Source organism: Acomys minous, assembly GCF_964271855.1.
Source record: "Acomys minous genome assembly, chromosome: 7".
NCBI lineage: Eukaryota > Metazoa > Chordata > Mammalia > Rodentia > Muridae > Acomys > Acomys minous.
In genome coordinates, this window is record NC_140488.1 from 24165797 (window position 1) to 24237885 (window position 72089).

General features: G+C 37.6%; 1 protein-coding gene across 1 annotated transcript; it reads left to right on the forward strand.

Annotated features, from left to right (window-relative positions):
* Positions 1–33833: 33833 nt before the first annotated feature.
* LOC311601473 (olfactory receptor 11L1-like) lies at positions 33834–34739 on the forward strand (the record flags this gene model as incomplete). Its single annotated transcript, XM_084788937.1, has 1 exon — positions 33834–34739. One exon carries the CDS (start codon positions 33834–33836, stop codon positions 34737–34739), a length of 906 nt encoding a protein of 301 aa, XP_084645063.1.
* Positions 34740–72089: the final 37350 nt, after the last annotated feature.

Below are 72089 nucleotides of genomic sequence, written 5' to 3' on the forward strand. Positions count from 1 at the left end.
AAAAGCTTCTATAAGGCAAAGGACACAGTTAACAGAACAAAACAACAGCCTACAGACCGGGAAAAGATCTTCATACATCCGACAAAGGGCTAATATCCAAAATATATAAAGATCATTTAAAAAAGAATTCACAAATGAATTAAATCATGAAGTATATTTTTCTTTATCTGTTTTATTTCAGTTAGTATAATGCTTTTAAGATTCTTCTAAGAAATGTTGAAAATTATATATGTATATATATATAATCACCTTTTCCTTATTACATTTATCTGTAAATACACACAATATCTTGACTATAAGGAGTAGTGCTAAAAATAACACAAGACTATAGAAGTCTTTTCAGGTTTTTTTATTATAGAAATGCAGGTTTATTGGTAGCAGCAGGGTAGGGGAAGGGAGAGAGAGAAATAGATGTGCCTGCAGAACAAGAGAGAAGAGAGCACAGGAGAAGGAGAGGAGAAAGGATGGGGAACAAGCAAGGACAGGAAGTAGGAAGGGAAAAAAGACCGGTCTTTTCAGGTCGTTAACTCTAATTCCTTTGAGTATATATTCAGAAATGAAAATTTTGATCATATGGTTAATCCACTTTTAAGTATTTGAGAAAACGCATTACTGTTTTGATTTCTTTAATTTTTATAGTGGCTGGAACTCTTTGTTATCCAACCAACAGTATACAAAATTCCCAATTATTCCACATAGCTTTAAATTTTTCTGTTATTTTTGATCTCTTATATTTTCATTTTCACTTCATTCCTTATGTCTTCTAATTTCCTATGAAATATCCTCTTTGATCCATTGTTATTAGTATATTGTTTAATTTTGAAGTGATTGGAAATTTTCCTGGTAACTTACTGTTATGATTTCTAGTATAAGTCAAATGTGAGCACAGACCATATTTGTGCAATTGCTACCACTTTCATATGTGTTATAATTTGGTATATGCTGTATACTATATTGATAACTTAATTCCTCTATTATTGAATGGAGTATTTTATGATTATAACTTACACACAGTTAGTTTGTAATGCTGTTGAATGACTTGTTTTCTTCAGAACAACGAAATGTGTTATGTCTTCACCAAACATGAGCTATGTTCTTTCAAACCACTATATAGATTAATAGCCAAATATAATGCTTAAATGACAGTAAAACAAAATGCCAGAAAGATGAGCAAAACAATTTACAATATTTTATCAATAATACATATAAAAATTACTTTACTCCTATAGAGAAAAATATTTTTAGTTACTTTTTCACTAGACATTTATTGGAACCAATGTTATATTAGATAAATTTATTATTATAAATGATTATGTAGAATATTATCTAGACCACAGAAAGTAAATATTCCTTTTTTGGATTTTAATAAAAACTTATATAAATTTTGGTTATCTTGTTTACATCAATACAACTTGGACCCCAGAATTTAAACCATGTTCTATCAGATTCAGAAAACTATATTCTTTTGATTATACCACTCTCTTTTTGGTTGGATATAACTATTAATTGGCATGTTGCTTAAGAAAAGTTCTTAGATTTTAGACACAAATGTATGTTTTACAATTATATTGATAACTCTCTAAAGTAAAAAAAAAAACTGTATTTTGCTCTTTTAAAGCAAAAAGTAATACCATAGTTTCTATTAAAAACAAGGAAATCTTGAAATTTACAGGCAAGTGGACAGAACTGAAAATGATCATCCTGAGTGAGGTAATGCAGACACAGAAAGATACCATAGTGTATACTTACTTATAAGTGGATATTAGCCACATAATACAGGATAACCACCCTACAATACAGAGACATAAAGAAGCTAAATAAGAAGGAAGACCCTAGGGAGAATTCTTAATTCTCATCCAGAAGGGCAAATAGACTAGACACCAGAAACAGCTGAAGAGAAGGAACAGGAAGGGAGCCTACCATAGAGGTCCTCTGAAAGACTCCACCCAAAGGGGGATCAAAGCAGATGCTGAGACTCACAGCCAACCTTTGGGGTGGAGTGCAAAGAGTCTTATAGAAGAGTTGGCTGATAGAAGGACCTAGAGGGGACAGGAGCTCCACAAGGAGACCAATAGAGCCAACAAATCTGGTGAGGAGTGGGGGAGTGCTGCAGAGACTGATACGCAAACCAAGGACCATGCATGGTGAGGACCTAGACACTCTGCTCAGATGTAGTAGATAGACAGCACAGTCTACTTGTAGGTCCCATAATATGGAAAGTAGGGACTGCTTCTGACATGGACTCTGGTGCCCACTCATTGAGCACTTCCCCCAGGCCACAGAGGAAGAGGATATAGATAGACAGCACAGTCTACTTGTAGGTCCCATAATATGGAAAGTAGGGACTGCTTCTGACATGGACTCTGGTGCCCACTCATTGAGCACTTCCCCCAGGCCACAGAGGAAGAGGATACAGACCATACAAATGAGACTTGATAGGCTGAGGTCAGGTGGTAGGGTAGAAGGGCTCCCCTTTCTGAGGACTAAGGGAGGAGGGGAGGGGGAAATCAGGGAGGGAGATGGAACCATCAGAATGAAAAATGAACAAATTTTTCAAAAAGACACAGTAGTGCCTCTTTGATAAATGGACTAAGAACTACTTTTTTTCTATTTTTTCTCTTTATTTTTTTATTTTATTAATTTATTCTTGTTACATCTCAGTGGTTATCCCATCCCTTGTATCCTCCCATTCTTCCCTCCCAGACTTGATACCCTATGAGCATATACAGGGGGAGGTAATCCCCCTCAGGAACAGTCATAAGAACTACTTTTGATGCAGCTTAATGGGAGCAAGATGATAACAGCCAGACTAGTGGAAAGTCCATCGTTCTAAATCTGGCTTGCACACTATTGTTTCTCTATAAAAGAGTTATTGACATTTAAGTTGAGATGTTTTTGTCATGAGAATTACACAATATAGTCTTAAACATTATAGAATATTTAGCATCCTTGACTACATTAGACTTGTGAACATCATTATATTTCTTCCTAGTGTTTTGGCATTCAGAAAAACTTTCACACACTTACTTAGGTACTGAAGGAAATGTCACAATACTATTGGTCATATTTAGGACCAACAGATGTTCAATACAGTTGTTGTATGAAAGAGACAAAGGAGTATCCTTCAATGAACAAAGCACCTAGATTTGAAAATTAAAGTTGAAGCTGTTCTCCTACATATCCTTTTAGTGATATCATGGTGCGTAGAGTCACTTCTGCAGCTCCGTTGGTGTCATAAGATTCCGTGGATTTTTCTAAGACTCTAAATTATTATTTCGTTGATGGCCAAAATTCCATACCAAAGATAACAGTACTTTACTATTGTAGAAGGATGCTACTTGATTGTTATATTGAGGAATAGACTCAAGATCTTCTTCAGGCCCTGTGAAGAACTGAACAATTAGGAGTCATCATGCTCCTTGTGAAAAGGAAATAAGAAAATAGCTCATGGAAATGGAGAAATTGCTCAGTGCGTAAAGTGTTTGCCATACAAGTTTTAGGACAAAACTTTATATTCCCTAGCACTTATTTTTAAAAAAAAAAAAACATGTAGGCATCGCGACTGTTTGTAATATCAGAGCTGGAAGGCAAACACACAAGGGATTTCCTGGACAATCTGGTTAGACTAGCCAGAAGCAGTGAACTCCAGTACATCCATAAATAGTCTGCCAATACATCTTCAACTTCAGTGTTACACATATATACACACATATGTATACTCACCACACATGTACACCTTTATACAATGTAAGCATGCACACATGGTTATCATGTTGAGGAGCCTAGATAGGTACAACTGTGTGTCCATAATTTAAACCAAGCTCCATGAGATTGTGAAAATTGTGTTGTTTTAATTTCACTACTTTATTTTTGCTCAGCTAGGTGTACGAGTTGGCATGTTGTTTTGGAAATATTGTTAAATTTTAGTATGTACACACAATAAATAAATACATTTTAAGAACCATAAAAATAATTCCTGAGCATAAAACCTCCCTCACTCTCCTAAGAATGGCTAATTTCAAATAAGGGGAAATTCTGATAAAGGAAAATAAAAGGGAGAACCCTTATACAATATTTATGGAAACATAAATTAATGCAAACATAGAAAGCACTATGGTGGTTCCTCACAAAATTAAAAATAGAAATTCCATATACTTCACAAATATTACTTTTGGGTAATTATAAAATGGATAAAAGTTAGTATGTTGAAGAGACAACAACACTCCAAGGATCACTGCAGCACAATTTACAATTCACAACAGCAATAGTGGTTGGGGGAGGTCACTAAGTAAGTAAGATAATAAAAACTCTATACATATATAATTGCATATTGTTCAGCCATAGAATTTCAATTCTCACATTCATAACAAGTTGCGTGGCATTAAAGATCACTATCTTAAATGAAAACAAGTTAAGCGGGGATTGACAATGCTTCAAGATATCACTTATATGAGGAATCTTAAAATGTTGATCTCAAAAAGAATTTGGGAATGAAATGGTGATAACCAGAGGCAGGACAAAGCGTGCATAGATAGAAACAGAATGGTTGATTAATGGGTAGTAAGTTACAGTTAGATAGAAAAAAAGAACCTTTACTGTGCTATTGAACCATAGGGTGACTATATATAATAGTGTATCTGTGTGAATAACATTAAATACTTGTGTGTGTGTTAATAACTAAAGATAAGAGTGAGTCAGGACACTTGTGAAGAGTTGGAGGAGGAGAGGATGTAGTGGAAATACTGTCAATACAGTACTCATGTATAAAACTACCAAAATTTTTTAAATAAATAAAACTCTTAAAATAGCTGTTAGAATTAGAGCAGGAATTGTCTCTGACTCTGTTGCCTGCCTCTGGATCCCTTTCCCGACCTGTGCTATCTTGTCTGGTCTCAGTGGGTGAGTATGCACTTAGCCCTGCTGCAACTTGATGTACCAGAGCACGTCTACACCTTCTCATCAAAGAAGGAATGGAAATAGAGGAGGAGGGAACAAGGGAAGGGTGGGGCAAGGGTTGTGAGGGTGGGACTGGGAAAAGAGGAGGGAAGGGGAGCTGCAATCAGGATGTAAAGTGAATAAATAAAAAAGGTCCAGAACACTTACAAGAGAATCTGAGGATAAGTATGAATTTTCTGAAACTTCCCAGTGAGTTAAATATGGCACTAGTATTGAGAACCATTTGCTTTAAAAAGAAGGACTTAATTGATTATCAAATACATCTTATAAAATTATGTCAATGTATTACAAGTGAAAGAGCTTAGACTACAGAGTTAAAAAAAAAGACTTTGAAAACTTTCCTGGCTTGGTTATGTATCACTTCTGTGACCATCTATTTGAACTTCACTTTTTTATCTTTAAAATAAAATTAACACAGTGTCCATGTCATGGGTAGTTGCAGAAAGAACATAAGATCCTGTGGCTGAGCTTATTATGCTTCTTTACACAGACTGGTTCAATGAATCTTTTAAATACATGTAACTTGGAATTTTAATCTCTGAGATACACATCACCATTTAAAATCCAGGCAAAAAAGTAGAAGAAAATTTAATTTGGGAGAGAAAATGGCAAAGATGACATCATAAGAAAGACGGACACTTATTTTAAGGACAGCGAAACTTTTGTGTTCCAGACTCCAAGGAATTGAATATCCTGACTTCATCCACTGAAGACTGGTGAAAAGATAGCTTTACATTCTGCCCCCTGGGACAAGTAATTCTTTGATCAAGCCATCAGCACAGCAATACAGAAAAGTGGAGGCACATTTGAGTGTCATCAAGCCTGTTCCTCACATCTCCCAAAATTTACTGCACAGATGGAGAAACAAATGAACATTAGAAAGGTTACTCATTTCCATGTTGAGAAGATGGAAATACTCTCAGCTAGACATAAATCCACAACCTTCACAACTTAGAGAACTAATTTACTCCATTGTACCATCAAACAGTTAAGATCTGCAGTACTCACTAATAAGCACCTATGAGGGAAAACAGGGACCACAGTGATGTGTGGTTAGAATCCTTATGAATTACACACGTTATGGCATCATCAGAATTTTGATGCTGGCTATTGTGAGACCTTTGGAGATTGCAGAATTGATAGAGCATGGGTCTGAGTGCCCAGAAGGTATCTCCTCTATGTCATCCAAATGTGTACAGGCAGTGACAATGGGTAAAAACATCCCCATTAATACATTACAAACTGGGAAAGAGATGCAGGGCTGTAGCTAAACACATATGCGCAGCAATTTGGTCTGCTGACACATTACCTCATCCATCTCAAGCATTAATGAGTTAGCCTTTAAGTTGCTATCCCATAGCCTCCGTTTCAGCTAAGGATGCAGATGCAGTGAGCAAAATGACTCATTTTAGCCTATGCAGTGGTGATGCCCCAAGACAATTAAATCTTGGGACAGCGTTCTTCAGTCTGTGCAGTCAGCCCATCATGCCATGACAGAAGCTCATAAATTGGTTCAAATAGCACCTACAATTTAACTTGAAAAAATAAATTCACTACTTAAAATGACTGTGGAATTCTGCAAAGCCCAGTAATACAATTAGATGAATCTGTCCACAAGGGAGGATGTCTATAAAGTCTACTACTCAAACAAATTTCTTGCCTTAAAAATCAATAGTTTTAGCCTTTAAAGCATAACTGATATTTTTACAAGTGCTGTTAATGAGCTTAGACAAAAAAGACTAAATATGGTCTTTTTTTGCCTTTCAAATGGAAGAGTGTGTGCATAATGCATTATCGTACAAGTACCGGCATGTCTACCCTAGGGAACAAAATCAAATACATGTATAGATTCCTAATATCATTATTGATTTCACATTCTCAATTCATAGTACAGTGGCAACCATGTGATGAGCGTTTAATAAACATTTATTGAATGATAAATAAGGCAATAAATGCAGAAGCAATGCTTTCACAACTCAATTTGGTTTGACAAAAGTGGGAAAGCATAGCACAAGGTATCCAGCCACCAAGGAGATTCCAGATATGACACTGTATTAATAGAAAACTCAGCAACACTTGGAAACTTTATTATCATAGAAAATCTAATTAAATAAATCATCAGTGTTTAAAAGTGATCCATATTTTATAATCACAATAAGTGGCTGAATAAACAAGGTGATATGACTGAACATAAAATGAAATGTATTCTTACTATCATTTGTATTGACCATTGTGTACATTATCTTAGGTTCCCTACACTTGGGGAAACAATCAATATTTTCATTTTGGCTAAGACTTTTTAATATGAGCAGAATGAATTCTAAATAAAAAGTTATAAACCAATGTATCTCATAGTCAATTTTATTCTTCCAATTGCTTCCAAAACATCTCAGTGGAAAGTGAAATTCCCCAAACTCTCAGAATGAGTCAGTGAACGTACTCCACTGGTAATAGCTGTACTTACTGCTATAGCGACCTCAGATGTCATAGCTGCTCAGCCTCTGGGCTTACTTTTCTGAGCATCTCAGGAGACCAGTCAAGAAGGCAGAAGCTTTTGTTATATTAATGATTCTGCCAATTACAAAGTAATAGCCAAGTCCCCAGAGAGAAATGAGGAAGAATTATGACTTGGACCTTAGTTCCAGAGGCTTTCTTGTTATGACACATGAATTTTTCTGTGCTTGCCAAAGGAACATCTGGAAAGAGCCCAACCACCAATGCCAGCCTGGAACACTCTGAATGAGTGCAGAAAGAGCAAAGGGCTAGTGGATGCTGGTGATTTCTAGGGACATTCAAAGAAGAGAGGCGGGTACTAAAGACCATGAATGCTTATAGATGAAAGATCAAACATCCCACATGCCAATCATCCTCATCAGCCTCTGCTTAGGCCATATTTCTGATTCCAGACAATGGTCCATGTAGGCCCTAGATACTCTGCTTTGTTTCTAATTGTTGCTAAGCATCTGTAACACCCTAGCTGTCTATAGAGCTGGCTTATTACCTTTCAGATTTCAGGTTTTAATATCAACTTCTCAGAGACTTCTGTTGCCACACTGCAGAGTGTTGTTCCTCCAAGCCTAAGCTCTTCTCCACTAACATATTCAACTTTTGCAAAATTAACCACTTATTTTTATTAATTTTTATTCTTTCTTGTATTTTTAATGATTATAATGCAATTTTAAAAATCATTTTTCCTTTCCTCACTCCAAACCTTTCTATATACTACCTCCTTGTTTCTTTCAAATTCATGGGCTCTTTTTTCACTAACTGTTGTTGTTGTGTGTTGTTAAATACACACATACATGCTCAGCTTACATAATGTTACGTTTGTGTATATTTTTAGGGCTAACTACTTCGTATTGTATAACCAGTTTGTGTGTTCTTCCCTGGAGAAGACACTTCTCCTGCTCTCAGCATTCCCTTAGTTGGCTGTAGTTCTTTGATGAGGCCTCCTGAGCTTCCTCTACCCTTTCCATATTAGCGTGTCTATTGTCCTTGTAAAACATTGACTTTTATTTGTTTTTCATCACTTCTTTTTAACTAGAAAGTCCATCAGAGTGGGGGTGAATCTTATCCACTGTTTTGCCCTAGTGTCTATCACACTGAAATACAGTAAGGACTCCATGAATATTTTGTTTAATGGATACATGTTTGTATGTTCAAAGAAAATGTGCCTAACATTTTGTAGCTTGCAAAATTAAGAGAAACTATTTCATTAAGGTTGGCATGATGAAAGGATAGGTTTGTGAATGGCTGAAAATACTTTAGCCGTCTCCAGTGGTGTTAAACCATATTTAGGGAAAGCAGTGTAAATAATATACTAGCATTATCACATTACTGACCTGTGATGCATCTTTTTTTAAAAGTTATTTTGGTTAGCATACAAAGTGAGGGGAAACATTGTGGCATTTTCATTTTAGTACATACATATCATTATACTTTGGTGTTATTCTTCCTGTACTATCCTTTACATTCCTTCTAATTCCCTCTCTTGATTCCTGTTCTCCCGGCGAATAGTCCCTTCTTTTGTTTTCATTAAAACAGTATTTTTGGCAGTGCTATGGATTGAGTTCAGAGACAACTGTATGTCAGGTAGGTGCTTTACAACTAAACTGAGCTATACACACAGCTCCTCAACCAGTGTTTGATAGAGATTTTGCCACACACATGACTATGAAGATTTCAGTAGGAATTGTATTTCTCCAGGCCTCAGTTGTCTGGTTTGTGAAATGGCAATTACATTATTAGTTACCATTTACAGTTGTTAGAAGGTCAAACAATGTAGTGCTACCAAGTACTATGATAACAGCAGCTGTTGCAGTATGAAGGATAATATTTCAGTTTTAAACAACTGGTACTGCTTCTGTTCTTAACAGTGGCTCTCATTGGGACTTTAATGGAAAAGCCATTCAAAACAGGCAGACAAAACCTCGAGGGAGACAGAAAGACACTGGCCATTTAACTCAGGTTTCAAAACAGTCATCAGGTTAGTTTGTTTGTTTGTGTGGGTTTTTGTTTGTTTGTTGCTTTTTGTTTCTTTTTGGCAAGGCTTTGTCTCAGATCTAAGAAGCCAGAGGGAAATGTGCAACCTAAGGTGGGCTGGAAGGTATCAGGACAGAACCCAGGGAAGAGTGGCTCAGGGAGAGCCATTTAACAGTTGTCATAGAAAACTTTTTATGCTGGTTTGGTTACCCCACGATGTGATCTCTGAGGATCCACTCTGACTATATTTACAGTTCACAAAGACTTTTTTTTCTTGAAGCTTTCACCTAATCTCTGCAGCAAACATGTGAGATTAGAATGGAAAGTGTTATTATTTGTATTTTGCAGATGATGATACTATGATTCAAAAAAGATTTACAATAGGCTATAGAGCTCAGAGCATATGAATCAAGACTGAAACTCAAACATCCTGGTTCTAAATCTCTTTGTATAAATCCTTTGAGCAAAGCTCTAGTTTTTCCTTCAGTATCCAGCTTTGTAACAGAGAAAAGTAATATAAAAATAGAGTCAGACATTGGCAGCCTCTCTAATTAAGAGACAGGGTAGACATGGTCTTGTGTTGAACTTGTCATCGCTATTACTCACTCATACTGCAGATGAATCAGCCCACCCTCACCCAATGTGATTGTAGAAAGAGAAGGATGCTGTATTCATAAAGGAGGGACAGAGGCTGTGATTCCCTTTTGGGAAAGGTCCCAGGGATCCAGATAAGTCCATGAACATCTGTGTGCATTTTGGATCCTTTGGAGATCTCAGTACATTTCTCCACTTAAAATTATAGATATAGATATAGATATAGATGTAGATATAGATATAGATATAGATATAGATAGATAGACATAGATGTAGATAGGTAGATAAGTAGATAGATAGATAGATAGATAGATAGATAGATAGATAGATAGATACTAAGGTTATATACTTTGTACTTTGATTCATACATAATAAGTATACTCAGGAGATACAGTATGAAATTTGATACATGTATACATTATGTAACTGGCATATCTCCTCCTGAAACATACCATTTCTTCACAATGAGAATATTCCAAATTCCTCTAGCTTTGAACATATGCACTGTACTGTTGCTACTAGCCCATAAAAGAAGAAAGCTTACTATCTTATCTGTGTAATGTTATACCCATTGACCAACTGCTTCCAGCTCACTCATCCTTATTCTTCCCAGACACTATTCTATTCTCAACTTCTATGAGAGTAACACTTTTAGCTTTCACATTTGAGATCATGTAGTATTTGTCTTCCTATATCTGATTTATTTCATTTAGCATGATGATTTAATGTATGTTCTTACATGTGACAGGATTTCAATCTCTTTTTGGCTGAATAGTTTATAGCTATGAATATATACCTTGTTTCTTTTTCTGCCCATTCCCTAGTTAGTTATTGAAAGCAGCACTAGGATGAAGATAATTGTTCAGATGTCTCCTTGATATACTAGTTTCATTCTCATTGGATACATACTTTTATTTAACTTATTATTACATGAAGCTATTCTTATGCTTTATATAGCTTCAAAGCTCTAGACACTTATAAAATACCCTGTCTACTAACTAGAACATAATAAAGAAGAAATTCTTAGTAGGATGAGGTCAGCAAAACCTAAAAGAAACTTGAGTGTGACTTGAACATGCAGACTCAGTATGGCTAACAGTTACCATTTATTAGATATTTATGTCAATTATCTCATTTCATCTTCTTATAAACTAATGGTGTGGACCATCCTTGCTATGTTCATCTTACAGAAGAGAAAAACAAGGCTCAGATGAGATATATAGTTTGGGCAGGTTCGTTATACGAAGAAGTCAGAATTGTATTGATCCCACAGTGATGGCCTTAGAGACCACCCTCTTCCTTTCGTATTCCACTGTTTTAGAGTCAACCTTCTGCTTACTTTTCTTGTTCCCAACACCAAGATGGTAATGGAAGGGCTGACTCATTACCAGGGTTTTTGCCAATATATACTCTGTGGCTTTGCTTTTTGTGAAGAGTACACTATAGCTGGACACAGCTAATGTTGGTAAGAAGGGTATAGAAAGGGGAAAGAACTTTGAATTTTACTAAGTATCTGTTCTTATTCACATGTTCTGTTTTATGTTTTCTATAACTTATCATAACACTGTGCTTCTGTAAGATTTCTTACAATTACATGTCTCCCCATTTTTCAGACTCCAAATTCCATCTCTGTTACTTAAAATGTGATAGTCTATAAGCTAGAACCTACCAACAGCAGAGTGAGCCAGGATGAAGAATTTACCATAAGACATTTGCACACAAGACATGTCATATCCTAGAAAGGAAAGGTGAGTCCATACAACTCTTTGAATTCCTTATGTTATACCATTATCACTCTTGGCACTACAAAACTCCAGAAGAGACCAGGGAGGCATACAAGATGAGCAGATTAAGAAAAGTCTTCCTTCTTGTCCTCATTGCTTCAGTGTGACAGAAAAGATGAGCTTTAGTGTCTCCTTCCTTACCTACAGATTCATCATTCCCTTGTGGTTGGTCATTTACTTTGCACTTCCATGTCTTTCTTTCTTAGCCATGTGGTATTTAAACAGTTTGGTAACTATTTTTGATTAATAGACATGATTTTGTGAAGCCCTCTCATATACAATAGAGTTCAACTCAACTATTTTTAAATCTTTACTGTCATGTATTCTTCCCACTGGCATCTAAAAACAGTGAACACTATGTGGACATCTTAAATTTTCTGCTCTACCATATTATTATATCCCTATTGCTAATCTTTAAGACAGTAGCTGCCAGTTCTGCAATAGGCCTTAATCTATAATCTTTCCTCTGAGCCTATGTTAATCACATGTCATTATTATCTTTATCATACCCAAAAACCTACCCAATGTGTAATCTTACATGCTCCTATTCCAAGCCAAAGACAATTTTAATAAGCTTATGTCCTTGATAAATATCATTTGCTCCTATGAACATATCTTCCTTGTTATTATAAAACATTCATACTTCGTATGTGATGGGTCTTTCTGAACTATGTAGGCACAATGTTCAGTTGTCTGTGACTATTCACAATGTACTCATTAGGTAGAGACATACTGAACTTCTTATTCCACACAGTGACCATTCTCACGTACAGCCTGTCTTAAGAACAGAGATATAAAGGAAACACTTGGGAACATCTTCATGAAGGTATTATAGTTTCCCTCTTATACTATGCCCAGATTATCCCCATATCCAAAAGAGTAAAAGGAAACAAAATGAATTAAGAATAGAGATTTCTGTCTCCAACCAATATTAGGCAGTCCTAAGAATTTTTCAGTCATGGTGTCTTGAATCCTCTTTACACAGTGCAAGTCAGTATGCACAACACGTAGATACAGAAACTGAGGCGCTTAGTGGCTTGCTGATTTGCATAATATTATATGGTTTGTCTATAGTGGGACTTGGATTTCAATACAGTATTGTCTAATTATGAAAACTCTTTTATTCTTCATTGCACTGTTTCAGTGTGGGTAAGATGCTGCATTCTCTTCAAACCCTAAAAGCTCCATTTCCAAAACAATTCCCCATCTGATAAATTTTGTCTCAAATTTATAATAAATTTATCGTCTTAAAACATGCTTGTTTTCATAGGTGGTTTACTACTTGTGGTCTTGCAGCAAGTCTAATCAAGACACTAAATGACTCTATCACTTATTATGTTTACACCAGACACAGTAGTGAAAGTCGATCATAAAGGAGAAAGCTGCAGTCATCATTCCTTTAGAGAACACAAAAGATTTGCCCAGGTGACAAGCTAAATTAAAACCTTTTACTGAATTAAGACTTACTGTCTTTTGTGTGCTAACAGCTAAACCAGACATCTCATTTAATCTTTGCAAGTTATGTGTGGGGTAGTCCTTACAGCTGTTCCCATTTTACAGATTAAAAAGTTTATCAGGTAAGCATGAGTCGGGGGATGGAAGGACCTGGAGGGGTCAGGAGCCTCACAGGGAGACCATCAAGGCTGGTGGATCTTGACACAGGGGGACGCTGCACAAACTGATGCACCAGCCAAGACCCATGCGTGAAGAGAACCAAGACCCCCTGTTCAGATGTAGCTTATGGACAGCTGATTCTCCACGTGGGGAAGAGGGGAAGGGGGACTGCCTCAGATCCAGCAATATGCACGCTTGTTTCATGCATATTGATTTGATCACTGCCCCTTGGCAGGGTTCCCTTGCTGGCACACAGAGGAAGGGGATACAGGATATCTTTATGGACTGTGGCCAGATGGTGGGCAAAGAGGGCTTCCCCTGTTGGAGTTCTTGGGGAGGGGAATGGGGCGGAAGTGGGAAGGAGGGTGGGAAAAGGGAAAATAAGAACCAGGGATAACAATCTAGATGTAATGCGAATAAATTATAAATATACAAAAATTAATTTTTTAAACTAAGAAATAAAAGATAAGCATAGCCTTGCAGCTGGTGGGTGGTAAAGAATTATTGTCTAGGTCTTTTATGTCTCAAAAACCTATGGGTTTTTTATTCCAAAGTATCACTTTCTCAATTGCCACACCAAGGAATGTAAAATATGAGGTTGCTGTTCAAGTCAAGAAGAAAAGTGGATTGGGATTTTAGAAGGGTACCTAAAAAGATGTAAACGGTTTGAAGAAAGTCTATAAAAGGTAAAAAGTAGTGAGCATGCATAGGCTAGGTGAGAGGAATGATGGGAACCGGACACCAAAGCTTGTACAGCAAGACCTCAATGAGTAAAGGCCTGGTTGGTCTAGATCCAGTTGTAAGCATGTTTGAAATTAAAATATTGCTGAAATGAGGAAATGGTTTGGAAGACTGGGTATCTGCCATAACTTGTTTATAGGTCTCATTAACATCTAAATAATCTCTCTCTGCCATGTGCACCACATGTAGGAAAGATCATTCTCCAATTTCCATAATTTGGACTTGATATCTTTGAGCATATGGCTGAAAGGAGTTGAGGGTTAGACTCAATAGTTTGAGGGAAAAACCCTGCTTTATCTACAGAACACATCCTTCATGTTGGACAGATGATAAATTGATTTGAATTCTTGGTACAAAGTCCAACAGACAATGACTGATCAATTGAAAACTCACGCCAATGTAAGCCTGGGTAATATCTATGCAAACTTGGCTTACTGATGTCGCTGCAAGCCCAAAGGCAGTGAGAAATGGAAACTAAAGTACACCTAGACTTATGAGTGGAAGATCTGCTCCCTGATGCTTAATACGCAACCACTTCTTCTACAAGTTATTTTGTTTTCCAGAAATCTGAAATTATACAAAAATCAAGCAATTTTACCAAATAAAAAGGCAGATAAGTCCTTATTACTATGAGATGCTGACTTTACCATCTCAGATATGAAGGAAGCAGTAATCTAAGAATATATATTATTGACTAAAATAAGTTAATATAACTGAATCTTGGGTCTACAAATACGGTTTCTCTGTGGAGCTCCTGACCCTTTCCAGTCTTTCCATCCCCTCATCCTCCTCTAGAACTCTCAGCACTCTCCTTCTCCCCAGAGTCCTGCTGAGAGTTCCAGTATCAGTCCTGGCCCCCTGCTGGGTGGAGTCCCTCAGAAGACATCTATGTTGGGCTAATATCCACTTTAAGTGAGTAAATACATGCGTGTCTTTCTGGGTCTGAGTTACCTCATTTAGGATCATTGTTTCTAGTTGCATCCATTTCCCAGCAAATTTCAAGATTTTCTTGTTTTTAATAACTGAGTAGTATTCCATTGTGTAAATGTACTACACTTTCTTTATCCATTCTTCCTTTGAGGGACATCTGGGTGGTTTCCAGATTCTGGTTATTATGAATAAAGTTGAGCAAATGTCCTTGTATGGTGGAGTGCCCAGGAATGGTATAGCTTGTTTTTGAGAAAGCACTATTCCCACTTTTCTGAGAAAGTGCCAGATTGATTTCCAAAGTGGTTGTATATAATTTTCAAACAAGTAACATATTTACAAACATAGACCATAATTCAGAATAGTAATGAGAAAAAAATCTCAAATTCAAAATTGGTAATATTACATCAATATTTCCATTAAAACAGGATAAAATTTTAATTAAAAACATTCACAAGCTCTCATTCATAGTTTTCTTAACCCTTTTTAAATGAAAATTATAAAGTAATGGTTACATTTTTGTATTGTGGTCAATATCATATTCATTGAAATGTCAATGCTTGGGAGATGGCTCAGTAGGAAACAATGCTTGCTGCACAAACGCAAGGACCTGAGTATAATCCTCTGCATCCACATAAAAGTCAGATGTGGCTACATCTAATAGAATAACATCTTTATGGGAGATAAAGACATGAAGAACCTTGGGACATGCTGGCCAGCCAGTCTAGCCAAAACGGCAAGCCCTAAATTTGTTGAACAGCCATTTGCAGGAAATAATGTAGAGTGTGACATAGCAGGAAACTCAACATTACACTCTGGCCTACATGCATGCATGCATGAAATTAGTTCTCTCTCTCTCTCTCTCTCTCTCTCTCTCTCTCTCTCTCTCTCTCTCTCTCTCTCTCTCCCTCCCCCCTCTCTCTCTCACACACACAACCACTATACCAGCACATTGAACAAAAAGCAAATGACAGAAAAAAGATGTTACACATGTAATATGAAGTAAAATAACTGAATATTAGAACCTAAGCATTTAATACAGAAGTTAAAGTGTTGTAAATCCTATGATAGCAAACTAAAGGAGATGAATAGTAAACCAAATTAATGAAATAAGAAAAAGAATCAAAATGCTTAGGAAAACCAAAACAGTTTTTAAAGGTTATTGGAGTGGATCTGTGGGAGAGCAGCAGTGGGAGGGAGAAACTGGGAGAGAAAGGAGGGGAAATGGTAGTTACAATGGAATACACGAGAGAAGACTAAATAAAAAAAGAAAAAGGCAATACTGTGATAACATTGAATAATTTAAAAGAATAAAGATGTGTGTAAACTCTGGTAACAATAAAGTAGAGGTATCACTAAAATTATTTCAACTTCTAAAAAATATGTTGCAAAATATTAACATTAAATATGAGAAGTTGAGAGACTGTATAGTTATATTGAAAATTAAAACTTTATTCAAAAGAAAAAAAGCTACTAAATGCTGAAGAAATTCAATCAGTAGTACCTCTGGATGACCACAGATACTAGGTCCTATATAGTTTTGCAAGCAAATCTCATCAAAGTTCAAATGAACAAGCCTGGAGTTGTAACTCAGTGGTAGATCTTTTGCCTAGCACATGCAAGGCCCAAGGTTCAATCTTCAGTGCTGCCAAAGAAAATAAAAAGTGTTAATAAAAACACTTCACAGAATATGCAAGCTGCATAATATATTGCAGAAACATAAGAAGGGGGAGAAACTGCCCAATTTAGATTGCTAGACCTATATGTAAATATTTTTAGTAGCATAAAAATAGAAGAACGGGACCAGCAGAAGGGAAAAAAGAGAAAAGAGAGGGTATCAGAGGTATAATGTTATAAAAGTACATTACACATATGTGTAAAATATCCTAATGCAATACATGGTTTTATATGACTAATACACATTGTTAAAATATTGTAATAACAAAATGAAATAAGATCATTAGAAAAATGATAAGACACTAGTTTTACATTTGACAAGGTCTTTAATGTCTTAATTACAATATTCAACAGTTGTCTAGTTAAATCTGAGCTTCCAGAACTAATGGATTTCAACAAAGACAGCAATAACACAAGTAGATGGAAAGAAACCAGCTCATAAACAATTTGGGAAAATTGAATCTCTACATGCAGAAAAATTAAACATGATTTCTCTTCTTTCTCACTATTACACTTAAAAGTTAACTGAAAATAAGCCAAACATTTATATGTAAAACCTTAAATTATAAACCTAGTTACTAGGGAAAAAACAGGAAATTTTGAGAATATTGGTGTGGGCAAAGGCTCTTGCTTTTATATATTACTCTGAAGCTTCAAGCAGCCACAGCAGAAATTAACAAATATGATTAGATCATATTAAAAGTCACCTTACAGCAAAGAAAACAGAATATAGAATGAAGAAACAATCTGCGCACTCAAAACTTTCACAAATTATATATTTAAGAAGGGGTCGACATTAGGACTACAGAAAGAACTCAATTGAATAGCTAAAACTGAATGTATGAATGAATGAATGAATGAATGACTTTACGTAATGTGATTTCAAAAATAGACAAGTGAGATACGTAAGTATGTATTTCTCAAAATATGATATACAAGTGGTCAACACATGGGAAAATTATTATTAATTAGAAAATGAGATTCAAAATCATAATAAAATATTCTATCACTCGAGTTAGAGTTGCTATTATCAGAAAGACAAAAATAACAAATGTGGGACATAGGATGAGAAAGCAGAATATTCATACATTGATGTTACAAATATAAATTAACATGCCCATTATGGACGACAGTATAGTGGATCCTCAAGAAGCAATGAATAAGGGGCTGGAGGCATGTTTATGGGTCAAGTGCTTGTTGTATATAAGCATAAAGACCTGGGTGAGCTTGGTTTGATATCTAGCACTCATATAAAAATATTATTTCATAACATGACTTCAACTGTGCATAAGTATTAATGAATTAGTATAAATTTTCTAATTTTTTAAAGATTTTTCTCTTATAAAATACATCCCAAATGCAGCTTCCCCTCCCTCCACTCCTCCCAGTTACCTCCCACTTTTCCTCTATCCCAGACCCACTCCTCCTCTGTTTCTCTTCAGAAAAGAACAAGACTAGATACAAGTCAACGCTGGAGAAGGCAACCCATAGGAGGAAAAGGGTCCCAAGAGAAGGCAAAGAGAGTCAGAGTCACCCTTACTCACAGTGTTAGGGGGTCCCACAAAAACACTAAGCTAAACAATCACAATGTATATGCAAAGGACCTAGCTTAGACCTATGCAGGGTCTGGGATTGTTTTTAAGATTTATTTTTATTTTTCTTATTTTTAGCAAAACATTTTATTAATCTTTGAGAATTTTGTATAACATATTTTGTTCATATTTACCCTCAAGTCCTCCCCCTAACTCCTTACAAATTAGCCTCCATCTCCCTTCATCCCCCAATTTTATCTTCTTTCATAAAAAATAATAACGTATTCAGTCCAATTTGGTCTGTCCATATATTCACGGCCATCCACTGGAGCTTGACCAATTCACCAGGCAACACGTCTTTCAAGAAAAATGACTTTCCCTCTCCCAGCAGCTATTAATTTCCAATAACTTCTCAGCTAGGAGTGGGAATTTGTAGCCACCTCCCCCATCCATGCAGGGATTTCTGGCTCATGTGAGCTTGTTTGGGTCCTGACAGATTCACTAGAGTTGGAGTTAAAGGTGTTTGTGAGCCACTTGACATGGATGCTAGAAACCAACTCTGGGTCTTTTTTTTTTCTAACCATTTTTTTTATTAATTTGTTCATATTACATCTTGATTGTTAGCCCTTCCCCTGTTTCCTCCCATTCTTCCCTCCCTCCCACTTTCCCCCTTCTCCCCTCCCCTATGTCTGTGATTGAGGGAGGCCTCCTCCCCCTATATATGCTCTTAGGATATCGAGTCTCTTCTTGGTAACTTGCTATTCTTCCTCTGAGTGCCGCCAGGCCTCCCCATCCAGGGGACGTGGTCAGAAAAGGGGCACCAGTGTTCGTGTGAGAGTCAGATCTCACTCTCCACTCAACGGTGGAGAATATCAGGTTCGTCAGCTAGGTCTTGGTAGGGGTTCGAAGTTTACTGCCTATTTCTCCTTGGCTGGTGCCTTAGTTTGAGGAGGACCTCAGGACCCAGATCTGCCTGTCATAAAGTTCTTTGTAGGTTTCCAGGACCCTGTGGGTCCTACTATTTTCCCATTCTTCCATGCTACTTTCGCCTAAAGTCTCAATAGAATGTCCAACTCTGGGTCTTTTGCAGGCGCTCTTCACGCTGATCCATCTCTCTAGGCTTCTTGCCAACAGTTAGTTGTATATTTCAACATAGCTTGTGGAGAGGATTTTGAATGTTCCTAACATGCAAAAAAGATAAATGTCTGGGGTGATGAATATGCCTAATACTTTGGCCTAATTATTATGCATCATTCAAAATAAAATTGAAATTAAAATATTAGTACATTGTACTGAGAACGGTTATATTTAGAAAAGCATATAATATGCATATGAAATAACAATTTATGTAAAGAGAGGCCATGAATTTGAAGAAGCAAGGGGAATAATGTGTGGGAGGGTTTGAAGGCAGAAAATGGAAGGGAAAACTTTAATTATATTATAATCTCAAAATACATTATAACCAAATAATTTGATTCCAAGACTTAAGAGACATCCCAACATTCTTTAAAATGTAATCTACATTTATACACACACACATATATGTATGGAAGTGAATGCCTATCACTCTCCCTCCTCCATTCCTCCCTCTCCTCAGAGAAGGGAAGGCCCCTAAGGGGTACCAACCTACCCTGTTACCTCAAATAATAGCTGGACTGAGCACGTTTTCTCCCACTGAGGTCAGACAAGGTAGCCCAGCTAGGGGGAAAGGATCTAAAGGGAGGCAACAGGTCAGAGATAACCCCTACTCCCATTGTTAGGGGAGCCACATGATAATCATGCTGCATTTATGCTACTTATTTGTAAGGGGCTTTGGTCCAGCCAATGCAGCTCTTTGCTTGGTGGTTCAGTCTCTGTGAGCCCCTATGGGCCCAGGATAATTTATTTTGTAGGTATTCTTGTGGTGTACTTGACTCCTCCTGCTCCCTCTATCTTTCTTCCTATTCTTCTACAGAACTCCCTGAGCTCAGCCTATTGTTTGGCTGTGGGTTGCAATCAGATGCTAAATGAAGCCTCTTAGAAGACAATGACGCTAGGCTCCTGTCTACTGGCATAGCAGAGTATCATTAACAGTGACAGGGGTTGGCTCTCTGCAATTGGAGTGGGTCTGAAGTTGGGCCAGTCATTGATTATCCATGTTCTCAATCTCTGCTCCATCTTTTTCCCTACACTTCTTATAGGCAAGACAAATTTTAGGACAAAGAAGGTTTTATGGTTGGGTTGGTGTCCCCCTCTCCACTGGAAGTCTCACCAGGCTACAGGAGGTGGCCACTTTAGGCTCCTTAACGTCCTCCCCTCCCCACATCTAGGAGTCTCAGCTTGCATTAGGCCCCATGGACTCCCAGTGCTTCTCCTGCCCTATAGATGCTCCACATCATTTTCATTCTTTCTCTCAGTCTTCCTACTCTCCCTTACACACCCCCTTTCCCCACATCTGATCTCTGTCCTTGTTACCCACTCCACCCTGTCTCCTACACAGCTCCCTTCTTCCATCTACTTCAGATGTCTATTTTATTTCCTTTTTGTGTGTGAAATTCAAACAACCTCCCTTGGGTCCCTTCTTTGGGTCTGTGGGTTGTAGCGTGGTTATCCTGTACATTATGGCTAATGTCCACTTTTAAGTGAGTACATACCATGCGTGCCTCTCTAAGTACAGGTTACCTCACTCAGGATGCTCTTTTTTACTTCCATCCATTTACCCGCAATTTACATAATGACTTTGTTTTTAATAGCTGAGCAATATCCCCTGTGTAAATGTACCACATTTTCTCTATCCATTCTTTAGTTGAGTATATTTAGGTTGTTCCCAGTTTCTGGTTATTATGAATAAAGCTGCTATGAATATAGCTGAACAAGTGTCCCTGTGGTATGGTGGAGAATCTTTTGGGTATACATCCAGAAGTTGTATAGCTGGGTCTTGAGGTAGAGCTATTCCCAGTTTTCTGAGAAAGTGCCAGATTAATTTCCAAAGTGGTTGTACAAGTTTGCAGTCCCACCAGCAATGGAGGTGTATTCTCCTTGCAAGTACTGTCACTTGATATTTTGTAGCCATTCTGACAGCATCATTTTGATTTACATTTCCTTGATGGCTAAGGACTTTGAGCATTTCTCATTTGTGAATTATTTGATTGGCTACATGGTTAAGTTTAAACTATGGGAATTTTCAAACAATTTTAACTATTAAGGGAGCTCATCATTATTATAGGATATTTGTAAAAAATCAATTAAAAAGTTATTTCTAAAAGTTGAATTCAAATAGAAAATATGACTTTAAAGATGATAATATTGACTGCCTGTGTAGTACAAATGTTGATACAAAACATAGTTTAGAATGTGGAATAATATAGATCTTTCATACATGAGGAGTGCAAAATGGTTCAGCCACTTTGTAAACCAGATTGATGATATATTATAAAGTTCAATACTAATTTACCATGTAACCTGGCATAAATAACTCCAAAACTGTACTTTATAGACCCAAAATATGTACACACAAAATGTTATTATGTTCTTGGCCACAGAATAGCTAACCATTGTAGGTCAATCTGGTAACAAGTAATGAACTAGTGAATGGATAAGAAATAACACCATCTCACTTTATCTATATTGTCACATACTATATAACAATAAAAATAATAAATACCTTGTGAGAATAAATGTACAGAGGAATATCAGCATTGTCACATTGTCAAGACAGAACGGCTGAGTGTTACATTGTTCCTCTTACATAAAATTCTAGAAAAAATTCAAAGTATTGTGACAAGAAACAGTAACTGATCACTTAGTACTCAGGAAGAGGAAGACATTGGATCTAACAGGCATGAGGTATAGTTTTTAGATGATAAGAATGAATTCTTTATTGATTATAGTTATAATTATTCTATTACACACATTTGCCAAAATTCATAAGCTCACAATAGATGAATGTTTTCTTTTGTATAGCATACCTCACTAAAGGTAGCAAAGTTAAAACTACCATTCACAAAAATAAGCAATGCTGTTAAATAAGTAGGTATGCATCTAATAGAAGATGTGCATGATATTGTTGGAAAATACTATAAATGACATTAAAAGACATAAATGGAAGGCACAATAAAAACACTTTCTCATAGAGTCAAAGATCACCTAACAAAACCCCTATACCAGTCATGAGAGTCCCTTGTTTGAGTTGTTGGTCAAGGTTGTCAAAGAGACTCCCAAAGAAAACTCCCTATTGCTGTTGCCCTTAGCTATCCCCAGAGGTGAAAGGTAAGTCCTTATTGCTGAAGACACCATGCACTTCAGAATCCTGGCTCAAAGACCCCTGAGCTGGAACTGACCTGAATATCTTTTCCCTGATGACTATTTTTCAATGGTATCAGAGAGCACCATACAAGCATCCAAAAGAGGGCGGTGACCAACAGGTCAATCCTACTATAATGCCCATCAACCACAGAATGGTGTGATAATTATTACAGTAATGGCACTCATACTTTGCAGTAACTGACAACTCTTCAGTTAGCTTTAATATATGCCCAACAGGAAGGAAATTGTGCTAGTATTGAAGTCCTAGGTAACTACTCAGTGTTAGTGATGCCATAGATATTAAAGGAGAACCTACACCTACTACTTTACCAGAGCAGCATAATAATCCCTAACAAAAATCTATACATATTTGTCCTTATACCCACAGATAAATGTAGTCTGCACCCCTCATCAAGGAAACTTTGCAACAGATGGAGACCATTACAAGAAACCACAAACAATCAAAATGCAGAGTTGTGCAGCCAGGCATGCTGGAGCACATCTGTAATCCCAGCACTTAGGGAGGCAGATGTAGGAAGATCTCTGTGAGCTGGAGGCCAATCTGGTCTATGAAGTAAGTCCAGGACAGCCAAGGCTACATATGGAAACCCTGTCTCAGAAAAACAGACAAACAAAATACAGAGTTGTGAGACACAGTCCAAATGAATAAATCTACAAATCATTCCCTCACCTAAGCTTCAGAGGACGTTACAGAAGCAAGGGCAGAAAGATTGCAAGAGCCAGGTGGTCAAGGATGCTCTGTGAGACTATACCTAACAGTAAAATCAGAAGCTACACTGATAAAGTCTCACCAACATGACTGCCCAACATCACTGAACAGGGGTGACACCAATAGGCATAGCAGAGTGGGTAGGAGAATGCCTATGAAGCCTCAACTCTTTACAACAATCACAGAAAACTGAGGAATGTTGGGAACAGGAGAAACAGTCTTTCCCAAGGAAAAGCAAACCAACTGATTATCCAATACCAAATGGCCAGACTTGAAAACATCTGTACAATTAACATCATACAGACTGAGCATGTTATACTTAGGAATATATATGCACATATACATATATTTCATATATATATGTACATTTCAAGTTATGGAAGTGGTTCAATTGTGTAGAAAGGATTACATCCTCATATTGGAACAAATTAAATAAATTTCTACATTGCATCGCTACAGAAATAAATTCCAGATTTTAATAAGTAGATGATAAAATAACTTAAATTTTTACCCAGAAGATGCTCCAGCACACAACAAGAATATTTGCTCAACCATGTTCATAGCAGCCTTATTCATAATAGCCAGAACATGGAAACAGCCTAAGTGTCCATCAGTAGAAGAATGGATAAAGAAATTGTGGTACATATACACTATGGAATACTACTCAGCTATTAAAAACAAGGAATTCCCGATATTTGTGGACAAATGGATTGAGCTAGAAATGATCATAATGAGTGAGTTAACCCAGAAGCAGAAAGACTCAAATGGTATATACTCACTTATATCTGCACATTAGCCCAAGGGGCATGTCCCACGAAAGCCTTCACTTACCAGGAAACTGAGACAGAGGGGAGGACATTCTAGTGGGACTCTAGATGAGAGAATCATGGGAGAATGGTAAAGTAGAAGGATCCAGAGGGTCCTAGAAGCCTACAAGTAGAACATTATGATAGGCAGATTTGGGCCCAGGGGTCCCGCTCAAACTAAGGCACCAGCCAAGGACAATACAGGCGGTAAACCTTAAACCCCTACCCAGATCTAGACAATGGACAGAACACTCTCCACAGTAGAGTGGAGAGTGGGATATTACTTTCTCACATACTCTGGTGCCTCAACTTTGACCATGTCCCCTGGAGGGGGAGACCTGGTGGCACTCAGAGGAAGGACAGCAGGTTACCAAGAAGAGACTTGATACCCTATGAACATATACAGGGGGAGGTAATCCCCCTCAGGAACGGTCATAGGGAAGGGGAATAAGGGGGAAATGGGAGGGAGGGAAGAATGGGAGGATACAAGGGATGGGATAACCATTGAGATGTAACAAGAATAAATTAATAAAATAAAAAAATAAAAGAAAAGAAAATTTGAATCTCTTTTGAACATCTCAAAATTATTTTATTTGCTTTTTCATATCTTAGGATTGGCTATTATTTTCTTTCCTTGCTCTGTTTTAAATGTATAGATCTATTTCATTTGGTTTGGTTTAGTTTTTATTTCTTTTCTTAGAAAGTGACTTCTTAAGACACAACTCATCACTTAAGTTTTCAAGGACTGATTTGTTTGATCACAGCAAGAGACAAACCTCTATCCTTCTGTGTTGAAAAATAGTTCAATAAAGCAAAATTGACAGAAATGGTATGGGAAAGGCATTTGAAACAATTAATATGTAATTATGGGCTGCACAAAGGACACATCCATTAAAACAATCTAGGTTAAAGAACCTGTGGTACATATACACTATGGAATACTACTCAGCTATTAAAAACAAGAAAGTCCCAAAATTTGTGGACAAATGGATTGAGCTAGAAATGATCATAATGAGTGAGTTAACCCAGAAGCAGAAAGACTCAAATGGTATATACTCACTTATATCTGCGTATTAGCCCAAGGGGCATGTCCCACAAAAGCCTTCACTTACCAGGAAACTGGGACAGAGGGGAGGACATCCTATTGGGACTCTAGATGAGAGAAGCATGGGAGAATGGCAAAGTAGAAGGACCAAGAGGGTCCTAGAAACCTTCACATAGAACATTATGATAGGCAGATTTGGGCCCAGGGGTCCTGCTCAAACTAAGGCACCAGCCAAGGACAATAAAGGCCGTAAACTTTAAACCCCTACCCAGATCTAGCCAATGGACAGGACATTCTCCACACTTGAGTGGAGAGTGGGGTATGACTTTCACATGTACTCTGGTGCCCCATATTTGACCATGTCCCCTGGAGGAGTAGACCTGGTGGCACTCAGAGGAAGGATAGCAGGCTACCAAGAAGAGACTTGATACCCTATGAGCATATGCAGGGGGAGGAGGTCCCCCTCACTCACAGACATAGGGGAGGGGAGTAAGGGGAAAATGGGAGGGAGGTAAGAATGGGAGGATACAAGGGGTGGGATAACCATTGAGCTGTAATATGAATAAATTAATAAAAAATTTTAAAAAATCATTCACAAGATAGTAACTGCCAATGCACAGAATACATAACCTAGGTGGCTGGTACATAGATGAAAACATGTTTATACTCATTATTAATCAGCAAGATGTAAAATAAATTAACATAGTTGTACTAGTCATTACTCACCAGATTGCCCCAAATAAAAATATCTGCTAATATGAAGTGGCAATGAGTATGAGAGACAACAAACTGGAGAAGAAGATGGAAGATGGCAAGAGTTATATAGTAAAAATACACATATACAGCCTCAGCACTTTACCTCCTTGGTACCAGAAGGAAATAATAGAAATTATTCAAAGACACTCATTGCAACTCTTATAATCCCTAAAATATATTAACATTAATATCTATTCTTCTCTGACACCAAAAATTTTAGGTTTGAAATTTATCTGTTCTTTCAATGTATAAGACTTTTTGATAGTTTTGTTAATCTTTTCAGTGCAGCTTCAAAACATACATTTGAGAAAAATAACTATAACTCTTACTCTTTTAACATGTAAGCTATAAGGGAAAAGACAAAAACCCACCAGGACACAGTGCAGTGACAAACAGATTCAGTCAACAGCATCTCATTACTGAGGAATGACAGTGTTCAGGAGTTGTTGGGCAGGTACAATAAAGGTTGGGCTATTCCATAAAAACACGAAGCAAACTTTAAAATGTGTGAGGTCTGATCGATGTATGTTTTGCAATGCAGAAAGATCGCCAAGATAAACTAAAAGGACCGTAAAAGTATCCTACATTGTGTGATCACTATTGTGAAAATATATAAAACAAAGAAATGTGTTCAGAACAGTGTAAGCATACAAAATTCCCTCCAGTACCCACAACCTCCTCCTAGTAGTTGCTTCTTAGAGGAGAGACTAGCAGGCTTGGAGATGATGGGAGGCTTGCTTCTACTGTGATAATTATGCCCTGTGTACAAATTATGTATTGTTCCTGAAATCTAATTTTTGGAAAAAATATAGATTTAAAAAATACTGCCTCATTTGATTTTTAGATTAGCATTCTTTGTGTCTAGGTTATGTGGCACTTACTGGGTTTTCTTTAACCAAACTTCCTGCTGAGCTTTAGCAATCCACAAGTTGGGCAGTAGGAAAGGGGGTCACTTTAGTGAGCTGTTCAACAGAAATATTTTTTATTTCCTTCAAGGCCAAGAGCTATATCTGAATCATCCTTGTGTTTTTCCACATGCATATTAGAGGTTTGTCTTGTTGGTAAAGTATATGCATATTTATGTTCTTTAACATGTTCATCTATTCACCTGGGTAACAGGTGACATTAGAGAGCCCCCTACCTGAAAGTTTTCTCCCTATAACAGACTGCTATTCATCCTCCAAAGTCCAGTGATTTGTAAAGATATATGCGAGGTTAATAAGAAAAGATTTTTGCAAGCAGAGATCAAGGCAGGTGGCAGATCCTCCACTGGGTCTACACAGCTACAACCTCTGCACTAACTGATCCTCAGATTCTCTTTTCTATGGATTATATGCAGAGTTCAACCTGTATTGATCATGTAGCATGTGTTTGCTCTTCTGCCATTTGCAGTAGACATTAAACTGCATAGTCATGCAGTCAGCTTTGCAGACTTCCTTCCTTCCAGTTTTGTACTCTCAACACTTAGAGAATTTCCAGTTGTGGTTAGGAGGTGTACCTAATATTGCTGAGTACTTTCTGATGGTGCAGAGGCAATGATGATGTTCTGAGATGGCAAAAACAATATCAGACCTCAGGTTTCCTATGGTGCTAATAGATATTTAAAGGATGCTCACATAGGGGCTGGGGAGATGACTTAGTAAGCATGATAAACTGAATTCAACTCTCAGAATCTGTGTAAAAAAAGCCAGGGATTGTGTGGTGTGCTTGTATACCTGTTACTGGAAAGAAAAAGAGAGACAGATGAATCTTTGGGGCTCACAGGCTAGCCAGCCTATTTTACTCCGTGAATTCCTAGCCAATGAAAGACTTTGTCTAAAACAAGCGTTGTATGGCACCCTGGGAACACAAGCACTTGTACACACATACATAGTGCATACACAACAGATGCCTTCATAGCATCAAAGAAATCGAAACATGATTCCCAGAAATGTTCTGCTTCAATTCCCAACTCTTTCTGCGTAGCCTGGAAAGCAGGAAAATCACATTTGTAAAAAGTGCCAAGGAAATGAACCCAGGAGGCACATGCAATCTGTTCAAGAAGGGATTAGTGACAAGGTAACTGGTTTGAAAAACTCTGACAGCTTGTGCAAAAGGACTTATAATTTGATTATAAAAACCAAAGCACAGCAGTTGTGCTGTTAATTAGTATGAAGAATTTACTTAAGGTTGCCTGAAGCTTTGAGGGAAAAAGGAATTTCCCTCCCTATTTCCAGGTTGGGAGGTCAAAACCTCCTTGAACTTTAAGACAAACTGTCTTTGACTTCTATGATCAGCAACACCATTCATTTGTTCTATAAAACATGCTATAAAAATTATGGAGTTTACCAAGGATTCCTCACACAACACTGCGTTTGAGTTGAACAGCAACGTAGTGAGGTCAGCAGGACAATTCAAAGTAGAAAAACTGGTCTCTGTGAACGTAAGTGACACAAAATTGTACATGCCCAGCAATATCTGGGTCTAAAGCCTTGATTTTCAGTCATTAGTTTCAGCACTTTTAGCATTGTGTCTTCCCCCAAACTACTGCTTGGTACTTTCAACAGTTTCTGGAGTCTGACCTAGATGAATGGTGCATTTGACCCATATGACATGTCACATACTCCACTATCCAATTTCACACCATTAGTTGGCAGTCACTGAACGGGAGTTCAGGATGTCACAAGAACCCAACATCGATCTCTCAATTAAAAAAGCAAAGCTCCCCTGGGAGCCAAACTTAAAGATAATTGGTTTCTTATTTGAACTCTTATCTCCCAGGCACTGCTTGCAGAAGGCTGTTGGAGAGTTTAAAAGGGAGACACACTGGTGAGCAGTGTGCCTATTCTAAACCTAAAGGAGACCACTGCAGGGGCCAAAAATGCTTTGGTCACAACCACCTGAAAACCAAAAGTACCTTCAGGTGGCATACTCCTTAAGTATTTGTTCTGGAAGCCTTGTGACACTCACAGAAGTTAGAAAGTTGTGATTGTTTAGGAACAAAAAGAATGGTGGAAAAGCTGTGATTCTTAAAGCTCTTTGTACTGCTTAGAGGGTGTGTGCTACAGCTGCCACCATGTTGCTGGATCAACTCCTGGTTGAAAAACAACAACATAGTAATGTTACTGAAAACCAGCTATGCTTTTAAGCATCTTTCTGTTGTCTCCCCAACTAAGTGTTTGAGGCTCTACAAATATAGATGCAACAAGAAGTCAGATTGGAAGAAAGCAAAGTGAACATCTACGTCATGGGCTCGTCATAGATATCTAAGGATGGCTCAAGTCACCAAATGCAAGAGGAAGGGAAGATGAGGTAATTATTTTTATACGTGCTCTCCACCTTCAATGGATTGTATCTTTTCTAAAGGATTCCTTTTCTGTCCCACCTTAATCAGACCTTCCAGTCATGCAGTTTTTTCTCATCCTAGCCCCTCCACCTTCTTTGGAGACACTTCTTGCTCAATCTCACATCTCCTTGCATATCTTTCATATTTCCTTCTCTCTCTAGTGGCATTATTTGCCTAGGAGCTAGGTTAAGTTTCTCCTTTAAAAAAGGAGAGCAAGAATGAAAATGTTCCATCTATCTTTTCTTCTCTCTTCTACATCTGGACTCTCTCTCTCTCTCTCTCTCTCTCTCTCTCTCTCTCTCTCTCTCTCTCTCTCACTCTTTTTCTCTCTCTCTCTCTCTCCCACCCACCCTTTGTCCCTCCCTCCGTCCCTCTCCCCCCATGTCTCTCTTTCTCTGTCTTTCTACCATTTGTCAAAATATTCTTCTTCATATTCTAGTCCATCTCTGCTATTTCTTTCCCCCTCCGACCCCACTGCAGTCTATTTGCTGCCCCTCACATTGTGAGAGTGATGACACCATCTTCACTGAAGACCTCACTTCCTCCTTAGACTCTAACATTTTCTTTGTTTCCCACACTTCCACAACTCAGATTTGAGATCGTTTTCAGGGCTTTTCTTTCTCCCAAATTGTGTGTGCTCCTGTCAATTCTTCTTAGCCCTCAGTGCAGTAAAAATCTTTCTAAATACAATGACCAACATGAGCCTCACCTTAATAGGCCCTTTCTTGCACATTCTTTCTGGTAAAACCCTCTCTCTTCGCTTTCAGACATTGAGCCATCACAATGTTATTCTACCTTGCAAGACATTTACTTTCAAAAACAGCCTTTCTATTTGTTGTTGTTACAGCTCTGTCATGGAAATTTACCACAATGCCCTACATTTGCTGTGCAGCTCAGAGTGATGGCAGCTCCATATGGTTCCTATTATCCAGTTACCTGACCAAAACTTCTGGCTCATAATATAATTAGATCTTATAAATTCACACTTTTTTCAATATGCATAAGATTAACTTTTTATCTCCAGAGGAAAGAGTTATAATTGAAATACCACTATGTTGTGGTAACGGTATAATCATCATTATCCATTCTCTCTTCTGTAAGTCAAATGAGGCAAGTCAAAGCCCTACTCCCAAATGCCTCACAAGATACTTAGAAGGAATGAAACTAGTAAAAAGGTCTGACACTTTTCCAACAGGTATGCTGACAACATGTGAGTTACTAAATGGCAGGTAATCCTTCCTTTATGTGCTTACATATTAAACATTAAGATTGCTGCTTGGGACACTGGAGGAAAATGAAAAGAGAAATTAATTAATTAATTAATTAATATTACAATGGAAGGACTGAGAGTTGGATATGAAAACTCGGTGCTAGTCCTTGTTCTGTTTTTCCACTAGACTTCAGACCTTAAGAAAGATATTTTATTGTCTGCTCCTTCCCTGGTAGTGAGCAAATGAAGTTTGGAGAAATGATAGCTTAAAAGTCTATTCTTTCTTGAGCATCCTATGGCTTAATAATCAGTAATAGGAAGGGGAAGACATACCATCTTTCAGTATAATTGAATTTTTTGTAATTACTCTGATTTTCTTGCTTTTCTTCCCTTCCATATTTTTCAACATGGCAAAACTCCAAACTGCTTTTAACCTATCTGCTTCGCTATCTCAGAAGCTAAGTATTGCCTAAGATTCTTAATACTATATTTTCATCTATGTGTTGAGAGTGTCATAGGTGTATACAATACATTCTAATCATAACTATACCCCTCAGGACTCCCCCAAAATATCCCGCTCTCAACTTTAGATTATTTATTATTTACAACCTGTTTCTGTGAAAGTTATCCAAGTGCTAAGCAATTGTCTAAGTGATGTTCAGGTCTACATGGCAAATAATTCTGGAAGCCTGTTTCCTACAAAGACATCCTCAATGAGTATATCAAGGATCATAAACAAGTGGGCTTATTGGAGCTATACATTTTCAAACTCATCATCTCAAACATCAAATAACCACTCAATACTGCCTGGGATGGGAATTTCTTTTACTGGGATATAGCATATAGCCTTCCCTCCAGGTCTGACTGTTTTACAGCTTTCCTTGGCCCTCAAGCCTCACACACACACTCACCCACTCCTTACAGAATGACCTGTCATACATTATTGAAAGAACAGGAACTACATATGCAAACTCGTACATGTCCCTAAGATTAAATGTAACAATTTAACATGACTATTTCCTGTGGACTGTCTCTTGATTCAAAACAACAACAATATAAAGACGTACCTTTCTGAATCAAAACATAACCTGTCCACTTGGGCTTTTCATTCCATTCTCTTTCGCTTTCTAAAAAATTACACTACCTCAAATTAGCTCCTCATTATTTAAGCATCACCAACCTCCCGTCTAATGGGTCATTCTTACTAGCATAGAAAAGGTAGGGTAATGCTTTCCGTCTCTTCAGTTACTAACCAATTACCCCATTTCACCATTTCTCTTGGTCTCTATCACTGTCATCAATTAACTATTCATGTAACCAGATTAAGAGAGAAATCTACTTCCCTCCTAGGCTTCCAACAACTTTAAGCATAACAATTCTCCTATAAAGTGAATCTTCTTATTGGATTTCTTCCTAGGTTTCAATCTCACCTCTCTGACTTCTCGTTTTCAGTCTCATCTTTCTTCTTTTCTGTTTAACCCAAATGAAAGAGAAAGTCAAAGCTCAGTGTATGACATTCTTCTGTAATTTATAACCCTTCTCTAGGCCACGTCACCCAGTCCAGTTTCTTTAAATATTATCCACATTCAGACCTGGCTGTATGCTCCTCTTTACAAAGAATGTTACTCTCATCTCAGACTTAATACAAACTGAATGTATGTTTCCCTGGAATTTTCCTTTCACACCAACTTCACCATCTAAGTAAATGGTGCAGTTATTCAATCCAGAAGCCCAGGAGTCAGTTCCGATCACTCACCTTTCCTGTACTCCTCACATCTAATGTTAGTAAATCCTTGCATTTCCACCTCCTCACATATCAGTTCTCCTTCTTTCTGTCCGTTTGGCAATCAGGTATTCTGTTGGGACTCATATGTTCAACTGAATAGTCTTGTAATTTGATTATTCTGTGAAACTCTGACTTTATTTGTTGCAGGGCATAGAAGTGTTTTAAGCCGTACAAGAGATAAAATTGCTACTTAATACCCTCTTGTAGATTCATAAATCAGTAAATATACTTTATTTAGAATCTCCTGCCTATAAGAAACTAAATGATCTGTTATACTCTTCCCTCATCCTTCTCCTCCTCCTCTCCTTCTCTGTTTCTCTCTCTCTCTCTCTCTCTCTCTCTCTCTCTCTCTCTCTCTCTCTCTCTCTCTCTCCCCCTCTCATTTTGTTAGTTTAATCTAGATTTTTATTTATTTATTTATTTTAAAGATGTATTTCTTTATTATTATGTATACAGTGCTCTGTCTGCATGTACACCTGCAGGCCAGAAGAGGACCTCAGATCACATTATAGATGGTTGTGAGCCACCATGTGGTTGCTGGGAATTGAACTCAGGACCTCTGGAAAAGTAGTTAGTACTCTTAACCTCTGAGCCATCTCTCCAGCCCCATAGTCTAGATTTTTAAAAACCATCCTTTCCTGGTTCAAAGCTTAGTTCATATATACAGTGTATTTCCTATTTGTGTATTTGTCACATTCATAATGAGTAGCTCAAAATTATTTGGGTCAATTTTTTGTTTGAGGTATTTAAAGGCCATCAGCATGTTGCCTCCACAAAACACAGAGCATTCCTTGTTTGTTAGAAATTACTGACTTTTTCAGTATTTCATTTTAATCAAATTTGGCTCTTGGAAGAGACATCTTTGTTGAATGTAACAAGTGCCTAGAATTGACCAATAGTTATGTAAAATGTGATATATAAAATTAGTACACTATTGTGTAGACTGGAAAATGACTACTACAGAAGTGTAATTTATGCCATGGAACACAGCTAGTAAAGGTGGCAGACCTGAGGTATGCATCCAGGTACATTTTTTCCATTATTCCATGCTGCTTCCCTGTTGTCAGTATCTAACTCTTGTCCTCCTATTCTTCCTGTACTGATTTTCATGACTTTTTACTAAATAGATTTTAAAGACTCGGTGTCTTTTTTCATAATGAAACATAATATACACACATCAACTGATTTGGAACTTATAAAACTGGAGACAAAATATTGCATTTTACATATAAGTGACTAGGACTATTGATGACTGAGCTTCTGTTTTGAAAACAAACAAGCAAACAAACACAAGATCTCCTATTTCCCAAATGAATATTTGGAAATGTGCATAGCTATGTGCCATAGTCACATTCTAAGTATGACAGGGTAATTTAAACCATGGATTAACATTCTAAATGACTCCTAGGAGACTGCATGCAAACACATTAAGTTTCAGAATCCTGAAGAAGCCAATTAAGTTTGCTATGGATATAAAGCCTCTCAGCACTTTGATTTTTTCCAAAAATAGTATTTGATCAATTGTTCTTTTTCAAATTCTTGTCCCTTTAGATCCAAATCATGGCTATTGGTGAGAAAGATAATATGACTCAAATTTCAGAAATTGTTCTTTTGGGTTTTGGGGATCTCCATGGCCTTCAGTTTCTTCTTTTTGGGATATTTCTGGCAATTTATGTGATGACTCTCGTGGGTAACATTGTAATTCTCACCGTGGTATCAGCTGATTGTTCCCTTCACACACCCATGTATTTCTTTCTTGGTCACTTCTCCTTCCTAGAGATTGGCTACACCACAACCATTGAGCCCATAATGTTGAGGACACTGTTATCAGCTCATGTCCCTATCTCCTTTCCAGCTTGTGCTTGTCAATTTTATTTCTTTGCTTCCCTGGTGGCAACAGAATGCTTCTTCCTTGCTGTAATGTCTTACGATCGATACATAGCCATCTGTAACCCACTACACTACTCCAGTATTATGGACTTCTGGGGTTGCTTCCAGCTAGCAGTGGCCTCTTGGTTGGCTGGATTTCTGGCACCAATCCTGCTCATGGTCTTCATTTTTCGCTTAACATTTTGTTCTGCCAATGAGATTGACCACTTCTTCTGTGATTTGAAGCCGATCATGAAATTGGCCTGCACTAATACTCAAGTAGCTGAAATGACTTCTTTTATATGCACCTCTTTATTTGCTCTTGGTCCCTTCTTACTGACCTTGGCTTCCTATAGTCACATCATTTGTACCATTCTAAGGATCCCTTCTACCACAGGGAAGCAGAAGGCTTTCTCCACCTGTTCATCCCACCTGACAGTGGTCAGTCTCTATTATGGGACTTTGGGAATTGTTTATGGCTTCCCATCAGTGCCTCAGTACGAAGGTGTACTGAAGTTGCTCTCCCTTCTGTATACAGTATTTACCCCTGCTGTTAACCCTATCATTTATACCCTAAGGAACAAGGATGTGAAGGTAGCTTTGAGAAGATTGGTACAATGACATACATACCTGGTCAAAGAAGGTTGGAAAATTGTACTGGCTCGTGACACACACTGAAAACTCAAACAAATTGAAAATATCTATAGCATTCATCTAGACCGTCTTGAAACAAGAATTCGAATTTGATTCCATAGCTTGCCTAGCACCAAACTCACTGTTTTTATTAAATGAGGAAAATTCAAAACCCTGAAATGTCCAAAACAATTTTCTTGGACAGTGTAAGACAAACCTATATTTCACTTTTCTTAGGAGAACATGGCTTGGGTGACACATGAGAAGAAGAGAGAAACAAGGGATTGTAACTGAAATCTGTCTTCTTCTCCAAAGTCATGATAAAAATGAAAGAGATAAAAATATCTGAGGATTAAAATTATTTTTGGTTATTTCACAAACAGGATTTAAAGCAATGTGACTGGTTCTATGACTTAAAGACATCTACACATATGAATATCCATAAATAAAGAAAACAAGCAACAGTGGAGAACAATTCAGCTCTGTGTGTTTATATAGAGAAATCTCGACAATACATTATATGCAGTGTACACATTGTGACATCATATGTGCAAAAATGATAAATTAACACCAGTTATCAGGGTGCTCATCCTTAATTCCAAGACTTGGAAGATAGAGGCAGAGGGATCTCTGTGAGTTTGGCATCAGCTTGGTCTAGAGAGTAAGGTCCACAACAGCCAAGACTAACTACACAGAGAGATCTCCCCCAGAAAAAAAGATAAATTTAAAATATTTACATTTAATTGTAGATATCTAGAAAACGCTACATGGAATTTGATGGTATCTTTTGTCTCTTGTTTGGGAAACTACATTTACGGGAAGTATACTTTTGAGGTGGGAATTATGTTAAATTAGTTACCTTTTTAAAAATGTATCCATATTTAATAACTCACTGTAAACTAGAGGTAGGTATGTTGGACAAGCCAATTTTTGAGACTACAGTGGGAATATATTTAGACACAAGACAGTTTCTTTTTGTAAAACAAGTTTGTCTCTAAGGATAAAGTCCATGTCACTTACCCATATAGACTTCAGCTACAATGTTTACCTGACAAAAATGTTAGATATCAATGCCATCCTAATATATAGTGTAAGTGTAAACTGTGAGCCCAAAACGGATTTGTGTGAACATTTCTTGTGAATTCATCTGTACATGGACCCACGCAGAGCACATCAGACACAACCTGCATCCAGTTAACTTTTGCTCAACCAAGCCAAGACAGGGAAGAGGCAAATGTTGATCTCCTCAACAGAAACCAGCTTGATAATTTCATTCTTTACTCTGGATTTTAGGTTTTAGATATATGCAGCTTTTATGATAGATACACTTGGGGGGAAAAGTGTGGTGAAGAAAAGGGGAGAGGGATATGCCCATGTGGAAAAGTTACGCCACCGCTTCCATGACAAAGTAGCTCCCATTTGCCAATGAGAGGGCAACACATCCATGCAGCACAGTGACTACAGCCAATTAGATTTGTTCTTTTTAAATATCTGAGCCAGGACCATATTGAGAGGTATCAGGTAAGAAAATCTACTAAAGGCTGGGTGTTCACTGCATATCACTTCATTCGAAGTACTCAAGGAGGCAGATTACATGCCACAATTTCCTAAGAGAACTGAAGTTTGAAATGGCACTCTGTGCAAATTTAGGGTCCTAACTCTTGATGGAAATCATTGGAAAAATATTAATTCATATATAAAGACAATACTTTGAACAATATATTTTTACAGGAGTCACATGTTGGCCAATATGAATTCAGGCATCAGGATAACAATAAAAAATTTAAATAACTGTTCTCTTTTAGAAAAAAACTGCATATGCCCCATTTTACGATACTCAATTTTTAATTTTGCTACATAGAAGAATTATAGTATTTACTAATGTTTTAAAAAGTTGACCTACCTCTTACACTAGTTTTTGATAACTGGCTCTATGACTCTAAGTAACTTAGCCTAACTGATTTTCAAATCTCTCATATGAATAATGGAAATAGTAGTAGCATCTTTTTTTGGATGCCAAGTTACTTTATTGTATTTTTTATTTAATTAATTAATTTTTAAAAGATATATTTATTTACTATGTATATAGTGTTCTGACCACACCAGAAGAAGGAGCCAGATCTCATTATAGATGGCTATGAGCCAGGATATGTATTCTGGGAATTGAACTCAGGACCTCAGCCTTCCTACATTTTAATTTACTATAAATTATTCAGATTACATCCCAATTATTATACCCTTGCTTTTATCATCCAATTCCCACCCCCTCTCCCTCTTTCACCCTATTCCCCTCCACTAGACCTCTGACAGAAGGGGACCTTTTCCCCTAACATATGAGCACAGCCTATCAGGTTTCATCCAAAATAGTTGGCTTCCTCTTCCTCTGTGCACCTGCAGGACCTCCTCATCAAGGGGAGGTGTTCAGATTGGGAGCATCAGAGTTCATGTCAGAGACAGTCCCTGCTTTCTCCACAACCTTGGAGAATGAGATGTCCATTGGTTACATCTGAACAGGGAGTCTAGGTTCACTGCATGCATTGTCCTTGGTTGGTGCAATATTTTGTGTATTCCCCTCTGGGTCCAGACCCGCCCGTCTTGATAGTCTCCTTGTGGGGCACCTGAACTCTCTGGCTCCTTCCAACCCCCATTCTTCCATACTATTCTCAGTGCTCCATCCAGAGTCCAGAAGTGAGTGCCTGCATCTGCCCCAATGCCCTGCTGGTCTCTCAGAGGAAATCTATGTTGAGCTAGTATCCAATTAAAAGTGAATATATACCACGTGTATCTTTCTGGGCCTTGGTTAACTCACTCAGGATGATCATTTCTAGTTCCATCCATTTGCCTGAAAATTTCAAGATTTCCTTGATTTTAATGTCTGACTAGTATCTTATCTCCCAAGGCTTTTGGGAACATTGAAAAAGATGATGTACAAAATCATTGGCTGATGACAAGCATTTGATATATGTTAATTATTATTTTAGTAGTTATTGTCATTACTATTTGTGGATGTCATCAGGTCCTCTCTTGATATATAAAAGTAATACAGATCTGGAAGTTATCTTAATCACTGTGAAGTAGTTTAAAAGCAGATGATAGCAACATGAGAGGCAAGTTTCTTAGGTGTCTGTTTTTCTGGGGTTTTAATTCACTATAATTCCTGGCAAGAAAAGATGCTCTGAGCAAATGTGTTTCATACACTAATTGATAGAAAGGCTTTGCAGAAACTTTGGACTCTGTTCCTTAACATCTAGCTACTCAAATGTCAATATAGACAGTTTACTACCTGGTCAGTCATCCATTCTCTCTATATGATGTTGGAGGATCATCTTCAGCCTTCTGACTCAGTATGTCTGGCAAACACAATTGTGAAGCAGGAAATATGAAGGACTTGCTTATACCCTCTGATGGCAGAGCTTGGCAGTCAACTCAGCCTGCATATTTTGGACAGCATATTGTCTGTAGAGAGAGGTGGGCCATTTTTTTCCTCACTGGCTAGCTTGTCATTAATGAAGCTATATACAGAAGGATATTTTTATGGTGCGCATCATCTTTATTGAGGCTTTGGGTATTGCCAGGAGCTGACATGTCTTAAGTTTTTTTTAAAAAGGCCTTAAATTAATAAAAGTATCTTTAAATGCTATATTCTGTAAGTCTATGGAGTTTTTGAGGATTATCTATCTATTTAAATTTGTATCTATCTTAAATCTGAATAAGCTAATGTTGCTTGTTTCTATATACTTACTATCTGTTCAACCTATGATGTATATTTCTGTGATAAACTAGACTAGTATCTGACATGACTATGAGTCTGATTGATTAACCATTAACTTGTATAAGTGAATTACCCCTAAACAGTTTGTAATAGCAACTTTTAACAGGACTGGAAGTAAACTTTACATTTGTAAATGGGTTGTATAGGTTCAATACCTCATACAAAAGAAAAAAACATACGTATGTGTATCAAAATAACCTTAACTTTGAATAAATATATAAAAGTCTACACCTGAGAATCAAAAATAACCTTATTTTTAACATTATGCAGAATTCTATACCAATGAATTTAAAAATATTTGAGAATGACAATAGCTTTATAGTTGACAAGTATATTCAATAATCTATCCCTTTCTCCTATTATTTATATATTTTCTATATGATATTCTTATATCCCACCCTTTTCTTTTCATTATATTAATGTTTTTTTTTCACTTTATGTCCCAACCCCAGGCCCTCCCTCCTCTCCTCTCTGTCCCACTCTCCTACCCTCTTCCCCATTTCTCCCTACCCTTCTCCTCAGGAAAACCCCTTCCCCTGTAACAACTCACCTCAGCACATCAAATTACCGCGGTACCAAGCAAATCCTCCTCTACTGAGACCAGACAAGACAGCTCAGCTAGGGAAAAATGATCTAAAAGCAGGCAACAGATTCCATGCCAGAGACAGCCCCCACTCTACTTGCTAGGGGACCCATATGAAGACCAAGCTGCCCGTCAGTTACATATGTGTTGCAGGCCAAGATCCACCAACTGTTTTGTTGGTGCCTCGTTCTCTTTAACCCCTTTTGGCCTAGGCTAGTTGCCTCTGTTCATCTTTTTGTGGGGTTCTTGTTCTCTCTGGGTCCTTCCAATCTTCCTCCACTCTTCCACAAGATTCCTTGAACTTGCCCTAATGTTTGGCTGTGGATTTCTGTATCTGTTTTGATCTGTTGCTGGATGGAGCTTCTCAGAGAACAGTTATGCTAGACTCATATCTGCAAGAAGAGCAGAGCATCATTTCTATTGTCAGGAGTTGGCTCTCTTCCATATGGTGGGTCTCAGGCTGGGCCAGTCATTGGTTGGCCATTCACTCAATCTCTGCTTTATCTTTATCCCTGTACATCTTGTAGGCAAGGAAATTTTGGGTTGAAGTTTTTGTGGAAGGGTTGGTGTTCCCTTCCACACATCAATAGTCCAGTCTAGTCTCCATGAACGCTGTTAGTAGGAGTCTCAGACAGAGTCACCCCCATATCCTTTCAGAAGCCTATCATGTCATAGGTTTCCAGCTTGTCCCAGAGATACCCCCAACCCCTTGGTTTCCCTTCTTTCTCCCCTCCCACGCCCACCTCTCCACATCTGATCATATATTTACGTGTTTTGTGTGTATTTCTTGAAAATTTCTGTGCTTGTTCTAAAGTAAGTTTTCAAAATATATTAGAGAATAATGGCTTTGGAATTTTCAACACTTACCTAGTCAAAGACTGTCAATGGTTCTGATTTGATAGATGGGAAACTTGGAAGAGTCTAAAACATTCTCATAAACTCATTAATTGTCTTACTATCAACAGTTAGAATTAACATCTTCCCTTTTGAATCTGACATAGTTACTACTTGGAACAATGCAACATGGTGTAGGTGCCAACAAATGATATTCGGGGTACAGCAGTAGCTTTCAGAATAGAGGGAATAACGTCCACTTTTGATTCATATCATTGACCTTCTTGGCTGCAAGCTTTCTTTCATAGCACTGAAATGCTCTTATAAGAAGTCTGACTACCTCAAGTTTCCCCCACTGGAGATCACATGAAGATGCCATGTGGAGATTATTTTTCCTCGTTACTCTTTCTTATCCTCCCATGTCCATGTTTATTAGTTAATGGTGTCTGGAAAGATAGAAATTATTTCCATACAAGGTCTATAAGGTCCATTTCACATACATAAATATTTTGATATTCTCTATTGGGAAGTTGAACCTACCATGTGCAACACCTTTCACTGAGTATGACTACTTGACATAGAACAGGAACAGTCAAATATGTGAGTGCACATGTCATTAAAGGATTCCTCTTCCTTGTTGTCAAGACCCGTCCAGTCATAAAACTTTCCTGAATGAAGTCCCAGACATGGGGCAGACAAAATTCATTCCCAGTATGACCTGCCCAGATTTCTGATCCACAGATTCTATGAACCTAATAGGTCAGTTGTTTGTTCTAATATACTATTTTAGTTGGGGTGATTTTTATGGAGGAATGGTAATCAAAAGAGTAGCCATGAAATCCATGGTATTTCAGAGACACAAAGTAAGTTCTGAGATTTAAGCTGTGGGGGGGAAACAAAACTGTTGATTGTCAGCACATTTTTTAAACATAAGACTTAGTATTTCGTGCACTTAATTTAAACCTTGTCTTTCTGAAGCAAAGTTTTCCCGAGCTTCTCACACAGAAGGGAATATCTTTATCCCCATTGCTTCCACTGTATGGAAGCTACTCCATGTTGGTTCCCTTGTGCACATGTTAACTTACATTCTCCCTCACCTTCTAAAATATCTTATCTATAATATTTGTACCCTCCTGTCTTCTTTTGAGGGTTCAGTGAATAAATCTGGGGTAATTAAATGAACATTCTTCCTTTCAAATACTAAGTACTAGCTATGTCTGACCCTGCTTAGCTTCTGAGCTAAACCAATATCAGGCACAATATCAGGGTGGCATGGTCATAGATGTCCATGTTTCTAATGATCATTTTTTATCTGGTCTGGCTGTGGTCTCCTCTAAATGCCAGGCTTCAGTGTGTTCCAGGTCGGCACCAACCTCTTCTAACAAATATGGAATATAGATGAGGGTCTGAGCCATCTGTGCTGTTCTGTTTGATTTGAGCTCATCTGTGGCTTTGCCATCCAGATTTTACCACCAGCATTTCATACACTCATTTCCTGCACTTCTAGTTCCTACCGAAGTAAACACACAGAGGGACACGCACAGTAATGAGGAAGGCAAGGCTACAGCTAAAAGCAACAATAGCCACAATAACACAAATGCATCTAACGGTAAATGAAAGTTTGCTGTGTTCCAGGCAGTGTGGTGATGTTTTATATACATGATTCCATGAAATCCTCACCAAGAGTCCTGCCAAGCAGGCACTGTTTATTACCATTTTACAGAGGAAGAAATTGAGGGTCAGAGAAGGTGAACACCAAGATTTCATAGGCTGCAGGTTGGGATGTTGTGTTCTAGCTATGAGACTCTACAGCTCATCTACTGGCAGGTGTCTCCATGGGTACTGGCAGGTGTCTCCATGGGTACTGACAGGTGTCTCCATGGGTACTGGCAGGTGTCTCCATGGGTACTGGCAGGTGTCTCCATGGGTACTGGCAAGTGTCTCCATGGGTACTGACAGGTGTCTCCATGGGTACTGGCAGGTGTCTCCATGGGTACTGGCAGGTGTCTCCATGGGTACTGGCAGGTGTCTCCATGGGTACTGACAGGTGTCTCCATGGGTACTGACAGGTGTCTCCATGGGTACTGACAGGTGTCTCCATGGGTATGCTCACTTCCTCCTGATTTTGTAGACCACATCTTTAAGAGCAGAGCCAAAAACAACATAGGCTTTGACTTCTGAGACTTCACAGCCTTTCAATCCGCGTCTTTCCTGAATGAGGTGGGGGTTAAGGGTTAGGCTGAAGTATGATTTTTCTTCTTAGTGATACTCTATCTCCTTAGGAATATCTGTGAATGTGACTTGGTCTTTTCATGGGATAAAGGGTAGGAGGAGGAAGTGCGCATAATGAGTTGCTCCATTTTCCTGCTTATTTCGTGACACACTTGCCTATGGAGTTACAAAGGCCTTCCCTGAGTCCTTCTGAGAGCCTTCTGGAAAGGATGGGAGTATCCCCCCAGAGGCTTGCAGAACACAGTATTAGAGCACTTCTGACACTTCAGGGGCCCTTTGAGTGGCAGTTAGAAGTACATATTGGACAAAGAGAACCCCCACTGATTTTTGTGCTGTAGCAAACAAGTGCTAGATGAAGGTGGTGACTGATGCCAACTCATTCACTGCACTGCTGATGTGGATGTAGATGAGGAATACATGAAGGCTGGCAAACCCAGGAAAGAAACCAAGAATTTGGTTTAACTGTTTGGAAGTAATTCTAATTACAGGCATTTATGTGAACTGTTTACAATTTATGCCTAATTGCCACCCAGCATAATAGCAATTATGCATATCATTAAATATGTGTCAGATTAATTTTGTTGTAAATTTTTAGTATAACAGCAAACCCTATGTGTGTATGCACTGTCTTTATAATTTGTTGCTCAGATTGCTCACAATTTAGGAATAAATGAGACAGAACATTGGCTGGAGGGGCCGGGAATGGGAAAGGTGCAGAGGCAGAAGCGGCTGCCTTGGGTTGAATATTTACTACGGGTAGTGCACAAAGTGGATAATCAACAAATGCATAAATCCCGGCAGCTTAGCTTTACTGGAGCCCTGCAGGCAGCTCCACAATCTTTTATTCATTTTCTGTTGATTCTTTGGATGTATTCACGCCCACAGCATGTCCCAAACCTTTTCGGGTCTCCTTGGCCTCTCAACATATCTCTTCTCTCTTGACTCTAGCTCAGTGAGTTAAGTATAACTTCATCTCAGCCTTTGGGTAGTATATCTAGTTAACAATTTGCCTGTATGATTTCTACTTTTCTTTCAGGTTTTCGTTCTCTTCTCCTGAAGGTCTCAGGCCTGTAAGTAGTAGAGGTGCCTGTTCATTTTCCTCTCACGTCTCAGAGGCTGTTTTCTTGTCCTAGTATTTCACAGTGCCTTCAAGTCCTTTCTAGATTTATCTTTTGCCATGCACATAATGAACATTCTGTAACCCTTTGTTGATGTTTCTTTTTTATATTCACAGGACACAATTGGATTACACACACACCACATACTACATATGCATACACACATACTGCATACACATACACACAGACAAACCACGTACCCACCCACACCTATACACACAGCCTCACAGATACACAGCCTCACATGCACGAGAGAGAGAGAGAGAGAGAGAGAGAGAGAGAGAGAGAGAGAGAGAGAGAGAGAGAGAGAGAGAGAGATCCTTGGTATTCTTTCAAGTACCCTTTCTATTCTTTATCTGTTGACATTGTACTTATTACAGATCTTCTATGTCCAGTTGTATTTAACATTAATTTACTACAAACGGTTCTATAGGTACAAAAATTGTTTCTTAGCCCAAATTAAAGCATTCAATAAATACTCAATGATCCTCGATCACAGATCCTCTCAAAATGATTTCCTTGTAGAGGAATGAGAATTCCCATAATGTTTTTCCTCCAGCCTTATTTTAGAGACCCCAGGGAAAGTAGAGAAACAGGGGAGTAGAAGGCATGTAAACTTGCATGTAACTTAAGCAAATTGAACTTCCATTTCAAAGTCTACCACTGACTAGACTACCAGAATGATGACAATTGGCTTCCTCTTCCTAAGGTCCAATGACCTCACATGAAATGTGATGATATGATAAAGCCTATCTTATAACTTTGCTGTGAAGAAAAGTTATCACGCAGGTGAGAAGGGTCTGGCACAGAGTAGTAATGGTTCTTCCCAGGCAGAAACTTTCAGGTGCTGTGGCTCACTCCTGCAGAAGATTGGTTCCACCTACTACAGCAATAATGAGTCACAATTTCAGTTATCTCAAACCTTACTTATTCTCTAGATGCGTCTCTCACTCTAGGTTGATATCAGTAGCTTTCATTCCTATGAGAGTTAATACTGCCTCTTAATAACAAATATTTTGTGACTCAACAATTCTTCACTATCCTCAAATGACGTTCGTAGATAATACTCCTTACCTATATACATAATTTAAATAAAATCAATACAGTGACCTAGCAGAAATATAAATGAGGAATGCAAGAAAATAATTTACAATAAAACAATACATATTTCAATATACAAATGCAAAGACATGACCACATGTTTTCACCAATTTAAAACAAATAGATTTTTATTAAAAAAAAGATTGCAAGTCATTACACATAAGAAAGAAAAACATAAAAGTCAAGGCTACAGAAAAACAGTAGTATAAAAGCTACTATTAAATTAAGGCAAGACTCAAATAAATATCAACTCTTTTTGTAAAAAATTGTATTATTAAAGCTCACTGCAAGAGTCTAAAGCTCTGGGTGACATGGGACAGCTTTTCATTACATAGTATGGTTCCATGCATTTTAGGGCAAGGAGAGTCACTAGTCCCCATCCTCTGAATGCCAGTAGCACCAACTAGGCATGGTAATAACCAAAATGTGTCCATCACTTTCTAAACACTTCCTCCTGGACAGTATTCCCATTTTTGAGGAGTGGAACTCTAGTTCATGGTCAGAAGGGAAGAGGCTTATTTGACCAATGTCATGAGCTTCATGTTCTAGGATGCATAACTCTCCATTATGTGGTGTCCCCTGTATTTGTGTTGCTTCTGGTGGCAAGATTCTTGGAATTATGAGGCATGATGTTGATCCTGACAGTGACGTAACCAAGGACAACCTTTCTTCCCTTGCATGCTCCTCAAGTTCTTCTCCCTCCTGAATACCTCTCACCAGTTCAGAATTTCAGGCATCATAAGCTTTACTTATTACCTACATTCATCTTTCATCCTTAGCTCTATATAAGTAGTTTTAATTCCTACAAAAACCTAATAGTTGCTCTTAATAACAAATATTTTGTGACTCACTGCATTAGCCTGAAATGCAGTTCAGAGATAATATACCTGAGAATACCTTGTTCATGTTTGGTCATAGAGTTCTTTATTTTTCAACATAGGTCAACTGGGCTACCCACAGAAGTATTTGGGTAACAACCAAATGTTGTCTCATGATGTGTCAGTGGCCATCACTTAAGTTTCTGCCACCTTCAAATCACTTCCCTTCAGGCCATTGAGCCACTCTTTTATCATTCAACTAAGAACAATTTAATGGATCTCGTGCTGTCTTCTCTCATCATCAGTTTTAAGTGACAATTTCAAGTAATTCCTTTAAATTTTTATTCATATAGATGGTTGGGCAACGTGTATGTCTGTGTCCCAGGTTCATCTCCAGGGCTCAGGGAGCCCAGAACAAAGCATCAGATCCCCTGGAACTGGAGTTGCATGTGGTTGTGATCTGTCATGTGGGTGCTAAGAATCGAACTCGGGTCATCTGGAAGAACAGTATGAGCCATCTCTCCAGCCTAAGTAACAATTTTGTTTAAAGTTATTTTGATGTTGTACTATCCAACATGTACATGTTAAAACAATGGCGCTGAGCATTATTGTTTCTTTGATGTTTCATGGATGTTACTGAATGTAATCACATGACAGGTGTGTGATTTCCAATCTCTTAAGCGTATCTTTGTAATTCTAACTGAAAAAGTTGGAAATGTTTTAAACAAATACTTGTAAATACAGAACCCAAATGGTTCCTGAATCTCAGCACACAAGATAATGAGGCACAAGTTCAATGTCAACCTACGCCACACAGAGAGGTCAAGGCAAGTGTGGGTTACATTATGAGAATTTGCCTCAAAAGATAAAAAAAAAATCCACAAAAATTCATGAGCATTTTCAAAGCCTCAAATTTATCATTACCATTTTACTTTAACTATCTTATCAAATGTTAGTTTAAGCCTTCTTCTTATCATCCATCAATTCATCATATTTGTTGATATATTTCATAATGAATTGCAAATGTCAATAGACTCCTTAATCACTCAGGATTTTTAAATTAAAAATGTTCTTAAACAATTTCATACACATACATAATGTATATTGACCTCTCTCAATCCTGACTTCCATACTGTCCCTGCCCATGCTCTCATCTTCACAAACTTTGCTCTCATGTTCAGTTCATGTCTATTTATTGTGTTTTGTGACCCACTGAGCTTAGCCAGAGTCATTTGTGTGACCATGAGTTTAGACATCTCTGTGAGAGACTGGGAGTCTCAGAACTCAGACCTAAAACCAATCATTCCCTCATCTTCATTTTTATCAGTTTTGGGTAGGTCAGTGGTAAAGCACAAATTCCCATGAAGTCCACAGTCTTCCATGAGGAACTTTCGAGAAGACCAGTCTTTTATGGGCCTAGTGCAGGTAAACACAGTTGTGAGGAGTTGGTGATTGCAATGGTGATACTAAGTCCAGTCATCTGGCCCATACATACTTTCTGCCCCCTCTTTAGCAATGGTCCCTGGGCCTTAGAGGTGGTGGTGTAGGTGTCTTGTTTATGACTGAGCCCAGAAGTGTCATCTATTCTCAACACCTTGGGTAGCCATGAGAATCTGCATCACTATAAGAAGGAGATTCTGAGATTTAGTCTGAGAACAACACTTGACTATGGGAATAACTATAAGTATTTACAAAGTAGGTTGATGCTGTGTCAGTCTAGTTAAACAGCAGTAATAAGTTCCCCACCTGAGTGTACTATCTCTCCAGACCTAGGGTATTAGCTGGTCTCATAGAACCAGGCATGGCTTTCCCCTAACACCTTCCCACCTATGAAGTGGGGGGTCAAATCCAGGCAAGGGGCAGTTGGTTACTCCCATAGAAGTCAAACCACTATTGCAAAGATGGGTATATTTTTTCCCAGACCTTCTAGATTCTAGAGTTCATAATTATCTAAGGTCAGTGACACCTTTTTCTCCCTTAGTACACTCCAGTGGTTTGAATGCTAGCCAACAGGGAGGAAGTTCCCAGGTCAGTTCTGGCCTGTTTTCTCTATATCTGACAACCAAGGTGAGTGGTGCTTTCTGAAATAGGTGAACAACCAAAAGGATTGGCAAGGAAACTGATTGTTTGGAGGCCTTTGAAGCCCCATAATCTATTCCTATGACAATATTTCGGACCTGGGACTGGGAACAATGTTGATTGGGCCTGGGAACTGCTTCTTGGACCAGTGTCATCCAATCATACAGAGCAACTGTCTTTGATGCCTCTTTGTGTGTGTGTGTGTGTGTGTGTGTGTGTGTGTGTGTGTGTGTGTGTGTGTGTTACATGAGTTACAAGACAGTAGGCTTCTGTATTGCTTTTTTATGCTCCTACTAATTTGGTTATTTATCCCCACCCTCACCCTGCCCTGTTCTCTCCCCAACCCTTCTGCCTCCCTGTCAGTGATTAGGGTTAAATAGTTAACAGATTTTCTTTTGATGACAAATTGCATGCAACCAGATGAAAAAAAGCCCTAATCCCATATTCATTACTCTTTGACAAATTTCACACATATGTATTAAATAATTTTAAGAATACAGAAAATTACTATCAAGCTAGAATTCTGTCATTTACTAACCTAGTCAATACTTGCCATGTCTTTTTCTACATTTTCCACAACATATTTATATTTTTTCTTCTGGTAATTAGTAAGTATGAGATTCTTTCACACAAAATAATGTTTTTCCACTTATCCATGCTGTTTCATATTTAAAAGTAGCTGATTACAAATTATTGTGATATTCAGTTTATGAATAAACCAAGTTTTTATTATACTTATAGACACCTACGATGGTTCAGTTTTTACTGTTATGATTTAAATTTCAGTGAGTATTCATGACCATATTTTATGGGGACATATGCTTTTTAATTTATTTTTACTAAATATGTAGGAGTTAAATTGCTCAATTGTAGAATAATTTAGTTCTAGAAGAAGCTGCTGGGATATTTTCCAAAGTTGTAGTGGCATTTTACACTCCCAGCAAAATGTAGGAAACTTCCGATTGCTCCGTTCCCTTGCCCAAGTTTGATGTTGACAATTTTCTTAATTTGTGCTGTTCAGATGGGTGTTTGTTGATTATAGCTTTTTAGTTATAATTTGCTCTTCTATGATGCCTAATGATATTAAGTACATTTTCATGAGTGCTAGCCTTTCCTATATTTACTCTTGTACTGTCTATTAAAACTTTTTGCTCCTTTAATATTTGAAATAATTTTAGGTTTAAGGAAGTGTTGTAAAAATACTGTAAAAGTTAATATAATGCTAAAGCATTATGCAAATATGAAACATGCATTTATCAAAAGGTAACATACTGGCATATTGCTGCTAGAACTCTATTATAAGCCTACCAATTGATGACCTTTTCTAAAATCAATCTAGAATGCTACATTGTCTCTATACCTCAGTATTATCCAATCTCTCATAGTCTTTACTTTGACTCATCATATTGACACTATTGAGGGGTATTATAGACTATTTTTTATTGTCTAATGTTTTGTCAGAATCAAACTTGGGTTCATGTGTTAAGGATAGGATTGAGACAAAGTGCCCTTTCAGCCTATGACAGCAGGGGCACCTGACATGTGATTTATCAATAGTGATGTTAACCTTAGGCACTTGGCCAAGGTGTTGGCTTTTGCGTTTTTCACAGTGAAATTCCCCCCAGCAGCATAAATCTTCAGCATATAAACGATATACACTTGGTTAGACTTTCTAGTAGAAACAAATAGCCAATTCTATCTCACACTTAAGGGAAGGAAAACTAAACCCTATGTAGCATACAAAGGAGTAACCAATATCTAAACATACAAAGTGACCTCAGAATTGCTGTTTGAGATAACTAGAAAGATCTAATTTTCATTATAGTTTGATCTGCTAATTTTGGCACTCACTAGTGGATCTTGCTTACAGAAAAATATTGCTATATTGACTTTCCTTTAGTCTCATTTATTTCTTTTTTTTTTTTTTTTAATTTTAAAAGCCTTTATTGAGTCAGTTTACATATCAGAGCATTTACTCACTTTGTGTACAAATACATTTTTACTAGTCTTATAAAATGATATAATTATTACCATGAATCAATTTTTGTTTCACTTTTCCTTTTCTTTTTTCTTTTTTTTTTTTTTTTTTTTTTTTTTTTGTTATCCCGTCCCTTGTATCCTCCCATTCTTCCCTCCCTCCCATTTTCCCCTTATTCCCCTCCCCTATGACAGTTCCTGAGGGGGATTACCTCCCCCTCTATATGATCATAGGGTATCAAGTCTCTTCTTGGTAACCTGCTGTCCTTCCTCTGAGTGCCATCAGGTCTCCCCATCCAGGGGACATGGTCAGAGGTGTGGCACCAGAGTGTGTGAGAACGTAATATCCCACTCTCCACTTTACTGTGGAGAGTGTTCTGTCCATTGTCTAGATCTGGGTAGGGGTTTAAGGTTTACTGCCTGTATTGTCCTTGTCTGGTGCCTAGTTTGAGTGGGACCCCTGTGCCCAAATCTGCCTATCATAATGTTCTACTTGTAGGCTCCTGGGACCCTCTGGGTCCTTCTACTTTGCCTTTCTCTCATGAATCTCACATCTAGAGTCCCACTAGAATGTCCTCTCCTCTGTCTCTGTTTCCTGGTAAGTGAAGGCTTTCGTGGGACATGCCCGTTGGGCTAATATGCAGATATAAGTGAGTATATACCATTTGAGTCTTTCTGCTTCTGAGTTAACTCACTCATTATGATCATTTCTAGCTCAAAACAACGCTGAGATTCCATCTTACACCCATCAGAATGGCTAAGATCAAAAATTCAAGCGACACCACATGCTGGCGAGGATGTGGGGAGAGAGGAACACTCCTTCATTGCTGGTGGGAATGCAAACTAGTACAACCACTTTGGAAATCTATCTGGTGCTATCTCAGAAAAATGGGAATAGGGCTTCCTCAGGACCCAGCTATTCCACTCCTTGGAATATACCCAGAAGATGCTCCAGCACACAGCAAGAAAATTTGCTCAACCATGTTCATAGCAGCCCTATTCATAATAGCCAGAACATGGAAACAGCCTAAGTGTCCCTCAGTAGAAGAATGGATAAAGAAACTGTGGTACATATACACTATGGAATACTATTCAGCTATTAAAAACAAGGAATTCCCAAAATTTGTGGATAAATAGTCTCATTTATTTCACTCACATTAATTGAAATTCCTCTATGAAAAAGAGGCTTCGTTCTCTATTTATTTATTTATTTATTTATTAAATTACCTATGTGAGTGTAGATGTACATATTCTTTGCTTAATGGCATTCTACTACATTATCTATTTAGTTGTTCTACTTTGTCCAGCAATTAAGGACAGATTGGGTCCTCTGTCATTTTGACATGACCTCCTTCTTTGTGGTTGCTTTTAAAGGCAGTTTGTTTCAATAGTACAGTATCCAGTACTCTACAGTATCTTCTATGGACTCTGACTCTTCCTAAGAATCATTAATTGTTCAAGAATTCGTAACTGTTTTTCATAAAGAGTAATATTCACAACTGTAGAAGTTGGGATGATAATGACCCTCAAAGGCTCATATGTTTCAATGCTTGGTCTCCAGTTAGTAGAGCAGTTTGAGAAGGATTAGGAAGTATGCCTTTGTTGTAGGTTCATCACTGGAGGATGGCTGAGGTTTCAAACAGCCATACCAGGCCCAGTCTTTCTCTGCAGATAAACACATAGCTCTTAGCTACTTCTCCAGCACCACGCTTGCTTGTCTGCAGCTACACTCCCCACCATGATGATCATGGTCTCATCCTATGAATCTCTAAGTAATCCTCTAATGAAATATTTTCTTCTATAAATTACCTTGGTCATGATGTCTCTTCACAACAACAGAATGGTGGCTAAGACAGAAACCAAGGTGTGTACCTGAGTGTGCTAGTTGCTGACAAGGTCTTACTGTTTCTAGATCTTCTTGGTAGGAGCAGCCAAGAAAATAATGTATAAATTAGCATATTGTATCTTTAATTGACCTATATCTGTAGTAAAATGAAGTGGATTTACATTGATTCTTTGAAAGCCAATCCAAAACAAAAGGTTTATTTTATTCTTCTTCCTGTAGTATGCAAAAAAAACAAAAAAGGCCTCCAGAATATACTCACATCCTGGGCCCAGGAAGCAACTGGTATGTCCCATTAAGTTACAAAAAAAGAATTTAAGTGTTTAATCAGATGGTTGTAAGGCACAAAGATTATGCTGGATTATCTGAGTGTGATCACTGTTTCACAATGTCCATAAAGATCTAGGGTACACAAAGAGAGTAAGAGGTAGATGTGACTCTGCAAGGAAGACATAGAGAGAGGTAAAACATCACTGGCTTTCATGGCTAAGGGACACCATGAGCCAAAGAGCATGTGTCCTTCTACAAGCAAGGAAAGAAAAGTAGTCAGGTTATCCTCTGTAACAGCCGGGAAGGAAAGTAGCATCCTGACACCCTCATTTTCACCCTTAAGATTCTTACTGAAATTTTATCTACAGAACTATATGAAAATAGATTTGTGTTATTTTAAGGCACTAAGTGCATGGTAATTTATTATGGCAGCATTAAAAACCAAATACATTCATGTATCTTATTTAATTGTTTCTCTGGTAAAGAAACCTTGATTTTACTCGTTTTAATCCACTTGTATTTTTCAACTCCAGCAAACACCTAATGAAGTTTCTGAACTGCTAAACACTACCATTGTAAGGAAGAGATTTATCGATAACGCAGTATTTGTGTGAAGTATGCTTTTCTTTATCTTTGAAATAGTGTCAGGACGTACCAAATAATCACAACTATCAAGCCAGCTGCTTCCCTCATCACTTCATGATATAAAGCTATAACATATTTATTTAAAAATATTCATTCCATCCCATGTTCTTCAAACATCCTAGATTATTATTTTTGTTTATATAAGTGAGACATTCTCTATGATATGTGGTACTATGGGTTTTAAAAAATGCAAAATTTGTGCATCCATGGCATGGTGCCACTCAGAACAATTCCATCACCTAAAAATGTCCATATTCAGTCCTTTTATAATCATCACCTGTCTCTTCTCAAACTCCTAGAAATCGCAGATATGTCCTCTATCTGTTGCTTTTGTTTTTCCAGAATATCAGATATGTAAATTGGCACAATATATTGCCTTTGTCATTTTCCTGCTCTCATTTACCAAAATGCATGCAAGACTTATCCTCATTGTCGTGAAAGCAACTACGTATCCCTTTTTATTACCAACTAATACTTCACAGTCTCTGGAACCACTTGGATTGCTAGGTTGCTTCAAATTTGGAAAAGTAGCAAGATTGTTTTAACCCTTAGTGTACAGTTTTTGTGTGCGTCTACAGTTTCAACTCACTTAGGTAAGTATGCAATAGTGAGAAAGTTGAGTCATAGGTAATTCTAAGCTCAATGTTATAAAAATGCAAGATAACTGCTTTCTGAACTGGCTGGGAAGCTTCTGTGTACTTAAAATTTGGGGGAATTTTATTATTGCAGTTGTATGACTTTCTTCAATATTTTGAAAAGTAATCTTATCAGATAGTAATTTTATAAATATTCTCTCCTAGTATAAGATTTTTTATTCCTAGTAATGCCTCCAGTTTGCAAGAGATTTAATGTCTGATGGAATGTATCTTATCAATTTTATATTGCTACTGTTTTCTGTGCCTTGAATGCAAACCCCTCGTGTACAGCTTTAAGAAAGATAATTGCCCAGGTTTTCCTTTAAAATGTATGGTCCAACCTTCATGTTTATGTCTACAACTCATCTTGGATCAAGTTTATATATCTTATGATTAAAGGTTTAAAAATTATTTTTATAAATGGAATTTTCATATTTACTATCACAAAAATGTTAAGATTATTTTTTATCTTCAGGGATATGCAATTTTTCTAGAACCGTCTGTTCAAGGAGTTCAAAAAGCAAACAAAACAAAATAAAAATATTTTTCTTTCCTTGTAGGATTGTTTTAGTACCTTTGTCAAAATTAAATAACTGTCTAAGTTCAGGTATATTTCTGAATTTCTATTTCTAATAATATATCTGTCATTTGTTGGGAGAATATCACAATCTTGACCTTAATATTAATTTTTTTATCAACTATAGTAATTCCTTCAGTGATGTTCTTTTTTAATATCCCTCTGATTTCTCTCAATCTTTTGAATGCTATTTTTTTAAGAATTAGTTTGTCAACTTTTATAGCAAAGTCTGTTTTCATTTTACTTTGATTGTAAGATAAATTTGAAAAATACATTTTTCTTATTCCTCTCAAACCACAGTGTATTCAGCTTATTTATTTATCATTTTCTTAGATACTTTTCATAAGAATGTATATATTATCTTGCTTATTTTTGTTAATTTTTCTATTTAACTATTTGAGGCTATTATATATAGAATTACTTTTGAAATTCATTTTCCAAAGTATATAAAAGACAGACTAAAATATGACATGTTTTGATAGAGTAATATTGTTATACTATTAAAACAAAATGGAGACTGCAGCTTCAGCAACATGCACATACGTAAACCAATTTTTCTTTTTGCTTAATATATATTAATTAATAAATGGGTTTTATTATGATATAGTGTACTTTGTTTTATTAATCCAGTTCCCTGTGTTGTACTCACTGCCCATGCTTTTGATCTCTTTCCTCTTCCCAATAGTCTCACTTCTACTTCAAGTTCTTTTTTTTTTTAATTTTTGTCATGTACATATGGAAAATAAAAGTTAACATTGGATATCTTCCTCATTCTCTACATTATTTTTGAGGACATTTCTTAGAATTTATTTTATTAAGTATTTGTTTTTAAATTTAAGTTTTTAATTTGTTTAAAAACTCCATATGAGAGCACTGAGTTTGAAAAAGGGTTTTTAACTGAACAATGATATCACAGATTCAAGTAGGTTGGCTAGACAACCATCTCCTCTGGGCATGCCTGAGAGTGGTAGCTATAAGGTCAGAAAACCCATTCACTGTGGGTAACACCATTCCTTGGGTAAGATTCTGAACTGTGTAAAAAAAAGGGAAAGAGTGAGCTGAGCACAAGGACTTATCACTGTATGCTATCTTACTATGAGTGCAATGGAAGCAGGCAGCCACTTATTCTAACCACCATGCCTTCCATGCTGGTTGCCATATCATTCAAAACATGACATACTTTTTTAATCCTTTGGACGTATAAGCCGAAATGAATTCTTTCTACTCTCCAAAGTTAAATCAAACAATAAAAGGCAGCCATTACAGCAAATAATGTTGGTGCAAGTAGGCATTGGTATCCATAAAAATGAACCTTAAGCAAAATGTCACACATTGAACCAAAGTTAACTCAAAACAGATTGTGGATATAATCATGAAACAGAAAAATACTCAAGATCAAGAACTAAGCAAATTGCTCTAAGTATTGACAGCAAAACAAAGGACATAAGGTAAACTGTGATAAATTGCCCATAACCAAATTTTGAGAAATTGATCTTGAAACCTCACTGCTAAAGAGAAAGAAAACAACTACAGATAAAGAGAAACCATATTCAAATTACATATCATGTCAATTAGTAAAGTCAATTCATATAATTATAAAATGTGCAAAGGCCATAGGCTTATATTTCATCACAGAAGACAGATTATAAATAAATACTTGAAAACATTTCAAATGCCATTAGCTATCAAAAGTGAAATTTAAAGCCACAATAATATACACCCTTACCAGAAGAGAAGGTGGTGATAATTCCATCTGCTTTTGATAATGCAAAAAAAAAAAATCTGGACCCTCATTACATGATAGAGAATAAAAATTGGCTTAACAACTCTGTCACACAAGACTACTTACAGAACTATACTTCCAACTACCATATAACTAGACACAGCATTTGGGGACATTTATCTCAGAAAAAGAAGTTATGCTTATGCAAAAGCTAAACATCAATATATCAACTAACAACGCAAAGAATAGAAGCAACCCAGATGTGCTTTAATACATACCATATGGGATACTACCCAGCAATTAAAGAAAAAAAACTTCTAGATGTATATAATGACTTGGACAAAATATCTGTAAGTTTAAATAGTGAATTAAGTCTCATCCTCAGCTCTGTAGGAGACAATCTGGGTGTGACCTCTCTCAATCTCTCTCTCTCCCTCTCTCTCTCCCTCTCCTTCTCTCTCCTTCTCAGGGGGCTAAGCAGATCCAAGAGGCACATCCTGCTTTCCTGCCTTCTGTGGACCAGCTTAGCACCAACCCCCTTCCCAGCCTATCTTCATTCATAAGCTTCAGGAACCAATATCTAGACACCCATTTTATCTGGAACCCTCAGTGACCACACATAGCAGGATCTCAGAAATAATTACCTATCAGGCAACACACAGCCAACACCACTCCTATGAACCAGAAAGGGAAACAGAATCGAAAGAACCAAAACCACATATCCAACATAGACAAAACAATATTGGCACCTAGAATTATAGTCTTTAGAAACTTAGATGGCTAAAAGCCAGTGTAAAATAAAATAAAAACAGCTAGCACAACATGTCACCACACAAACCCTGAAACCCTACCACAGTAGGTCCTGAATACTGCAACATAGCTGAAGAACAAAAGAAAGACCTTAAAATAGCTTTTATAAATATGATAGGGACCCTTAAAGAAGAAATGAGCCTATGAAAACACAAGCTCTCTTGCCTGCTCTTGTGACTCTTTTCCTCCTACTTAGCTGCCCTCTCTAGGCACGATAAGAGGGTCTGCATCTAGTCTTATTCTTTTTATGCAATGTTCAGTTGATAACTGTGGGAGACATGTTCTTAAGAGAAACACAGAAGTGGATCTTGGGGAAAGAGGATGTACATTTCCCAAACAGACACACACACACACACACACACACACACACACACACACACAGAGAGAGAGAGAGAGAGAGAGAGAGAGAGAGAGAGAGAGAGAGAGAGAGAGGGAGGGAGGAAGGGAGGTAGAAAAGAGAAGAATTTCAGTTCAAAGGCCCATATAAATTTTCAACAAAATCATAGAAGAAAATTTCTCTAACCTGAAGAGGAAGGCAAGTACAAGAATATAGAACACCAAATAAATTGGACCAGAAAACAAAGTCCACTTCGCCATGATACTCCAAACACAAGGGCACCTAAATGCATAAAAGAAACATTATCATGGGTTAAGACACATATTGACCCTCACACGCTGGTAGTGAGGGACTTCAATAGCCAAATCTCATCGATAGATAAACAGGTCATCCAGACAAAACTAAACAGTGAAATTCTGGACTTAACTAATGTTATAAACTCAATGGACCTAACCTGTTTATAGAATACTTCACTCAAACACAAAAAAATATGCCCTCTTCTCAGCACATCATGGTGAATATACACCATAATTGAAAACATACTAGAATTGACCATATATTCAGACACAAAACAAGTCCCAACAAATACAAGAAATGAAAGAGAAATCACACACACAAAAGAAGTAAATGGCAAGAAATAATCAAACTCAGGGCTAAAAATCAATAAAATAGGAACAAAACTTACAAAGGATTAATGTAACAAAGAGATAGTTCACTGAGAAAATCAATAAGATTGAAAACCCATTATGCAAATTAACTAAAAAGCAGAGCATGTAGATCCAAATTAACAAAATTCTATAATTTTGGGAAGTCATAACAACAGACACTGAGGAGATCCAGAGAATCATAAAGATATACTTTAAAATTTTATATGCCATCAGATTGAAAAATCTAAAATAAATAGATAATTTTTGTAACAGATACCACCTACCAAAGTTAAATTGAGATCAAATAAGCAATTTAAATAGACCTTTGACTCGTTGTGAAGTAAAAGCAGTCATTAAAATTGTCCCAACCAAAGCAAGTACAGGGTCACATGGCTTTAGTGCAGAATTCTACCAGACTTCTTAGTAGTCAGGGAAATGCAAATCAAAACTCTGAAATTCCATTTTACACCCATCAGAATGGCTAAGATCAAAAACTCAAGTGACAGCACATGCTGGTCAGGATGTGGAGAAAGGAGAACACTCCTCCATTGCTGGTGGGAGTGCAAACTTGTACAACCACTTTGGAAATCAATCTGGATCTTTCTCAGAAAATTAGGAATAGTGCTACCTCAAGACCCAGCTATACCACTCCTGGGCATATACCTGAAAGAAGCTCTACCACACAAGAACGTCATTTGCTGAACTATGTTTATAGCAGCTTTATTCATAATAGCCAGAGTTTGGAAACAACTAGATGTCCCTCAGTCAAAGAGTGGATAAAGAAACTGTGGTACATTTACACAATGGAATATTACCCAGCTATTAAAAACAATGAAATTTTGAAATCTGCAGGCAAATGGATGGAACTAGAAAAGATCATGCTGAGTAAGGTAACCCAGACCAGAAAGACTCATATGGTATGTACTCACTTTGTTTGTTTGTTTGTTTGTTTTTCAAGACAGGATCTCTCTGTGGAGCCTTGGCTGATCTAAACTTACTTTGTACACCTCCAGGCTGACCTCAAAGTCACACTGATCCACCTGCCTCTGCCTCCCAACTGCTGGACTAGAGGTGTGCACCACCACACCCGGCTATTATATATTCATTTATAAGTGGATATTAGCCCAATATAGATGTCTTCTGAGAGACTCCAATCAGCAAGGGATCAGAACAGATGCTGGAACTTGCTGCTCGATTCTGGGCAGAGTCCTGAGATTGGTATGGAAGAATGCGGGGATGGAAGGACCCAAAGGGTCTACCACAAGGAGACTATCAAAGCCGGTGAATCTGAACGCAGCGGGGCTTGGCCAAACTGTCTCACCAGCCGAGGACAATTCATGCAATGAACCTAGACCCCCTGTCAGATATAGCCAATAAGCATTTTCTTCTCCATAGATGTAGGGGGAATGTAGAGTGCCTCTGACATGAATTTTGGTGGCCCTGATTTGATCATTTCCCCTTGGTCGGGAGGCCCAGCAAGGGTAAGCAGGCTATCTGGATGAGACCTGATAGGCTGTGGTCAGATGGTGGGGGAGGACGTCCCCTTCTGCCAGAGGTCTAGGAGAGGGCAATAGGATAGAAGAGGGAGGGAGGGTGGGAATGGGAAGATGCAAGTGAGGGGATAAGAATTAGGATGTAATTTGAATAAATTATAATAAATTAAAAAATTTAAATATAAAGGCAATATTCCTCAAAATATTCCAAAAAATAGAATAAGAAGGAATATTGCCAAAGTTATTCTATGAGGCTACAGTTACCCTGATACCCAAACCACACAAGGACACAACAAAGGAAAAATAATTACAGACCAATTTCCCTTATGAACATAGATGTAAAAATACTAAATAAAATACTTGTAGTCCAAATCCAAGAGCACATCAAAAAGATCATTCACCGTAATCAAGTTGCATTCATCCCAGAGGTGTAGGGAAGTGACAACATATGTAAATCAATAAAAGTAATTCTACCACAAAGACGCTTGATCAAACATATTCGTTGTTGCTTTATTTGTAATAACTAGAAGTAGGAAAAAAGCTAGATGTCTCTCAAAAGATAAGTGAATATGCTGGTGGCAGTGCAATCTTTTACAGCCACTTTGGGAATCAATATGTCTGTTTCTTAGAAAATTAGGAATTGATCTACCTCACGACACAGATATACCACTCCAGCCTACCACAGGAAACTTGCTTAACTATATTCATAGCAGCTGTATTTGTAATAGCTATTAACTGGAAACAACTTAGACGTCCCTCAGCTGAAGAACAGATAAAGAAAATTTAGTCCATTTGCACAGTGGAATATAAATCAGCTGTTAAAAAATCACTGGGAAGGCCAGGTGTGGTGGTACAAGCCTTTAATCCCAGCACTCAGGAGGCAGAGGCAGGCGGATCTCTGTAAGTTCGAGGCCAGCCTGGTCTACAAAGTGAGTCCAGGACAGCCAAGGCTACACAGAGAAACCCTGTCTCAAAAAAACTAAAACCAAAACAAACCAAAACAAAAATTACTGGGAAATTTTAAGTCAAATGAATAGATGTAGGGAAAAAAAGCATCCTCAGTGAGGTACCATAGACCCAGAAAAACGGACATGGTATATACTCACTTATAAGTAGATATTAGCTGTAAAGTAAAAGAAAATCATGCTACAAGTTGCAGACTTAGAGAGGCCAAATAACAAGGAGAGTTCAAGTGGGAAGGCATAGATTTCCCTTAAAAGTGGAAATAGAATCGATTTTGCAGGTGAGTGGGAACAGAAGGGAACAGGTGGGGATGGGGTGTGGGTAGAGAGTACTGAATAGATGACTGGAATTTCTTGGGTGAGGTAGAAACCTAGTGTGATGGAAACCCCCAGGAATTTATGAGAGTGGTTCCAGTGAAAAATTCTAGGAAAGCATAATATGGAGCCTGACCTGTACATCTTCTGTAACCAAGCAAAGCTTCAAGTCAAGGGATTGGGACACCAACCCAGACTCAAAACTTTAGACCAACAGTTTGGCGTGCCTGAAAGATATGCTGGGGTAAAGGTGGGGCAGAACTTGTGCAAGTGACTAACCAATAACTAGTTCAACTTAAGATCTATGCCATGAGAGTCAGCACAAGTCTGATACTGCCTGGAGGGCCAGGAATCAGAGGCTGGATATCCCAGACACATAGGATAGAACCAAACATGACTGGCAAAAAGAAAGGAAAGTAAAAATTTTCATTCCTAATGATATTCTGCTATACTTATAAACAGGGGCCTAGCGTTATCGTTATCAGAGGGCTTCATCCAGCAACTGATGGAAACAGATGCAGAGACCCACTGCCTAGCATAATAGTCATTAGAGAGATTTCATCCATCACCTGACAGGAGCAGATGCCAAGGCCCACATTCAAACAGTAGGCGGAACTCAGAAAATCCTTCAGAAAAAGGGGGAGAGGATTTTAGGAGTCAGTAGGTTCAAGGACACCACACGAAAATAGCTAACAGAATCAACTAACCAGGGATCATATGGGCTCACAGAGACTGAACTGACAATCAGGGTGCCTCTATGGGGCTGACCTAGGTCTTCTACATATATGTTTATGGCCGTGTAGCTTGATATTTTTGTGTGACACCTAACAGTGGGAGTGAGAGATGTCTCTGACTTGTTTGACTGCTCTTGGGACCCTTTACTTCTTACTGGGTTCCCTTGTCTAGTCTTAATATGAGAGTATGCACCCAATCTTATTGTAACTTGATATACCATGTCCGGTTGATATCCCTGGGTGGCTTTTTCCTGAAGAGAAAGGAGGAATAGATCTCAAGGAGAGGGGAGTTGATGGAGTAGGAACTAGGAGTAGAGTAGACAAGGTAAACTGTGGTGGGGATGTAATAAGGAGGAGAGAGATGTGAGAGGAGAGAGAGAGAGAGAGAGAGAGAGAGAGAGAGAGAGAGAGAGAGAGAGAGAGAGAGAGAGAGAGAGAGAGAGAGAAGGAAGGAAGGAAGGGAGAGAAAGAAAAATAAAAAGATTAATGGATAAAGTGTTACATTTACACGGTGGAATAGTACTCAGATATTTAAAAAATGGAATCATAAAATTTGCCAGTAGATAAATGGAACTAGAAAAAACTCATCTTGTATGAGGTACCCAAGACTCAAAAAGGCAAATGTAATATGTATTTGCTTATATGTGGATATTAGTTCTTCAGTCAATGATAAGCAAACTGTAGATCTGTAGACTCACAGAGGCTTGGCATAGGGTAGGGGTCTAGGTGGGAACAGACAGATATCCCGAGGAAGAGGAAATATAGAGTTATGGATGCACAAGGAGGACTATAATGTGAGGATCAAGTTGGGGCAGTATAGGAGAGACAGCTAAAAGTAAGGGCCACTTAAGGGGTAGTATAAAAAATGTAACAAAAAAAAACAATACAGTAGAAGCTTCATAAAAGGTATGGCTATGTGAAGGTGACCTGTCCCGCTCAAACTATGGCACCAGCCAAGGACAATACAGGCAGTAAACTTCGAACCCCTACCCAGATCTAGCCAATGGACAGGACATTCTCCACAGATGAGTGGAGAGTGGGGTCTGACTTTCTCATATACTCTGGTGCCCCATATTTGACCATGTCCCCTGGAGGGGGAGACCTGGTGGCACTCAGAGGAAGGACAGCAGGTTACCAAGAAGAGACTTGATACCCTATGAACATATACAAGGGGAGGTAATCCCCCTCAGGAACAGTCATAGGGGAGGGGAATAAGGAGAAAATGGGAGGGAGGGAGGAATGGGAGGATACAAGGGATGGGATAACCATTGAGATGTAACAAGAATAAATTAATAAAAAATTAAAAAAGAAAAAGGAAAAAAAGGAAAAAAAAAAAGAAGAAATTGCCACCTAGTGTGGAAACAGAGTCCCAATTAGACATCTCTGGTCACCAAATGTAGCTTCCAGTCTTGGGATTGAGTTACATCTGATTTAGTTTTTGGATGAAGGGGTCCCTTGGGAATCCCCCAAAGAACCCAGGCTGTTGCCAAGACTATAGGGTGCTTTCCCCAAACTAATGGCAAGGCCCCATTGCTGAAGACAACACCTACACAATTCATTGAACATGGGATTTGTTGAGTTGGTGCCTACATGGAGCCTTCACTCCTAGTTCTAGTGTATTTTGTACAGGAATGTACTTTGCATGCTACCAAAGGAGAAATGTAAACACCAACCCAGCCACAAACTCATTGATCTGCAAATAGTGTACTATCTGCAAGATATGCAACTGCCGAGCAAAGCTTGCGAGCATAACCAACCAGCATCTGATTTGACTTAAGGCCCACTCCCTTGATGGAACCTATACCCAACATTAATTGAATGAGCAAGAACCTAAAACTTTTTAGCCTGGAAACTTAGGGTAAAACATAATTATACTGTTCTAAAAATAGTTATAAAATGACTCCTAATAACATTCTTCTATACCTTGTTCCGTTATCAGCAGAGATGCCTTCTCCTGCGTCAGATGGGAATAAATACAGAGACCCTCAGCCAGTCATTGCAAAGTAAGTGAGAATGTCTAACACTCTGCCATAAATAAGATGTCTCCATCAAATCCCTTCCCTCAGGGCTCAGAGAACCCTGCGGGTACAAAGAGTGTGAGAGCTAGAGGGGATGGAGGACAAGAAAATCTTGTTAGGCCCTCTAAATCTACATAATCAAAGCTTATGTGAATTTACAGAAACTGAGGCAGCATGCACAGAACCTGCACGGGTCTCCACCAGGTGGGGTGCTAGAGCTGAAAGAAGTGGACACATACCTCCATCCCTAACCCAGAAACTACTTCCAATTGATATAGCTACTTGCATAGGAAAATTTACTTTCTTTAAAGGAGTCTCACTGGGAAAACTATTCTTAAAGGTAGGACACATGCATACCATTAAATGACCAACAGAAAATGAACCCTACAACACCATTGGAGGTTATTTTTCTTATAATGCCATGACTAGGCTTTTAAAAAATTACCTTCTTTTTAAATTTTATTTTACATATATATATACTCATATATATAATAGTATAAACAAATGCACAAATATAATACTGATATATGTATATACATATGCACATACACGTGCACACTCTCTTTTTACCCTACAGCTCCCTTGCATATATGTTATGGCTTCCAGATTAGTGTTTTTATAAAATTCGTAAGTATGCAAACAAGTGGGTCTCTACATGTATATGTTTCTTGTGCTTTTCCTTCATCTCTTTTCCTTCTGTTTGTTTTTGGTTATCCAGATGTTTTAGTGTTTTGTTTTATCTCTTTGTATGTTTTTAGTATTATCCCTTAAAACCCTGTTTGTTTTCAAAGGAAAAATAGAAGTGTAGATCTGGATGGAAGGGGAGGTGGGGGAGAAACTAAAAGGAGTAGAGGGGGCAGAATTGTATATATTATGATAGAAAACAAAAGCTACTTTCAATAAAATGAAAAGCAGAAAGAATGAGGGAAGGGGCTAGGGAGATGGCTCAGTAGGTAAAAGAGGTTGTGGTCCAGTCTGAGGCCCTGAGTTTGATCACTGAGACCCACATGGAAAAGGAGAGGACTGACTTCTGCAATTTGTCCTCTAAACTCGACATTTACATCACAGCAGAGATGAACCCAAGTAAATAAACAGATACAATTTAAACTTTAAAATACTAGGAATGGAAGACAAAAGTGAGTCTGATGCCAGAGGGCAACAGGAAGTTGCCAAATGGAACTGGAACCGTTTTGAGTCAATGTTAGTATCTTGATTTGGCAACTGTTGGGGGTTTTAAAAGTTGTGCGTCCTTATCAACGTTTCCAACAGTATGCCCTTTTTCTTATAATTATTTCATTTGTGTGCCCATTTGCTTCCATCTTATAATTTTAGTAAATTATTGTTTTGTTCAGTTATCTTGTGTGCTCTGACAATGTTGTTTTCTTATCAGTTCCTTGAGATGTTTTATATATTTGTTATAATTGTGTATGTAAGTAATTATATCATCTGCAAATAGAAACAGTTCTGCATCTTGGTTTCAAATTTTTATGACTTACATATTTTATCATGCCTTACTCCATGGTCTAGAGCCTTCAAGAGAATGTTTCAAAGTAGTTTTGAATGACAGCACGTATCAGTGGCAATGTGTGTGATATTTTACCAGTGAGCAAGACGGTAGCAATGAGTTTATTGTAAGCAGCTTTTATGAACTAAAAAGAGTTCCACACCCTAATTATAATTAGTCTTGGCATTAGCAATGTGCCAGCCTGATAAAATTCATTAAATATATGCCTTCTTCTATTATGTTGAGGTGAATTTGGATCATTCGTTAATGTTTTCAAATGGCTTACAATGAAACCACTGAGGCACATTTCTCTAAAGAAAGATTTTTGATAATTCAGTTTTTTAAAATGAAAGATGTAAAAGTAGAAGGAGGCATAGTTGGGAAGAACCACTAAGAGTGGGAGGGACACAAGAAAAGAATAGGAAATAAATATGATCACAATAAATTATATATATATATATATATATATATATATATATATATATATATATATGATGCCAAGACAAAGTTCATTATTGTGTATAATAAACACACATCAACAAGAACTCTAAAATACATTGGGGCACATTTAATCATTCTTTTTGAATTAAAATACAATTATATAACTCCCTCCTTTCCTTTTCTTCCTTCCAACGTGTCTCACGCTGGTCCTTTCTTGTTTATAATCTCCTTTTTAATTTTTAATTTTTATATGTATGAATGTTTTACCTGTATATATGTATATGCACCGCATGTATGCCTTGTACTGCATAAGTCAGAAGGCGGCTTTGGATCCCCAAGAAGTGGAGTTATAAATAGTTGTGTGCTACCATTAGTGTGCTTGGAAGCAAACCTGGGTCCTCTGCAAGAGCAGCAAATGCTCAGAACCACTGAGCCATCTCTCTGCAGTCTCTTTTTCTTGGTTATTATATATATAATGTTATTTGTATGTATATGATTTCAAGTCTGACTAGTTGTCATTGAATAACCAATTAAGGTTGACATCTCCAGGGAAGTCTAGTCCTCCTACTTTGGGCATTCCTTAGTCGCTGTATTTCTTTATATAGGGCAATGGCTCTCCACCATACTAATGCTGTGACCATGTGATATAGTTCCTCCTGTCATGTTGACCCCAACCATAAAATTATTTGTGTTGCGACTACATAACTTTAATTTTGTTACTATTATGAATTGTAATAAACTATCTGGTATGCAGCATATATATGTGACCCCTGTGGAAGGGTGGCTTAACTCCCAAAGGAATTGTGACCCACAGGTTGAGAACCACTGGTTTAGAAGGCTTCTGTGAGACTCCAGTTTTGCTTTGCTTGTTTTATATTAACCACTGATCAGGTAATATCTATAAAGATTTACTTTTTGACTAGGTGTGGGGCAGGGGAGCCCTGTCCTGAGGGTCTGGAGCAAGAGTGGCTTCAAGAACATCCAAACCCTGGAAACTTTAACCTGAGATCCACAGAAATAGAACTGCCCTCCCTGCCCTGGGCCAGCATGTCCTGGTGGCACACAATGGCTTCCACCTTTGCCACCTTGGTGGCCAGGGTATAAGTGAAACTTCCACACCCTTTCTCCTTATAAGATCATGTCCTGCAAGCACCTGGAATGCCTTTTCAAGAAGATAAGGAATTGCCAGCACGTTGGTCTTGCCAATGATGTACACTCACCCAGAATGCCTCCACCCACTCTCCAACGGTTTAGATAGCCTTTCCTAACCCCCACTCTCCAAAAGTTTAGACAGCCTTTGCTACCTGCCCCCCCCACACCCATTTAAATGAGCTGTCTCACCGAAGCCTGCATCCTGAGAGTCTGTTCTTATGTTGCTCACTGCTGCAGGAAGTCTCCATCCCCTGTTACTGCTTTGCTCTCCATCTCAAGCCACCAGGCCTGATCAGGGGCCAGGGAGCAGAGTGGGAATGATACCTAGGTATTTCATGTAAATGGAATCATGTGTATGAACCATATTTTAGTATAACATTGTTAAAGATACCCACATTAGAGCACATATCAGTAGATAAGCATTTAAACTGAAAGAAGTATTCCAATGTACAGACAAGCTACATTCATTTAGTCCATTTACCTGTAAATAAATAGTTTGATTGGTCCCATTTGGGATTATTGTGAATAATATTGTCATAAAGATTGTATACCTCTTTGGACATATGCTTTTATTTTTCTTTGGACGTTTCCTACTGAAAAATAGTTCAGTCATATGAGCTTGACTTAACAAAAACTCCAAGACCATTTTACAAAGCAAGTTATTCATTTTATGTCTTCATCACGAGACTTAATTTTTCCACATAGTCACCTATGATTTGCAGTCTGCCTTTTTATTACACTTCCAAAAATGTGTATAGGTATTGCATCACAATGATAATTTGTATGTTCATGACTAACAATATTCAGTATCTTTTTCTGTGTCTTAGGTATTAGTTTATTTTCTTTAGTAAAAAATCTATTTAAATCTTTGTCTAAATTTGTATTTGTATTCTTAATATGATTATAATATTTCATATAGTCTAGATTAAACTGTTTTAATAGATACATTATTTGCAAATACTGTTCTCTAGAGCATATTTGTCTTTGAATTTTGTTAATGCTGCAATGTTCATTTTGATGAACTAAAACTTAAAATTTCTTTCAATTATGGATCACATTATTGGTGTTGTGGCTGAGAGATTGTTTCTTAGCCAAATAACAAAGATTTTCTTTTATACTTTACCATGAAGAACTTTGTAGTTTTATGTCTTAAATTTAGACTTCATGTGCATTTTGGAGTTAATATTAATGTATAAATCTGGGTGTGGATGATCAAGCATGTAATTACAGCAATCAAGAAGCTAAGTCAGGAGAATTTACTTGAGTTCACGTCTCCAGTTGCCTACATAGTAAATGCCACTCTACCTTGGGCAATAGAAGAAGACGCTGTTTCCAAAACTGTGTATGATATAAAGTAAGTGTAAAGAGATTAATTTTTAAAATATTGTTTTTATTTTATTTTGTTTGCATTTTAGTATATAATTTTCCCAGAATCAGTTTTTGAAAATTTTATCATTTCTTTCATCAAATTGCCTTGTAATCTTTGTTGAAACAGTAAACATAAATTTGTTTTCTGAATATTCAACTTGTTTCCACTGAGTTGCATGCCTCTCTATGCCTCTCTTTATGCCAGTAACATATGTTTGATGACTGTGTCTAAGTAGTACACTTTGATATCAAATTCTTCCAAATTTGTTCATTTGCAAAATCCCATTGGATATATTAAGTCCTTTGTTTCTCTGTATAAACTTTTACTGTCAATTCAACAATTTACAACAAAAACTCTCATAGAAATGCAATAAAATTATTTTTAATACTTTAAAATGATGTGTGGGGGAAAAATACAGATGGCAACAGAGGCCAGAAGTGGACATCTGTCTCCTGAAAATGGAGAGAGAAGGTAGCCTGACATGGGTATTGGGATGGAACTTGGGTTCTCTGAAAAAGCAGTATGCTTTGTTACACTTAGTTATCTCTCCAGTCATCTTTTATAAAAATTGTATTAAAACCACAGTGCCTAATAATTCAAATATCAGTATATATTATTGAAAATGATACTAGATTTTACAGGGACATTTTCATACAAGCATATACTGTATTTTGATAGTTTTCCCCCATATCCCCATCCCTCCCCATTTCCCATTCTCCCAGCTCTCATTAATAACCTCTGTTCCTTTGAAAAGTTTTGCAGCCTACTTTCTATTCACAGATGAGAAAAATGTGTGTGATATTTATCTTAATTTGCTTAATATTGTTATCCCTGGTTGCATCAAATCTAATTTTATTCTATATGACTGAAAAACATTTCACTGTGTTTATACATTGACCTTTCTTTTTTTCCTCCTTTATTAATTTATTCTTGTTACATCTCACTGGTTATCCCATCCCTTGTCTCCTCCCATTCTTCCCTCCCTCCCATTTTCCCCTTATTCCCCTCCCCTATGACTGTTCCTGAGGGGGATTACCTCCCCCTGTATATGCTCATAGGGTATCAAGTCTCTTCTTGGTAACCTGCTGTCCTTCCTCTGAGTGCCACCAGGTCTCCCCCTCCAGGGGACATGGTCAGAGGTGAGGCACCAGAGTATGTGTGAAAGTCATACCCCACTCTCCACTCAACTGTGGAGAATGTCCTGTCCATTGTCTAGATCTGGGTAGGGGTTTAAGGTTTACCGCCTGTATTGTCCTTGGCTGGTGCCTTTATCCATTCCTTTTGGATGGTCAGATGGGCTGGTTCTGTAACTTGGCAGTTGTGAGTAGCACTGCAGCAAAGCTTGAGTCACAAGTGCCACTATGATATGCTGTGATGTGATATGATACGGCGTGGAGTCTTATGGGTAAATGCACAAGAGTGGTGGGGCAAAGTCATGTGTTATATCTATTTTTAGTCTCTTTTCTTCTACTTTTTTTTTTTTAAAAAGAACTACCATACTTATTTCCATAGTGACTGTGTCAGATTGCTTTCACACCTGCACTATTTAAGGGTTATCTTTTCTCTACATTTTGCTGCTGCTGTTGTTGTTTTTTGAGACAGGGTTTCTTTATAGAGCCCTGGCTGTCCTGCAACTCACTATGTACCTGGGTTGTCATAGTCTCATAGAAAGAGTCAAGAAAAATCCTTTAGTGATTCTGAAGGGAAAGATAAAAAAATAAGCAGAACATGGGATAATATACGAATTAATAATATGCACATGACTTGAATTATCATAAAAAGATGGGAAAATGGGAAGAAATTGTTGAAGTCTTAATGGTCAAGAGCATTTTTACAATTAGTACATATAGGTCAAATTATATAACCAGGGATGCTTAGAGAATACCAAACAAGTTAAATGCCAGGTGAACACCCACACAACCACAAGAATATTGAATTTGCAAAAATCAAACACAAAAAGGAAATCTTAAGTGAGGACAGGAAGGACGAGCAAAAAGCCTTAGGGTGGTAAGACCTATGGAGGCCTTGTTATAAAACATGAAACCAAGAGAGTGAAACAAAATATTTTAAAACCAAAATAGAATTTTGTATCCAGTGGTAAACTATTCCACAGATGTAAAAGATGATAGTCAGGAATGTCTTTAATTGGAATTTCAAGATTGCAGATGGGCTTTCATGTAAACAACAGCAAACCCTTCTATGACTGAAGATGCTAAAATTCCAGGTAAAGAACTATGAATAAGGGAGTTTTTCCATTTTCTGGATCACAAGTTGAGGCCTCAATTTTGATCCTCAGTATTATAAAATCATTTACTTTTTCCCCCCTATTTTTCCTAGTGTTCAAATTTTATTCAAACTGGCAGTGTTCTGTTAAGTTCTGATAATCTGCTAAGATTATCTGTTACACTGAAGTTCTGTATTAGTGTGTTCCAGCTACCATAACAACAATAACAAAGCTCTCAGTCTGGAAATTTCAAGATCAAGATACTAGCATATTTGGTGGGTCTCTTTTGGTAGCTTTCAGACAGCTGTCTTCTTGTGTGTCCTTCCCTGGTAGGCAGGGAATGAGATCTCTTGTGTCTCTTCTTATAAGGACACTAATCCTATTGGATCAGAGCCTGTCCATATGACCTCATTCAACCTTAATTGCTGCCAAGAAGTCCCTATCTCCAAATGCAGTGACAGGGAGGCTTAGAGATTCACCATACAAACTTTAGTGCAACAAATCACTCCATGACAAAGTTCAAGGTAAATATGGCAAAAGAATCATTGTTAAATGTACAAATTTTATGTGCCAGACAGAAAAGGTCAAGTTGGCTTTCATGGAAAGTGATACATTCTATTAATTTTAACTTTAAGACTTTTACTTTGTGACATATTAGGAAAAGAAAGGACTTGAGCTGCACTTTGAAGTTTTCACTTGGTTCCTACAGGTCATGGGTGTATGTGAAAGAGAGAGAGAGAGAGAGAGAGAGAGAGAGAGAGAGAGAGAGAGAGAGAGAGAGAGAGAGAGAGAGAGAATGAATAAAATATAGAGCTTGGTATCAGTACTCATTCATCAATACACATCTGAAATTACTAATAGAGAAAATTTTACTTGTGCTAAGTTGTATTTACAGGTCTAGAATATCAAAATGAGGGAAGTAATGATCTTGCTTTCCTTTCGTCTTGCAAAATCAGACCTGGCACATTTTTCTTACTTCACTGATACCCAAATACATGAAGTTTATAAATCTAGTAGGACCAACCACACAAGTAATCAGGACAGGTAAAGAATGCAAAATTATGTCACATACTGAATAGTCGAAGAAACTGACGAGAGTTGACCTAGGCAATAAAAGAGTTAAAAGCTCTATCATCTCTGATCTTAATCATGAAAGAATGATATGCAAACAAATCATTTCCACTTTTGGAAGTATAATCAGATTAACTATAAAGGAGGACTCTAGGTCAGAGCTGTCTGAAGATAGAATTGGTTGAGCAAGAGTCAAGTTGCAATATGATTCCTATCATTAAGAGGATATGAATGTATGCTAAGTAACATAAAGGGATTGCTGTAGAAAGAATCTGGCATTAGTTGGAGATCAGACTAAAAATTTACAGAAAATTTCCAGCTTGAAGAGTCTTAAAAGGGTTATTCTTGTCTCATCCACAAGATAATGTATCAAAAGTTGTTACATAGATATTAAATATAAATATATTCCATGTGAAGTTTTCTTCTAATTGGGTAAAATGAGGCATGACTTTACCCTTCCATAACTTGTTTGTTGTTTGTATTGGAAATATTGTTTATAAAAGTGGGTATAGTCAGATGGGTGTAGTGGTGAACACCTATAATCCCAGCACTTGAGGAGGAAGAGACAGGAGGATCTCTGTGAGTTCAAGGTCAGCCTGGTCTACAAAGTGAGTCCAGGACAGCCAAGGCTACACAGTGAAACTTGTCTCAAAAAACCTAAACAACAAAAAGGGTATATAGTTTATAGCAATGCTCAACTGGTTAATAAGTAATTTTGAGAAACTATTCTATGTTTAGCACTAGATAAAATCTCTAAGTTGCTTTTAAAAATTCCTAGAATAGAATCTTTCCCTCAGCTTCCCTGTCATATTTAAGACACCATCTCACCACAGACATCCTGGCCCTCCAGCTCTTCCAATCTTTCCAGCCCCTCTTCTGCAATGTCATGTAAACCTTTGATGTAGGAATTGCAGGAGTTTCATTATAGATGTATCAATGTGGTCAAACACCTCATGGTCAGTTCTCTTCATTTTGGCCACCAGTGAAATTTCAAAATTATGCTCAACTAAACAAGATCTGCACGACATAAGTTGACACACTACCACAGGTGGGAAAAATCTTGCCAAGTCTAGCCCTAGTTGAAGACTCAATTACAAGCAATTAATGACTCATCTTTAGGGATGAACCCCCAATAGGTGATCCACTCCCAAGTGGTCATCCCTAAACACACACTCAGCAGATGCCATTTATATATACATATGTGCATGTACCCACACATATAATTAGAATACATGCATAATATACAATTGTATATATTTGGAAAAAAAGAGGTTATGGATTTAAGAGGAAGAGAGAAGAGGGAATGTGAGAAGATATGGAGGAGTTGGAGAGGGGAGAGGACAGGGTGGAAACTATGTACATATAGTACATATGTGTGAAATTCTCAAAAAATATCATTTGGTATTTGTCTTTCTAGGTATGAATTACCCCGCTCAATAGATTTTCTAGTTCCATCTATTTTTCTACAAGTTTCATAATTTCATTTTTCTTTATAGTGGAATAGTATTCCATTGAGTATATGTCTGACATTTTCATTATCCATTCATCAGTTGAAGGATGTTTGGGTTGTTTCCATTTCTTAGCTATTGTGAATAGAATAGAAATAAATATGGCTGAGCAGCTATCTATGGAATTGGATGTTGAATCCTTTGAGGTGTTGGAGAAGGGATATTGGGTTCATATAATCAAAATGGATTATATTAAATTCTCAAACATAATTTATTAAAATAAGTAAACATTAAAAATAAAGAATCCTGTCATCAAGAATTCCCTTTCCCTTTCAGGAGTCTATATAAACACTAAAGCCTGGGTACTTGACAAGGCTCTAGGATTTCACTTAAAGAAAGTTGATTGGGTGAATGCAGTTAAGTGCCCAGGGTCTAAGCTCTTATGTCTAATACTCAACCTTTATTCATCACCTTCTCTTTCTCATGTCTCTATTTCAATGAAATATGCCTTAGGTTTCTCAAACAGAAACTTGGAAATAATCCTTGATAAAACTAGATTCCTTCCACAAAGGAATTTCCTTCAAAATGAGAGGTGCCATTCCCCTA